Below are 57,346 nucleotides of genomic sequence, written 5' to 3' on the forward strand. Positions count from 1 at the left end.
TCTTCGATTTACATCTGCTACCATCTGTTGGTTCCTAGATCCTGGGTTACATCAGTCTTATTTTTATGTTAAACATTACCAGCAATAAAAACAGAAGGAAAGGGGGAAATAAAAGCTCGTAAAGGGAAGTTCTGATTCCACCCAGGCTTAACAGTCTTATTTTCTTCTCAGAAATCCTAGAAAACAGAAAACAACAAGAAGATGTCTTATTGAGAAAGACCTCCTTCACTTGACCATGAGTCAGACAAGGAAGAAAAGTTCCTCAGATGGAGAAACTAAACCCCAGACTTCATTTGTCAACAAATTCCTCAGGGGCTCAAAACTCAGGTCCTCCAAAGCTGGAAGCAGAAAAGAGAGCAATGACCTTAAAACAACTGATTCCCAGCCCAGCGATGAGACACAGACGACTGCCCCAGTAGACACTGGTAAACTCCTGACTGCTCTCCGTTCTTTATTTTTTAGAATAATGTCTTCCCCTAAAGAGATCATTGGATTAAACTAAGCCTAATATGAGTCTCTGTCTAAACACTTATTATATTACTTAAATACTTTAGATACTTGGCTAATTTTACTTTTAAATTGTCAAAAATACTATAATACTACAGAAAGGTATAGAGAAAATACCCGATTTCCTTTCATGTTAACACAAATGATAATTTCTTCATGATTCTTCTTAGTATTTTGTCATGTGCATGCATTTATGGTCAGTCAGCAGGTCAAAACCATTAACTGAGTTCCTACTATGTGCCTGCAACTCTATTTTGTAAGTGTTCAAAATACAGCGATGAAAAACAAGACCTTATGTAAATGAAGAACCAAATGTAGATACGATTTCAGTGCTGATAAGTGACATAAAAAGTAGAGTAGGTTAAGCAGAGAATGTTGGGGTGGAGAGGCTATTTTAGACAGGGTTGGAGGGAAGGAGCCTCTCACTTGGTGGCCTTGGAGCAGAGATCTGAATAAAGTCAGCTACGTAGAATGAATGAGTAAAGCCAGCCACATAGATATTTGTGGGAATAGCTTTCCAGGCAAAGAGAACTGTAAATGCGAAGGCCCAAGGTGAGACTGAGCCTGGAGTGTTTGAGAGGGAGTCAGGAAGTCCACGATGCTGAGGCAGGGTGAGAGGTAGGGAGAGGGAGAGTAGTAGAGACAAGTCAGTGAGGTAGCTGGGGGCCAGAACAGGCATCTTTTGCCGTTATAAAGGCTTACAAATCCCTCTTGAGTTAAATGAAGCAGTGATCCTACTTCTGGAACATATTATACTGCTCAATTTCTACATTGCTTCATATTGTTCCTATACATAATTTTAACAGTTGCATAATACTCCATTACATGCATATGCCATAGTTACTTAATAAATTTTTTTTATTGCCCTTCAGTGATTATCTTTGGCTTTCCCTCTCTCTTATTCTCTGTTTCATGAAATTTCATGATTTTTTAAAGGGCAAATTCCCAGAACAGAGATTACAAATTTGAGGGTTATGAAAATAAATATTGCCAAATCTCTCTCCAAAGTTGGAATCATATTATTTGGCAATATGATGGCATATACAATGCCATAAATTTATTATCAATTAGGTTAAGTGTATTTTAAAAACATTTTAAGCTTTTTATACAAACATGTGCAAAAGGAAAGAGAACAGTATGAGTCCCCATGATCACCTCTCTCTAACAATGATCAGCCCATGGCCAATCTTGTTTTATTTATTCCTACTGTCACTTCCATCAGATTATTTGTATTAAATACCAAAAATAATATCATGTTACTTGTAAGTAGGTTAGATGTATTTCAAACATATTTTTGTAAAGAGAAAGTTGAAGTCTACTGCTAAAGGAAGACAATCTCTACCAGAAAATTGTTAAAGTATGGTTTGGAGCTCCAGGAACATGGTTAATGAATGCCTGAAACCATGATGAAGTCAGCAGTGCAAGACCAGGCAGCTGGTTATCCCTGCTGGTAAACATTGGCTGCTGAAGCCATTCGTGGCTGCTCTATTTCCATTTCTCTCAAAATGCAGTGACTCCTGGAGTCATGTTAATTCTTGGCCCTTGGACCTGGATCCTCCTCTCCATTGCTATTCTGGTTCTTGTCTCTTTCCTGGACCACTGCGACAGCTTCCTATCTGGTTTCTCTGTCTCTGGTCTTGCTCTCTTTCCTCTACACTGCCATCAGATGCTCTTTCTAAGCCACAGATATGATGATATCTCTCACCTGCTTAAAAATTCTTCACTGAGACCTTGTTGCCTGGAAGAAAAAGTCTATGCTCACAAGAATGGTCTTCAAGGTGGTGGTGTTGATCAGTTGGCTATCTGTTCATGACCTCTGCCTTCCCTCAGTCTTATGGTCATGCTCTACTCCTGACATTCTGATTTAGTTGCAGCTTCTTAAACTGGCCATGTTTCCCCAAGTTGGATGTCTAGAAGAAAGACCTTCCCTTGTGTCACCATCCTCCCTCTGCACCCCTCCTCTGTTTTACCCCTTCCTCACATCCACCCACATGGCTGACTCCCATTGGTCCTTTAAGATGCAAATCATGCACTACTTTCTCTTGAAAGCTTGCCAAGACCCACCCACCAGACCAGAGGTACTTCCTGTCACACTCTGCACACCTCCACCATTGCACTTCTCCTCTGTATTGTGACTGTGGCTTTCTTGTCTGTCTACTCCATTAGACAGGTAACTCCTTGAAAATAGAAACTTGTTATCTTGTTACAAACCTAATAATATTTTATGAAAACACTGGGATTCTTGGTAGTAAACAATAGAAACCAACTCTTGCAGATTTAAGTTGGAAAAGGGCTTAATGAGAAATACTGTTTAGCTCACAGAATCACCTGGATGGAGATGCAAGAGCTCTGTTCTGCAGTAAAGCAGCCTGGAAAAGGTCCTGATCCCTCCACAGACTGCTCATGTGTGATCACTTTGTACCCTCCAGTTCCCCACCTCAGCTGACCTGTAACAACTCTGACTCATCAGTTTTATTATTGAGCTGTGATATAAAATATTCTTCAAAGAAAGGATTTCATAGTTAAAAAGAAATACATGGTCTGTGAAGAGATGTCCAGGGGTCTTATAAGTTGGTACTCATATTCATATGCAGGTGTTTTGAGAAAGATTTATCATGTTGATTTATTTTTGTAACTAGAAACTAAGAAACTAATAGTCATTCATTCATTCACTCACTCATTTATTCATTCAATTATTTGTTCATTCAACAAATATTTACCAAGTACTTCTCATGTAAAAGACTCTACAGAGTCCCATCTCCCTGGGAGGCCCCAGTAAATTAAGTCACTATTCTCCTGAGAAAGGAACTGGGCAGGAAGTATAGTCTTCATTTTACAGATGCATAAACTAAGGCTCAGAGAAGTTAAGTGATTTGATCACCCCGTGGACCCACAATTTCAACCAGATCTTCCAACTGTGCTGTCTTGGACTTGCCAATCATGTTAAACATTACAGAGCACCCACATTAGATGTGGTCTGAGAAAAGGTTTCTGAATCTGTCAGTTGGTAGGTCATTGTTGGTAACTTTTGAGAAACAATTTACTTGGATAGGTGAGATGTAGCAAGTTAATTGGTAAATGTGATGAAGAAGTGGGAGGAGCAAGTACAAATCACTCTTTCCAAACATTTGACAGTGAAGAAAATGATTAACAAGACAGTAGCTTGAGAAGAAAACAAAGAAAAAGAATTGGTGGGGCTGGAACTTGAACATCATTTTAGGTTGAGCCTATGGAGATAAAAAAAAAAAAGAATAGGATACCATCTATAGAAATTTTTTTAACACAAAAAATTTAAAATACACACATAATGGACTTTGGAGCAGACTATTCTGGGTTCATATTCTGACTCTGCTACTTAGTAATTAACAGAACTCAATTTCCAAATCTAAGAAATAGTATAACTGTGGCTCCTTGCATTATGTTTAAACAAAATGTTCTCTACTCACTGGCATGTAAGAGGCAGTCTCTCCCCATCTCTCATCCATAGCTCTCCTCTCTTATACCCAAAATTAAGGTTGCCAGGTAAAATAAATGCAATATTTGGGACATACTTTTACTAAATGATTCCTTGTTTTCCTGAAGTTTAAATGTAATTGTACATGCTGATTTTGTTTTTCCTAAATCTGGCAACCCTACCCAAAATAAAATACCTTGTATCCACATGCCATGATGAAGATTGAAGACCTGAATAAAGAGGTAAAATGCTGTGAGGTGCTGTCCCCTACTGGTGGAATGTGGCAACACCAACTATACCAGCAAAGATGCATACCCTATAGTGGCTTTCATAAAAATAGAAAATAAATGACACCCTGTGGGTAGAAAAACCCCACTCAATCAGAGATCCAAAAAGAAAAAAACAATTAAAAAACAGGACAGTCTAAGGGAACTGTGGGACAACATGAAACATAATATTTGCATCACAGGTGTGCCAGGGGAGATTGAAAGTAAGCAAGGATTAGAGAACCTGTTTGAAGAAATAATGGCAAAAAACTTCCCTAACCTGGTCAAGGAAAAAGCACACAAGTTCAGGGGGCACAGAGAGCCCCAAGCAAGAAGAATCCAAAAAGGCCCACACCCAGACACATCATAATTAAAATGCCAAAAATTCAAGACAAAGAGAGAATATTAAAGGCAGCAAGAGAAAAGCAATCTGTTACCCATAAAGGAGTTTCCATAAAGTTGCCAACTGACTTCTCATCAGAAACTCTACAGGCCAGGAGGGAATAAATGAGGTATTCAAGGTAATACAAAACAAGAATCTGAAACCAAGACTACTCTATCCAGCAAGGCTATTATTCAAAATAGATGGTGAAATAAAGAGCTTCCCAGAAAAAAAGGCCTAAGGAGTTTATCACCACCAAACCAGCATTGTAGGAATTGTAAAAGGGACTGCTGTAATTAGAAGTAGAAACAGAAACATTGCAAGAAATGTTAAAGGGACTGTTGTAATAATAATAAGAAATAGAGAGAGAAACATAGGCATAAAGAATTAAAATGGCAATAAATAAGGACCTATCAATAATAACCTTAAGGACTTTAAGAGAGAGATCAACAGCAATACAGTCATAGTCATGGACTTTAACACCCCACTGACTTCACTGGATACATCTTCCAGACAAAAAGTCAATACAGAAACAATGACCCTAAATGACACACTAGATCAGATGGATTTAATTGATATTTACAGAACACTTCACCTCAAAGCTGCAGAATAGACATTCTCCTCAAGTCCACATGGGTCATGCTCAAAGATAGGCCACATGTTAGAACACAAAACAAGTCTCTGCAAGTTCAAGAAGAGTGAAATCATATCAAGCATCTCAGATCACAATGGCATGAAATTAGCAATCAATTACAGTAAAAACACTCAAAAACATTCAAACACATAGCACTACAGGCCTACCTCAAAAGCAAGAAACAATTTTAGTAAATTAACCCTACAACTTAAAGAATTAGAAAGTTCCCCTGTGAAGCTGTCCAGACCAGGGCTTCTGTTTTCTGGGAGTTTTTTTTATTATTGCTTCGATTTCATCAGTTGTTATTAGCCTATTCAGGTTTTCTGATTCTTCCTGATTCAGTTTTACATGATCTCACTCATACGTGGAATCTAATAAACAAAACAGACTGAGGAACAAAATAGATCCAGAGACATAGAAGCATGGAACAGGCTGATGAATCTCAGCGGGCAGATGGGGGTGGGCAGAGATTAATCAAAGAATTTATATGCATATTTGCATAATCCAGGGACACAGATAATAGTGTGGAGAAGGCCTGGGGGATGGGGCAGATGTGGGGTGGAGGGGATCAATGGGGGCAAAAAGGGGGATACCTGTAATACTTTCAACAATAAGGATAAATTTTAAAAACCACACATCCTGTGGAGGAGAGATGGAGTCTTCATTATCCTTGCTAATATTTTAGTCTAAATTTATTGCTACTGTAACCCTACTACCTTTTAATATTCACTGTTACCAATATATATGTATATATTTTTAGTTATGTCCTTTTATAGTTTTTTGTCAGGGTTAGTAGAACATTACTGATATTCATAACATGTCTTCTAATTGGATTCCAGCATATTCTTTGTATATGTTTTAAATTGTACACTGTCACTTACAAAACCTCTTTAAAGTCACTGTCAGTACATGCATATTTATTTCTCCTTATGAAAGTATAATGTGTCTTACATGTGACTTAAATGCTGGCACATGCTATAGGTGAAGCACTGATACATAACAGGTACTCAATAAAATTAGAGCTTCTTTATTACTTTAGTGATATCACGTTAGTATAGTGTTATAACAGAGGAACCCGGTGAGGTGCCTCATAAGTAGTTTCTAGTAAAAAGGAAAAAAGAGGCTTTCTGAATGTATTCTCCACAGGAGCTCAGAAAATACAAAAGCTTCCCCAGGTGCTGTGCTATCAGGATTCGTCTTCCGAATGGTGGAGGGAACGAGCAGCAAGTGTTTCTCTCACGCGCTCTGTAGCCGTCCGAAGCTCGCCTCTGGGTTAGGAGGCAAACACCTGCTTGGCCCAGCAGCTGCATTCGCCAAAGCTACGTGTGCGTCTTCCCAGCGGCACCCGCCTTAAACGCTGCGCTATCGAGTTTACAGTACTTCTTCCTCAGGAACGCCACTCTGTCTGTATGCTGAGAAGCGCAGGTCAGGCCATGACAGAAAAGCCACTGAGGTTCCTCAGGCTCCTTTGTAAGGAAAGGGTCACGGGAGTGGTGCTGAGCTCCCGGAGGCAGGAACAGAGGTTTTGTCCCTGGGAAATGTTTCACCAGGGACCAGGTCAGGGTTGCTTCCGTCTTTTCACTTGTTTTAGTGTGATCATTATGCATCTTTAATTCTATGTCATAATCAGCAAATTTTTCTTTATTCTGATAATGTAGCTGAGCCTCTCGCTTCAGAAATGGAAGTGGGATGCCGGATGGAGAAAAACGAGCAGTTCCTGCAGAAGCTGGGAGAGAAGGCTGTCGACAAGTGTCTGGATCTGAACAACTGCGGATTAACCACAGCGGATGTGAGGGAGCTGGGTCTGTATGCAGTTGACTTTGCACAGAGAGGACCCTGGGGCCTGTAGGTTGAAATGGGCAGGCAAAACGCACTCATTGCTCACTTGGTAACCCAAGGTCTGCAGGGTGGCCCCAGGCTACTCAGAAACAGCAGCTGCACCACTAATTTTTTTAAACACAAGTTGATTTATCCTTCCTTGAGCTTCAAAGATTTGAGCTGAGGAAGTTCATTTGTTTGTTTTTCCTGAGCATTTTTGCCTCCCTACTGACTGCCTCAGGCTCCCTGAAAAACATCTGTTCTTGCCTATGATACGAACCTATGAAACTCAGCGGTAAAACTGAGCTTTCTTGGGAATTTAAAGGGGTACTGAGCAATAGTTGCTTACACTTTTTGTACACAAATGTATCACTACCCTTTGTTACACCGAAGCAGGAGTCTAACTGTGAAGAGCCCTGTGTCTGCGCCACCATCGCCACCATCCCCACCCTTTTTCTCAGATACTTTAAATCAAGCCTTTAATCAAATTAGATGTGTCTACCGATAGAGACGTATCAAAAGAAATGTGTTTTGAATGAGGAGTCCTTGGCTGTTTTAATTAAAATCCATGCCATTATCACTGGGACAGTTCTCTAAGAGCGAACTCTAACCATGCCTGTGGTTCTCAAATGCCCGTGTGTCGGAATCACTTGTAGAGCCTGTAGAAGAAATGCAGGCACTTGAGTCCAACCCAAATCCACTGAACAGTAATCCCTGAGAGTGGATCCCAGGAGCTCTGGTTTTCTTTTTCCCCCCCTTCTTAATATGTTCAATAGACTTATGCTTTTATAAAGTTAGGATCATTGTGAACAAGATGAAATTGCTAATGTGCTTTGAATGCTGGTGAAAAGAAAACAATTTTCCACTCGTAAACATAACCTCAGAATTTCAGAAGGCTGGAGCTGCTGTGCCTGTAAGTGTAGAAGCTCAGCATGCCATTTCGACTATTGCCACCACTTTAACATTCAAGACAGATATTTAAAGGCAAAGATGCTTTACCGCCTCTGTGTTGGCATTTCCACTCAAAAGTCTTGTTGCTTCAGGAGATAAAGATGGCCTTGGAGGATCTTTTTCACAGAGGGCAACTTCAATTTTAATAAGCAATAGCAGAGACTCAGAGAAGGTTCCAGTTGGGCTTTGTGCCAGTCTAAGTGTCCATATGTTACCCATTTAAGCATTACAGCAGCTTTTTAAGGTGGTGATGCCCAAGTCATCAAGACTTTAAAAAAAAAAAAAAGGCAATAGGCACCTGCAACCTCAGCAATCCTGGCCCAGAGAGCAGCCCCCAGGCCACCAGCCTGAGAATCTAATAGAATGACTGGGTGATGGGTGTCAGAGGGTTTTGCGAATTACGAGGACTAGTATACACATCACAGAGACAGTGGTGGTAATGGGATTACCATTTCCTCTGCAGTAAAGAAGATCTTATGAAATCTTATGGAGACACCACTGCATTTTCAGAGTGAAATTATTTGGAAAAAATAGAAAACATCCCAAGAAATAGGAAATGTAAATGCACAATCTCTCTGATTGTACGGTCGAGAGATCCCTGAGAGAGCCACATGCCCTCGTCCCCGCTATTCTCCTACAGTGCAAAACTATATTCTGTTTACTACATATCGCAAATTGCATATGCAAATCTGTGTTTTCTTTTGTTCACGTCTAGTTGCTTTGCTGCCTTTTCTCCCGGACTTGGAAACACTGGACATTTCTTGGAATGATCTTGTAGGTGGAACCCTCCATTCAATCACTGAGCAAATGCATCTTGTCAGCAAGTTAAAAAGCCTGAGGCTGGGTAGTTGCAGACTTACCGTGGATGATGTTCGAGCACTGGGTATGATGAAAGCTTCCCTTAAAAGACTTCACTTAAAGTATCTTTGCAGCCTGACTCTCGAGGGCAAACTATCTGGGTCACCCCACCCTCGATGCTCCTGGATGAGTGTACTGTGCATGAGGCAATGCACATGATGTAATGTGGTGTTGAGCACTAGTGTAAATTCTACAGAGCTGTGTAACCTGTACCTTGCATTGTGCTAATTTCCAGGATAGAGAAGGGAACAAGGCCAACCAGGTACCTGCCCTCATGGAGTTTAAATGGAGATCATTGTGCCTGGCTAGGTGTGGCTCAGTGGTTGAGCATCGACCTAGGATCCAGGCAATCGGGGTTCGATTCCCGGTCAGGGCACATGCCCAGGTTGTGGGCTTGATCCCCAGTCGAGGGCATGCCGATCAATGACTCTCTCATCATTGATGTTTCTATCTCTCTCTCTCTCTCGTTTCCTCTCTCTGAAATCAATAAAGATATATTTTTAAAATAAAAAATAAATTTAAAAAAATAAATGGAGATCATTGTAAAACTGGCTCACTCTGGGTCTGTTACCTAATCTGTAAGATAGAGTTGAAGTAGGTAATAATTAAATTCTTCACCAATTCCAAAATAATCTCTTCTATTTTTCCACTTCCATTTTAAAAAATTTATCAAAACAAGATTTTTCAACTAAAAGAAATGGTTTAAACAGAAGCAGAACCTCAATTAAGTTAGCTTATGGCTTCAGGACGTTGGAAGGAGTAGTATATATACTGTGCCTGTAAATATAGAAGCTCTCCCTGCTGGGAGTGGCAGGAACTGGGCCCTTTTCTTCCTCTCTGCACCTAACTAGTACCTGGCGGTGCTTCGATACTCCATAAATAATGGTTGGACTCATTTTGAAATGGATTCTCTATTTTGCGGACCAGTGATCAATCTTTGGGCCACTTTGTCACAGGAGAAGCACTTAAAGTGATACCTAACCTTGAAGAGCTGAATTTGTCCTGGAACAGTAATGTAGGAGGAAACTTGCCTCTGATCTGCCAGAAGTTCCAAGCAGGGAGCAATATACAGAGGCTGGAGCTTGTGGACTGCGCCCTCACATCAGAAGATGGGGTGTTTGTGGGTAAGTGGAGTTTGGAAGAGTCCTTTCCAAAAAAACAAGAATGTGAAGACACCCACGACTGGAGTCAAAGTTGGCCGTTTTCTCTTCACCCTGAACTGAAAGAGTGGCTCACTCCATCGCTGGGCCCCGCGAGGCTGCACTCTGCTCCTGCCTCCCCAGCTCCCACACCTGCGTTTCTCCTGAGTTACTCTTTTTGTTCGGATTTCCTTCCTTCCAGGTCAGCTGCTACCTCTGCTGCAAAACCTTGAAGTACTTGATCTTTCCATTAACAGAAACATCGGTGGCAGTCTAAACAGTATTGCTCAGGGATTAAAAAGTGCCTCAAATCTGAAAGTACTAAAGCTACAGTCATGTGGATTATCACAGAAGAGTGTCAAATCATTGGGTAAGCTAGCAATGGCTAAACTTTATATACACATATATTATGTTTTTATGTATATATATATATTTAATTTTTTTTAACTATTAGGAAAAACATATAAACTGTGCTTATGCTGAGGAATAAGATACGGGTAACTTAAATCTTCTTTATGTCTGATGTATTTTCTTTTACTCACTGGCATATACTTTCATGATCATAAAAATAACCTTTTAAAATGGATGAATATGAAAAAACCAGGATATTTTAGGTTTGATAGATACTGGGCAAAATACAAGTTTCTGTGCTATTAAAGCACTCCATTGTCTCTTACTTTTGAAAATGTCAGCATTATTTTATGCTCAGCAGTAAGGAATTGGTACTGATAGAAAGAATGGCTTCAGTGGTATCCATAGTTAAAATGTATTTCCTATATAGAGCATCCACATTAAAGGGGAATGTGAAAGGAAATGAAGTTTTCCCTTCTATGTACGGAGCCCGTGATATCCTTCTCACTGGCAGTTTGAGTAAAGGACTCTATGAAAATGCCAAAACTCAAGTGCAGTAGGAGAACCATTAGTGGCAGAACCATTGTGTGTTTGAGGTCATTGTCAAATCCAAAGAGGGATAGATGGGAAGGAGTCTACAGTCTACAGTTATTCCTCTGTCTTGGCATTTTTCTGAGCGTATTTTCTCAGTCTCCCTTCTGTGCATCTGTGCCCTTCCCTGCTCCATGCCCTCCTTCCACCTTGTGATATGTCAGAATGGGATTTTACTTTCTTTGTAGATGCTGCTTTTAGATTCTTGCATAATCTGAGGAAACTTGACCTTTCCTGCAATAAGGAACTGGGTGGAGGTTTTGAAGACTCATCAGCTCAGGTGGCCACACTGGAGCACCTGCAAGTCCTGGACCTTCACCAGTGCTCACTAACAGCAGGCGACGTGGTGTCCCTGAGTAAGTGTGTGCTGCAGAGCCAAGGAAGGACACTGGGGCCTTGACATATGTTTAGAAACTTGGCAAATTTGAGGTATACCCTTAAACTTACTATTTATGAAGTCACAGGGAGGCTCAAATCATAAAAGTTCGGTGAATGCTCCAATATAGTATTTGGCATGTATTAAGTGCCCATTAAATGTTAGTGAATCAGTTGGTTGGAAGGTCATCCCATATACCAAAAAGTTGCGGGTTCAATCCCCCTGGGCAATACCAGGTTGTGGGTTCAATCCTTGGTGAAGGTGAGTATGGGAGGCAACCAATCAATGTTTCTCTCACATTGATGTTTCTCTTTCTCTCTCCCTCCCCCCCTTCCTCTCTCTATAAAATCAATAAAAACAAAACAAAACATATCCTCAGGTGAGGATTAAAAAAATAAAGTAAAATAAATTTCTCCTATACATGTCTATAAATGATAGACATGGCACTTGAAGGAGAACATTTTGGATTTATGTTGTTTAGAAACGAAATCTGTTGGTGTCACCAAGTTTATCACAGGGAAGGATGCAGACAGAAAGTCAAAGTGAAGGGTGCTGAGGCTTTCAGACTAACAAGTAAGTTAAGTCACTTAGATACAAACGAAGTTATGGAAAAGTCAGCGAGGTGGTACATAACAGGTGTCCATTATAACTTCAGGTATTACACTTCTACCCCTGACATAGTCCTGTTATTACTATAACATGTAATGTATCAGTGCAGTTTCCCATAACACACAGCAAGCATAGCCTTGAGATTAAGGGTTTTATTCCAACTGTAACCACAATAAACCTTCAAAATACATCCAGAATCTGATCGCAGCTCACCTTCTAGACCTCTACTACCCTGGTTTACTACACAGTCATCTTATGCCTAGATTATCACAAGAGACTAAATGGTCGCCCTCTTCCTCTTTCACTCTGGCTTCATTCTCTGCCCCCTCCTCTCACTGACAATACTCCAGCCACACCTTCTGTGCTGATCTTCAGGCACACCAGCTACGCTCTGTCCCTGGGGCCTTTGCCCTTGAGCTCTCTCCAGATCATGGGTTCCTCCCAGGTAGGGGTGTGTCTCCTTCACCATCTTCCCTTTGCTCAAACACAGGGGCTGGCACATAGTGGGCACCCAGTAAATGTTTGTTGAATATGTGATTGAATGAATTAATGACCCAATGAACAACAATAAAAGGAAATTTTTAGTTGTGTTTAGTACAATTTGGGGAGGAAAACAGCAAAATAGGTTTTGAGGTTTAACGTCTTTTAGACCTGTTTAGGTATTTCTTAGGCTCTTATCCCGAGCTCCAGGAGAGCTTTATGAAGTCATACCTGGGAGAAACACTCCTGAGTTACCAGTCCATCAGATTCCAAATAATAAATCTCCCTTGGTATGACTGAACAACATGAATACCACATCTCATCTTGTTGCTCAGAGGAAGATTCAGCTGCTAGAGGACCTCAACTGTTACCTCTAATATAACAGAGAGATTAGCCTCTCTTATCTAGATTCATGGCCAGCAACATGGGTGAATGGCCCTGGGAAACTAATGATTATTTAGAAGCTGTAGCAAATTGCATTGTTCTTCTGCTTAATTTTGAAAAGATGGAAATTAAAATACATCCTGTTGATGTATTATGTACTAAAAACATAATACCTTATGATGTTAAATAATTGTGTTTTTTTCTAAATTAAGTGTTCTTTTATCTAATCATTCTAGACAGCTCCAAAGAAATGGAATTATAGATCATTTAGCCAACAACTATTGATTAATCATCTGATTGTACTAGGTACAGTGTTGTGGGCTTAGGAAAATTCACAGTCAAGGGGCTTCAGTCTGGTAGGGATAGTAATAAACCAATAAATATCCAAATTACATGGTGAACTACAAAGTGCTGTGGGGGTTCAAAGAGGGAGTAACTGTTACATCTGTTGGGATCACAAGTGCTTGGCTTCCCTTCACCTTTCTTTCTCCTGTCCTCCTGCCCTTACATAATTCAGAATTCTGTGTTTATTTGTTGGTTTGTGTCTCCGACGTTCCTGGTTCTGATGCACTCTCTGGGAACTGAGCAGTTCCTACACACAGAATCCACCCTCAGTGAGGGTGGACAGAGGACAAACACACAAACAAAAACCACATAATGGGGGTGATGTGAGGAAAATAAAATAGGGCAATGTGATAGTGACCAAGGGGTTACTGTGACCAGAGCTTAGATGGCCTGAGGTGAGCCAGCCCCACCGAGATCCCAAGATAGAACATTTTCACACTGCAGGGGCCCTCAGGAGCCAATCCAGTGCTGTTACCAACAGACATCTGTTCTGATTGCTTGATTTCGCTGCCTTCCACTTTTAGACTGAGAAAAGAACAATAATATCGAACAGTAATTGCGCAGTTGATGTGTGCTGGGCATTGCACTGAGCACCATAGTTAGATATAGATATAGATATAGATATAGATATAGATATAGATATAGATATAGATATAGATATAGATATAGATATAGATATATAGATGATATATAGATATAGATATAGATATATAGATATAGATATATAGATATCAATGACCCTATGAAGTAAAATTGCTATTATTGTTATTGAGGAAACTGAAGTTCAGAGACGTTAAGTAACTTGTCCAAAATCACACAGTTCTTCAGTAGCAGAGTCAGGATTAGAGCGCAGTTCTCTGTCTCCAAAGGTCTTTGGAGAGAGGCTTGGAAGTGGGAAAACTCAGGCTGCGTACTGGGATGAGTGGCTGGTTTGTGTGGTGTGTAAGTGTGTTAAGGAAGGGCAGGACTTGCCAATCAAGAAGATTGCGAGAACCAAACACCCAGAAGTCTCTTTGTGAGCCGGAGCCTAAACCACTTCACTGTTGCTGTTTTAACAGCCCAGGTTATCCCCTTACTCTTAAGTCTTCAAGAATTGGATTTATCTGCCAACAAAAAGATGGGAACCTCTTCTGAAAACCTACTCAGCAGGCTCCGATTTTTACCAGCACTGAAGTCATTACTAATCAACAACTGTGCTTTGGAAAGGGAGACTTTTACTGCCCTTGGTAAGAAAATCCCCCAGGAGTCATGGTAGAGTAACACCTGGGGGAGTGGGGGGGTCTCTCTTTTCCTACACGTGAACTTCGTTATTCCAAGATTCCAAGACGCAGCCATAGGCAAAGGTGTTAAGTACTAATTTGTCTTCTTTTCAGGAAATATGCTTTCTGAAGGGCACATGAATAACTCTGGCATTTGCACATTTAACATTTAAAATTTAAAGTGAATATAACCAACTCCAGAGGTCCATGTCCATAGTAACGTAATTTCAATGAGGCACCAGTATAAATTGGGATTGCTGTCTGATGGGGAAAGAGAGGGAATTACTAGCCTGTGAGCTTAGCTGACTGTCTAGCACCCACTTCCCAACAGGATTTGTTGTTCTCTCTCAGGACTTTGGGCATGCCTGAAGGTCATGGAGACAGCCCAGCCTATATCAAGGGTCTACTAAATCTGACATTTCTGCCTTTTTGAGGGCAAGAGCATTGCCAACCAGCAAGTAGAGGGAGACATTTTGAGGCAAAGAGATTTTGGAATATCTTCAACATACGTCCCAGGCAGCCAGCACTAAGGGCACGAGGCCTGGTGGGGGTCCCCCATACTACGTTCAGTGATTTCTCTAGAACTCACGGGTCTCAGCATATGGTCATACTCATGTTGAGATTTATTACAATGGAGGGATATAAGGCCAAATCAGCAAAGGGAAAGGCGTACGGGGCGAAGTCCGGGGGAAACCAAGCACAAGTGTCCAAAAGTCCTCTGGTTGTAGAATCACACAGGACACACTCCATTCCGCCAGCGTGTCATAATGACACGTGTGAAATGTCTCCTGAACCTTCAAGTCCAGGCTTTTTATTGGGGTTTGGCCACTCAGGTGCCCTCTACCTGACACAGATCAAAATTCCAGACTCACAGAAGGAAGCTGGTGTCCCGCATCTATCATATTATTTGTACCCAAACACTGTAGGCACAGTGAAGCACCCTTATCAGTCAGCGAATGGTGGGAACACTTCCAAATTAAGTTGCCAGATGTCAGCCAAGGGCCAAGCTTGCAGGCAGGCCTTTCTAGGGAGAGCAGTCTCGGGCCTGGTAGGTTAACTCTTTTTGCACACGTGCACAAGACTAGAGACTGGATTCGGGTGCTTCCTGTAATACAAGAAAAAAGAGTCCTCCTCGCTTACCTCCCAAGTGTTATGTCAGTTGACACTTCCTTAAAAATGAATTGTACTATGGACCAGTTAAGGGCTATTATTAACTAATTAAATGTATTCTATTAATAAAATAAGTAGCTATTTATTAATACCTGTTACTAGAAATAAATGCATATCATTTACCCCAAATTCTATATTTAGGGTACTCTTGACCCCATTTTCAGCTCAAGTATTTTGTTCAGCTCACACAGACGTGGTCCTTGCCATGTACTGCTCCCAGCATTGCTCATGTCATTGGAAATCTTGACCAGCTGCCCAAACTCTTTGCTGTTTTCTCCTTCGTAAATGTGAAGGAAGGAAATGAATTCCACTTAATCAAGCTTTATTTTCCTAAAGTGTCCAACATTTCTCCCAAATAAAAATAGACAAAATAAATTGAGGCCATGAATTTCAGGCAGGAGAGAACAATCTCTACAGCTTTCTGAAACTCAGCTATGTTCCCATGTTGCCCTAGCCTGGGTTCCTCAAATCCAAGGCTTATGACCTCTAAGGAAGCCTAAATTATTACTATTTTTATTGCTCTCCTTTTAGCTGAAGCCTCCATTCACCTCCCTGCTCTGGAAGTATTCAGCCTTTCTTGGAATAAGTGTGTTGGTGGCAACCTGAAACTGCTTCTGGAAACACTAAGGCTTTCAACGTCCCTTCGAGTGCTGGGGCTGAGCAGCTGTTCCCTGGTGACAGAGGACATGGCTCTCCTGGGTTTGTATCTATGGGTTCCAAAGCAGTCCTGGCATGCAGAGCCCAGTATGCCTGCCCAGCAAGCCCAGGGGGAAAGAGGCAGAGAAGGCGGAGAAGGCAGTGAGGCCTGGGGCCCTCTTTGCAGCCTGCCTTCTCATGACACCTGCTCAGGAGGGATCTAGTTAAAACAAATAAGGGCAATTCTAAAACCAAAAGGACAGTGGAGGGAAATTTATTATTTGGAATCTGATGGACTGGTAACTCAGGAGGGTGTTTCATAAAGGAAAATAGACACAGATGTGGTGGTGGGAGGTTCCTGCCAAGTGACTAGCTCCATACCTCCCCACACGAGAGCCTTGAGTGTTCTTAACTCAGTGCTAACCGAACTTCAGTCATCTACATACTGCCTTTACAGATTTTGCCCTATCCACATGGTACCTGCACTATTACTTAATTTTTTAATATATTGACTCTTTAACATAAATGCCTTTATTTAAACAGGAAGCTGATCATCATCACTGAAATACAGGTATCCTTTCTCATAGATAGACATCATTAGACTGTTGCCAGCTGAAGGAGGGGACTAGATAAGCCAAGATGGGTGTAATGAAGATAACTGTTGAGGCTGAATTATGGAGACATGAGGGTTCACTCTCCTGTCAACTTTTTATATGTTTCCAAAATTTCCATAATAGAAAATTTTCTGAAAAGTCATGCACATTGTCTTGAACACTTACTTGGGTCTTGAGGATATGCTGAGCAATGTTGCAAGGCTGAAAGACAGAAAGGGAGAAACACATCGACAAGGACATCTAGGGACTGAGTTCAGCTGTTGAATGTATATACTGCTAACCTCTCAAGTGCACTGTGGAGTCAAACTTGTTAGAAATGAAAGTAATGGGAATGGAGCATCCCACTTGGTCTGGAAGCCATGACATACAAGAACTGATTGAAAAATCAAGGCACATTCAGTCCTAAAAGGGGAAAATTTGAGGGGACCTGACTGTTGTCCAATACTGCATGGCTAGCACGAGGAAGGAGCTGAGGTTTCAGGCAGCTGAGGTGGGCAATGGGGGAAAGTCACCAGAAGGCAGATGGGGGCCCAAAGGAAGGGCATCCTCCTGCTGAGAGCTGCTTCACTCTATGGGGCAACCTGAAAGGGTGCTTCAGGCAGAATCGGGCTGGTCATCATAGAAAAGCTGTAAAAGGGATTCTTCTCTGATCATTGATCTAGAGGTTGAATGAGGAGACCTTTAAAGGCCCTTGCACCTCTGAGATTTTACACTACTCATATCATCTCTATGATCCATTTTGACTAAAAAAGAAATCATGTACTATTTGCCTTGGGTGTCTCCTCTAACCCCTCTTATAGAAGTCATTATCCTCTCACAGCTTCATGATTAATTATTATTTATTAAGTGCCATTAACTAGGTAGTACTGTGATATGTGTTATTCAAAGAGAAAATTGTTCTGTGTATTAGAGTTCTCTCAGTTGGATTAGAAATTATCCAGGTATATTTTACACATTGTAAGTGCTCAGTTAAATAATCATTGATTAAAGAATAACAGAATGAGTGAGCAATGAACAATTAAACAGTATTAAACAGCAAGAAAACTATTTACTAATGGTCCTCAGTTAAACCCAATGAGCCATCGTTCCTCACATTTAATTAGAGAAAGTTTGCAGGAAGAGCTGGGACCCCAGTGAAGTAAAGAGCAGGAACTTCACAAAAAGATATTATTTGGGTAGGGCTTTGGAAAGAGAAAAAAAATCCATTTTCAAGTTGTCATGGGATGCACAGAGAGGAAATCTGTTAGTAAAGTAATTTCAGATGCCCTAAATAAAACAGCTAGCCAATAACAAATCATTACTAATTACCAATCTTGTCATTACAATCCTGGAGCTTCTGTGTTGTTATTGGAAGTGGGAAAGAGCCATGACAGAAAGTATTCTTGTATTTTAACAATTAGAGTGATTTTGTTTTTCAGCATCAGTAATACACACAGGCCATCTGGCCAGGCTACAGAATCTCGACCTGAGCTATAACGACAGCGTCTGTGATGCAGGATGGGCCATCTTCTGCCAAAATGTGTGGCTGCTCAAAGAGCTGACTGAGCTGGATATTAGCCTTTGGCCATCAACTTTTCGGGATTGTGGACAATGGTTTAGACACTTGTTATGTGCTGTGACCAGACTTCCGGAGATCACTGAAATAGGAATGAAAAGATGGACTCTCCCACCTTCACTGGAGGAAGAGCTCAGATGCTTTGACCAAGATCACGGACGCGGCATTCATTTTGACCACGGTGGATTTCAGTAGGCTGGTTTCCCAAGGTTGCACACATGATTCCATTTATAGAACATTCTTGAAGTAACAAAATTATAGCCATGGAGAACAGCTTAGGGGTTGAGAGAGGAGTAGGTGGTAGATGTAACTAAAAGGAATAACACAGTGAGGACCTGTGGTGATGGAACAATTCTGTATCTTGATTATGGTGGTGGCTACATGAAGCTACATGTGACAAAACTGCATTGACCTACACACACACACACACACACACACGCACACGCACATGCACATACACACAAATGAGCGTATGTATAATGATGGAATCTAAATAAGTTCTCTTGATGGTACCAATGTAGATTTTCTGGTTTTGTTATTGAATTATAGTTATATAAGATGTCAACACTAAGGGAGGGTAAAGGGTACATGGACCTCTCTTTGGAATTTCCTATGAATATATAATTATTTCAAAATTAAAATTTTTTAAAAGTAGAATACTGTAACGAACATCCATGTACCTATTAGATGCTTCTGCAATGATCAGCTTATGGTTAGTCTTGTTTCATTTGGATCCCTCACTCTTACCTCTCCCTGATATTATTCTGAAGCAATTCCCAGGCTTCATATCATTTTATCACAAATATTTCAGTAAAAGTAAGAATCTTTATTTGTACACATAACCATAATTCTGTGAATAATGTTAGTGTGGTGGCCATCTAATTCCTATATATGTTGCCTTCTTAATCCACCAGGGTTCATTACCTCAAGTCATTAATCTACAAAATTATTTCTTCTTTTCCTTTACAGGTTTTTCTTTTACATCTTTCTTTCCTTTCTTAGGTTTTGGAGAATTCTTCCCTTTCTTTCGCAGTTTTAACAGTTCACCAAATCTCCCAAATCCTTTCCGTACCATCATTCCGCGCCACCACGCCTGAAGCTGAAAACGAGAGAAACCCAAACAGCGTCAGCTGGTATCGTGGGGATGGTTACGTCTCTTTGTTCTGACATGTGGTTTTAAAGATGTGGAGGATGGAACGTGATTGGAACTCTACACCTTATTATTTCTCTTTCTCAACTGGCCAGTCTTCCAGGAATTTTTTTTTTTTTAAGTATTGGGTATTTTTATGCGCCAAGCACTGTCCTAAACCTTTGGGAAACAGCAGTTAAATACTGTTGTCACTGCCTTTGGGGAGCTCACGTTCCAATGAGGGGACGAGACAATAAACAGTAAACACATGCATGGATCATGAGACATGTGTTCCGTGCCCTGGAGACGACAGCGCGCAGTAAGGGGACCCGGGAGTGCCTCTGCCCGGCCTGCCTTCTGGCTGCTAGACTTCCCATGCCCCTGCCTGCCCACAGCCCGCCCTCCCTGCCTCTTCCCTCCCGCCTACTCAGGAACATCCCTCCTCTAGTAGTAAGTAGGCTCTTGGAAACTTTATCATCCAGAACTGTGAGGAAATACATTTCTGTTGTTGAAGCCTAATCTATGGCTTGTTGTTACGGTAGCCTGAGCTAACTGAGGCAGTCATTTTTCCAGTGAGGCCTACCCTATCATTTAAATTGAAATCCCGCAACACACACACACACACACAACTTCTAGTAATCTCAGGTCCCCTTGGCTTGAACTTTTTCTCCAATACCACTTATCACTTTCTAACACAGTATATAATTTTGTTTTATATTTCATGTTTTTATTCCCATCACACTAGACTTTAAGCAATATGAGGATAGCTATATTTGTGTTTTGTTCATTGATGTACTTCCGGTGCCTAGAACAATGCCTGGCACATAGTAGAAGCTCAACAAATATTTGTTTAATGAATGAATGAATAAGTTAGGTGGGGTATGCTGTTTTATATAAGGTGGATTAAGGGCAGTTACGAGGATATTTGAGCAGAAACTCAGCAGAGGGCAGAGTCTTGTCCATATCTGGGGGAATCATCTCTGGGCAGGAGGAGCCAGAGTTAAGACCCTGAGGCACAAGCATGCTTGGACGTTGGAAACATACTAAGGATCCTGTCTGTGACTCAAGTAAAGCAAAAATGGGAAAGATGAGATGGGGAGTAAAAGCAGATCAGTTAGGGTGGTGATTTTTCAGGGGACAGTACTGCCCTCTAGAGGCATTCTGAAAATTACAGGGCTTTGTGTTGTCTTCAGGTCTTCAATTGTGTGACATAGCCCCTGGTCCACAAAGGCTTGCCGAGGGTGTGCACGCTTGGGTAGTTTGGAGGCAATCTGTTTCCAAAATTTCAACTTCCGTATATACCCCTTCCTAAAATGTATCTGCCTAGGAACACAGCTGCCCCTCGGCACACCTCTCATCCACCTGTATCTGACTAGGGTGTGTTGCCCTGGACTTCAGAAACCTCTGGGACACCAAAACTAGGACAATTCAAAATAGTTATTATTGATGTGGGCTCTAAGGACATGGTTATCAATCCTTTTGCCTTCCAACTCTTTGCCTTCAAGAAAAGTGGAAGTGGACCAGTTGATTTGTCTGCTAAGAGCCTGGTATCATCTGATTTTGGGGGGTATAAATCTGGGAAACGTTCAAGAGATATGAAAGATACTGCCATTTAAAACAAAATGTAGGCAAAGAAAAACGCTTCTTCCATGCTCATCACCTTATTTATGGGGACTAGGTTTCTCAGCACTTCATCTGTAAAATGAAACACTAGCATAGAGCTGATGCCAAGCCCCATCTCACTCTAGCCATAAGTAATATTTATGCAAGGATACATAAACTATGTGAAAAAGTTTCTATCATTTGTATGTGTATTTCACAGAAATCCTATAGGTCAAATAATTAAACATCAAAATTAATAATAGATGTTATGTTGTTTTGGTCAATTTTATATTACCAATAATTATAATATGACTAATAAAATATAATAATCCAGAACATTAAAAACCCTGTAGTCACAAAAAATTTTTTATTTTAAAATTTAATTTACATAAAAATTTTGGTTGCCTATAAGTATGAAAGGTGATCCATGTGACTTAAAATTACATATATAACTAATACTATATACACACACACACATATATAATCACATAAAACATTAAGATCAATTCTAAAGGGAAAATGGAATAAAAATACATGTTCAAGAAGAAAAGGACATGGCAAAATTTCTGCCTGTAAAATAAGAACTTGTTCAGGTATTTTGTAAATTGATGTTGACTGATGTATCAAATCAAAATAATATTTAGATTCCATTGGGTACATTTAAAATATTGGTTTAAGAGCTATTTGAAAATGTCAATATTTAAAATTCACCAGAAAGTAGATCCCTTGCAATGGTTTAAGCTTAGTGGCAAAAAAATTTAAATACCAATTTTGAAAATGTTCAAGAGGGTGTATGGTTGCCCCGCTGGGTGTGGCTCAGCTGTTGAGCATCAACATAGGATCCAGAAGACTGAGGTTCAATTCCGGGTCAGGGCGCATACTCGGGTTGCGGGCTCCATCCCCAGTAGGGGGCGTGCAGGAGGCAGCCAGTTGACAACTCTCTCATCACTGATGTTTCTGTGTCTCTCTCTCCTCCCTTCCTCTCTCTGAAATCAATAAAGATATATTAAAAAAAAAAAAATAGGGTGTATGGTTTTTCAAAATGCTTTTAGGAAGTTTCCAAAAAGTATTATTATTTTTCTTCCAGTTTAGTCATTCTTGAGTATAAGCATATTAAAATAAATATTGTAATATAAATTACTTTTCTTTTTCCTTTATGTTATAGCTCAGGCATTACTTTGATTTATTAAAATTATGTGGTTTTGGTAGGTTATATTATCTATGAGTTTAATTTCAGGGAAAATGGAAAACGGTTGATTTCAGCAGAGGGGGGCTGATTGACCTGTTTTGACAGCATCAGCCTGACTGCTGAGTGGAAGGTATATTTTAGGGGGAGCAGGTATGGAAGTAGGGTGTGAGAAGATGGGAGCTAGGACCAGTTGAATAAAGAATGCTGAATACTGACTGAAGTGGACACATTCCTGGTCTGCCGGGGGCATCCTTATGTCTCCATGAGCTTGGTGGCCAAGAAGGGGAGTGCCAGGGCTCTTAGCCCTTTGATTAGTTAGCGGCAGAGCAGAACTCTGGTCTCTAGACCTCTGCTCCATAAATGCTTTCATTTCTAATTTTTCAGCCTTCATCTTACTGACTTTAACATCAGCTTTTCACTCCAGTGAATAGTCTAAGAATTTTAGATTGTTTTAGGATTTGAAATTTGGGGTTCTTTTGCCTGGTTGTCGGCTTCTTATCTGACAAGGAGATAAGGAACATAAAAGACAAAAATGCTTGGGTGGTGTTCAAAAGTCTCTCACTTAGCCCTGGGTAAGTAAATAAGAGTCTCTACTCTTAAGGACAAGGTATAGATGTGTAAAGAGCAGCCCCACTGGATAATCTGTAATGTGTTTAACACTAACCCCTCTCCAAAGCAACTATGAATATATTATCCAGAAAGTTTGATGATTTTACCTTTGTCGCTGTTATTTTCATATTTCTTTTCTCCTTAAGGTATGTGAATATAGCCTCTTTGCCTTTGGTGTACACTTCTTTTGGGGGGTCCTCCATGGGATTGTCCATCAGTGTCAGGACATTTAGATTCATTAGACCGTCTAAATCCTCTGGAAGTTCAGTGAGCAAGTTGTCCTCAAGCAGTAATTCTCTCAAAGCTGAAACAATATTTTTAAATGATGAATCTACCTTAAAGACAGGCAAGATTAAAATGTGAATTCTTTAGTCCAGTCACTTTGAAATATTTTTTGTTTCCTACTGGGCCATGTCACAAGAAACATCAGATTCGATAATGCAAACCCAAGTTCTCTTCTTCACGACAACTCAAAGTTGTTGGAACTAGTGTAAATAAGTATTAGAGAAAGGAAAATAGTAAGCACTAAAAAATTTTGAGATTGTTTCATTCCTCCAGGGACCAAGGACAGGATAAAAATGTATAGTCAGGAAGAGCACTAAGGAGCACTGCATGCCCACCCTCAGCCTCTAATCTTGAATGTCTTGCGGGCAGGTAGCAGCTCCCATTCCCACTTCTCATCCTCCTTGCACTAAGAAGTAGTCATAGTTGGAGACATATCTATAAACCTGAAGATTCAGTACATTAAGGAAAAAGTTTTAATCTGGTCCCAGTAGGAACTCAGCAAGAGCTTGTTAACTGAATGGATGGATGAATGGATGTACGAATAATGGAAAATGTTTGAGTGTTTAAATATGAATCATATATGACTTTTCACGTCAATCATGTAGCTCCAAAAGCCCCCTACCTCTATCCCCCACCCCTAGCTGATTTCACCACTTTTATTTTATTTTAAATATATCTTTATTGATTTCAGAGAGAGGAAGGGAGAGAGAGAGACAGAAACATCAATGATGAGAGAGTCATTGATCGGCTGCCTCCTGTATGCCCCCGACTGGGAATCGAGCCCACAACCTGGGCATGTGCCCTAACTGGGAATTGACCTTCGATCTCCTGGATCCTAGGTGGGTGCTCGACCACTGAGCCACACCCAGCAAGGCTGATTTCACCACTCTCCAGTCAGTATTTTTCTTTTCTTCAAGTCACTTAGAGACCTAATTGAATTTACTGCAGGACCCCCCAACTCCCAGTTCCAGCATGTAGTAGGTATTCAGTAAATTATTGTTGATGGTATAATGTGGATGAATTCTAATTTTCTTAGTAGTTGCTATTTACTTTTCTTTTTCAATTCCCAATAACTAATCTGCCTCTGTGAGGTTCTTAGCTGTACTAGTCAGGCACCCGACCTTCCCCACATCACTAGTGAGCCCTAAGAGGTGGTAATGGGGTAGGGCCAAGCTCTCTAAATACTGAAATTGTCTTTAGTAAAACAAAAAAGGCTTCATCAAGGGAAATGCTAGCTTCAAACTCTACTAGGCTGTGGACCTACTAAGATTCCCCACCTTGTCCTTGGCAGATGGCATCTGGAAGTTGCTTAAGCAGATTGTGGCGGCAATCAAGGATTTCCAGGTTAGGCATTGATCCCAAGGTTACTGGCAAGCTCTCTAGATGGTTGTTCTCTATATACAGCTCTTTAAGATTCTGAAATAATATGATAGTATACCATAATGATCCTCACATTGAAAAATGAATTATAATAACTAGAATCACCTGTGAGTTCCCATGTTCTTTCAAGGAGGGTTATTATGCATTGCAATAAAGGGGAAAAAACATTTAAAGGACCATCATCAAAAAGTTATTTTTGAGTTAAACCATTAGAAATGGTTCCCATTTATGTAGGGAAAATAGAACATGGAAATCTAGTGTTTATTTGTTTCATGAGAACTTTATAGAAAAATAATTTGGATCATTTAACTCCACACATCCAATATTGCCCAAGTGGAAGTAGCCAAGTGTACAAATAATAACTACTTTTGGACCTGGAGAATATTATACTAAGTGAAATAAGCCAGGCAGCGAAAGACAAATATCACATAATCTCGCTTATACGTGGAATCTAAAGAACTTAATAAACTGATGAACAGAACAGATTCAATGACATGGAAGCATGGATGAGACTGATGAATGTCAGAGGGATGAAGGAGGGTGGGTGGGTGGAGGGGGAGAGAGTAACCAAAGAATTTATGTGCATATATATACAACCCAAGGACATGGACAATGGTGGGGAGAGGGACTGGGGAGGGGGAAGGAACAGGGTGGAATGGGTCATTGGGGAGAAAAAGGGACATCTGTAATATTTTAAACAATAATAAAATTAAAACAAAACAAAAAAAACCCCAAAACAACAAATAATAACTACTTTCAAATTCACTGGGCAAAAATTTGTTTGTATTTCACCTTAAGATTTTGGAGAGTGTGACAGTACATGTACAATGAGCAGGATGATGAACGGAGTTCTTTGAACACAGGGCAAAGGATGGAGAATTAGGAAGAGGAACTCTGTGTTGTAGGTGAGAAGTATTTGTGCTATACAGACAATTGCTCAGTTCCATGACCGGGATAATGTAGTGTTATCCTACTTTATCAGTGTTAAGAGTGCAGTACCAAGAGCATAAAAAAATAACAATTCTTTAACATATGCATAAAGGTAAAGACACACTAGTATGGCTTCTTTGAATGAAGTTATCTTGTTGTTTTTTCTAGGATTTAGCATAGTGCTGTGGACCCATCTTCAGCGAACCAGGAGCAACAGTGAAATAGACCATGATTTGCCATCTACCATGTAGGGTGGGAAGCCTATTGCCCCATCCAAAATGTAGTTCCCAGCCATGTCACCTGTATGATATTTTAACTTCTAAATAGTACAACTTTCAGGGGCAAGTTATAAAAAGAGGAAACTAAATGAAAAACAATATGGCTCAATTTCTGCAAATAAAACATTCCAAACAACACAGTGGAAAGGAGTATGACATGACATACCCAACAGTAATCACAAAATAATATTCTTCAGGTTTAAATCTGGGGGTTGCTCAGGAAGACAGTAGAAGGCTCAAAGTATAATAATGACTGCTTGTTTGGAGCTGGAAATCTAGTGTGTTTGGTTCCACGCACAGCCTGTAGGGACAGGGCCATGTTTTCTCAATATCGCCCAACTTAAGGAATCAGTAGGCGTGTACTTCTTTGCCTGTTCATTTGGGAAGGCTTACCTGTAGTTTCCCAATGTCCTCTGGCACATAGGAGAGCTTGGCTCCCTGATCTTGCCCAATGTATAATTTCTCCAAAGACTCTAAAGAAAAGATTTCTTCCGGGAAGAAAAAGAACTGATTCCCGCTTAGTCCAAGAATCTTCAATTTTGAAAGTGAGCTGATGTCTGAAGGTAACTAAAAGTATGCCAAAAAGATAAGTTTCAGGTTAAGATTTTTTTCTTTTAAATCCTCACCTGAGGATATGTTTATTGATTTTAGAGAGAGAGGAAGGGGGAAGAGAGAGAGAGGCATTGATGTGAGAGAGAAACATCGATCATTGATTGGCTGCCTCCTGCACATGCTCCGCCTGGGATTGAACCCACAACCTAGGTATGTGACCTGACTGGAAATCAAACCCACAACCTTTTTTTTTTTTTTTTTGGCTGTATGGGACGACACTCCAACCAGCTGAGCCACTTGGCCAGGGCAGGTCAAGATTATTTTTAACAGTAATAAAATAAATTGGGCTTTTAGTTTTGAGGCAGATTGTTAAACAAAAAAATAAAGCAATTTAGCAACTCCTACTCATGACAAATTTGCACATATGTTTGCATATATTCTATTTATACTTGCAGACCTAAAGTAGAGAGTTCCACTTTTTCCCTGAGCCTCTCTGCTCTTCACTCTTAGACATTGCTTTAAATTGGAGCAATTTTAACCTTTATTGCAAATTTTTGACCTGTAGTGTAGCAAATGCTTGACACTGCTGAAAGAAAAAGAACTGAAGTTATTAGTGTAATATTGCAATTATAATATTCAAAATTAATTCAGTTATTAGAAGTGATAAATTTAGTGACATGGCCTCTCACCCTAAAAGGCTTTATTTAATTCAGCAATTTTTTCTACAAGTCCAATTATCTTTGTATCAGGAAATAGAGTTTCTGGACAGGGCTTCCATATATAGGTTGTGCACTACACAAGTCCAAGTGTGCAAAATGGCATGGTGACACTCAGCCCTGTAGCTGCAACTGCACTTATATATATTTTTTACATTCAATATTATTCTGTATTAGTTTCAGATGTACTGCATACTGGTTAGACAGTCACATACTTTGCAGAGGGTCCCTCCAATATTTCAAGTACCCACCTGACACTGTGCATAGGTATTACAATATTATTGATTATATTCCCTATGCTGTAATTTACATCTCTGTGACTATTCTTTAACTACCAATTTGTAGTTCTTAATCCCTTCACCTTTTTCACCCAGCCCCCCAACCCTCTTCCCCTCTGGCAACCACGAGCCTGATCTCTGTAATCTGTTAGGTTTGGACAAAAGCTTAATGTTCCTGAGGGCTCCCTCTCCCCCCATACGAGAATGTAAACTTTAGGTAAACTCATTTCCCGAGCCACATTCTGTTCGTTATGCTTGACAACGTTCACTCCCTGCATGAGAAGGTTATCTCAAGCAACAATCTGTTCCTTACATTCAACAGCTCTCTACTCCTGCTCAGAAAAAGCTGTGCTCGTGCCAAAAACTTCCCTCCCTACACACTATAAAAAGACTTGCTCCCCAGCCACTCGCACTGATGCCACTTGGCGCTCAGCCCATCCGTATTCAGATGCTTTAACCATCTGTATTCAGATGTCCTAATAAAATTGCCTTTACCTTCTCATCTGGCCTCATGTGTTCCTTCTCAACAAGCCTAAATACTATGAGTCTGTTTCATTTTTGTTTGTTCATTTATTTTGCTCTTTAGATTCCCCATATAAATGAAATCATATGGTATTTGTCTTTCTCTGACTTATTTCACTTAGCACAATACCTTCTATGCTGTCAAAAAGAGTAAAATTTCATTCTCTTTTAGAGTTGTAACTCAGCAACTTTGAAAATTCAGTTGAGATCTCAGTTGGATGCAAACAATGAAGGCTATTATATATTGTCCTATTTCTTCCCTCCAGTGAACACCAAGACCTGTGTGCCCTATGCAGGTTTTAGGTAGGCATTTCACAGACTCCCAGACATTCAGGGTTGGAAGGCCCTCTATTCTTACCCTCTAAGACTGTGGCTAACCATCCCACCCACAGTTAGTTAAACACCATCTCCAGAAATGAGAAGCTCATTACTATGGATGCAGACCTCTAATCAACAGATTTTCTTCTTTTGTCAAGCCAAAATCTGTGTCACTATTGTATCCACCTATTGGTCTTTCTGGCCCTCTGGAACCACATGGAAAAATCTCATTCTTAAAATGTGTGACACACTCACCTATTGATTATATTACAATTATTTTCCTACAATTTTCTTGTAGGAAAAAAAAATTAAAAGCCCAGCTATATATCTCAACAGCTTCTTAGCTCACTTTAAACCCCTGCCCCTTTATCTAGCTTTATTCCTAACTGGGAAATCCTTCCGAACAGTTTCCTGCTTTAGCCCTTGGGCTTTCCTCCCACTGTCTCCCTAATCTGCTACTCTGCTTTCCTAGTTCAGCTTAGCCCAGACCTCTCTAACCATGGGCAAAATAGATAGATAACTGGGAAATAGGTCAAAAGAAAGCCCCTTGTAGAGATAACCTGTCAGTAAAAGTCTCACACACCTGGAATCTTCTGTAAGACATTTTTCTTTTTACTGTGTAGAGTGAGGGCTAATTTTCCTAAACATGCTGTAAAATGTTTACAGTTTTATTTAACTAATTAAAAAAAAAATCAGGACCAGTCAATCAATCTCCAGAGTAACTGATGTTTACACTTTCCTTCCCATCTATTTAAAAATTCTTCATCAGGCAGTTAAAATAATGAGAAAAGATTTTTCAATCTAACCACTTCATCATAACCTAGCAATTTCACTCTTACTGCTATTTACTTAGCTCACAGGTTTAGCTTTTCTTTTTCAAAGCACATTGAACGTTTAAAGGTTTTTTTCCCCCTAGGGATATTCAAGATCCATAATTAACCCCATCACAGTCATATTAAAGTATAGTGGAAGTAAATCTGGATGTGCAGAAACCTACAGAGCGTCAGGGGAGGACAATGACTGCTCACTCAACAACCGAGCTATAGCCACGTTGAGAATGGGTTTTCTCCTTTAATAGAAATGTATCACACAAATAAAATCCATCTACACACATGGTATAAGTCAGCTATTTTTGCCTCTATCTACCTAGGCAAGAAAAAGCTACTGGGCAGACTTCAAAAGCCAGAAACCCATCAGGTAAATCTTTGGGATGAGAGAGATAAGGAGCCGGCTTAAAGGCCATGTGTCATAGGGGACAGAAAAGCACAGGGGGTTACAGGAGATAGTAGCATAAGAGGAAACTGAGAAGGGAAGACAAAAAGCAAAAGCCACTGTCATAAGAATGGGACACAGATTTTCATGTTCGATATAATATTTAACATGTCCACATTTCAGCGCAGTTGACTTGTGGTAAAACTTGGTTTTGGATGAGGTTTATCTTTGTTAAGGAGCCATCTGTGTGTGATTCCCTCCTCCACCCTGATCTCTTAAAATCTCTCACAGGAAAGGATTAGGTATCACCCATGACTCGTAGGAATTAAGTCAAGGTGTTACTCTTCCCATGGGCTCTTTATTTCTTGAAACTTTCACTCCAACTGCTTTGGAAGGAGGGAGTTTATCCACTGTAAAGGAATTTTTTTCATCAGTGGTGAAATAGTTAAAGGGATGGGCAGCCGGCCTCTCCTGGAACGTCTAAAATCCTCCAAGGCGGGTTGCTACTTATGTACAGATTAAATCCTAGATTCACTTCCTAAACCTTAAAGTTACTATCAAAATATCTACTTGCTGAAAGGCAGTTTTAAAACTCTATGGCAGCCCGGCTGGGTGTGGCTCGGCTGTTGAGCATTGACCTAGGATCCAGGAGATCGAGATTTGATTCTCGGTCAGGGCACATGCCTGGGTTGCGGGTTCGATCCCCAGTCGGGGGCGAGTAAGAGGCAGCCGATCAATGACTCATCATTTATGTTTCTATCTCTCTCTCTCCTTCTCCCTTCCTCCCTCTGAAATCAATAAAAACATATTTTAAAAAACCAAAACTTTGTGAGCATTAAATGAGATAACCCATGTCACACACTGTGCCCAGTGACTGACAAACCTATTGTAAATCCACATTAGCTACTATTTATGATTAACAGTATTGGGGGAGGGGAGTAATATAAATGACCATCTTGTTGGGTATATTTATTAACCCTGGATTTTCGCCCACAAAACCAGTTCGAACGGCCTGATGTTTAGGCCCAGCACCGCCCCAACTTAGGGCAGGAAGGGCGCTTGAGGAGAGCAAGGGGGCAGCCGGGAAGGGCCAGTACCTGCCAGATCTTATTGTCATCCAGCGCCAGGATCTCCAGGTTCCTCAGAGAGCACACCTGCGGCGGGAAGCTCTCCAGGTGGTTCTGGCTGAGGTCCAGGAAGCGCAGGTTGCCCAGGCGGCGGAAGGAGCGGCGCAGCGCGCGCAGGCCGGTGGCGCGCACGTAGAGCAGGTGCAGCGCCGTCCAGCGGCAGACGAGGCGCGGCACCTTCTCCAGCGGGTTCCCGTTCAGCCCCAGCTCCGTCATGTCCAGGAGCCCCTCCAGGGTGTGCGGGATGAAGTGCAGGCGGTTGTAGGACAGATCCAGCACCGACAGTTTGCTGCACTGGCACAGGGCCTCGGGCAGCGCGTGCAGGCTGTTGTGAGCCACGTAGAGCTTCTGCAGCCTGGTCAGGTTCCCGATCTCCTCGGGGATGGCCGTGAGCTTGTTCTCGTCGAGGTCGATGATCTCCAGGTGGTAGAGCACGCAGAGCTCGGGCGGGAAAACTTCAAAATGGTTTTGCTTCAGGTAGATCTCCCTCAGTTTGGTCTGGTTCACGATTTCCATGGGCAGGGCGCTCAGGTGGTTTCCCGACAGCCCGAGCAGCTCCAGGTGGTGAAGGAGTTTGCAGATTTCGATGGCCACCTCGGCCAGCTCGGTGCGGTAGAGGCGCAGCTGGCGCAGCGAGCGGATGCTGCTGACCACCTGCAGCGAGGCGGGCTGCAGCGGGTTGTCGCTCAAGTCCAGCCCCTCCAGGCGGCTCAGCTTCCCCAGCTCGGGGCACAGCTCGCTCAGCCTGTTCTGGTTCAGGTAGAGGACCTTGACATTCTTCAAGTGCTGGATAGCCTTGGGGATTTCTTCAATCTGGTTGTTTTCCAGGTGCACTTCTTCTAATTCTTTTAATTCTAAGATCTCCTGTGGAATAGTGTCCAAGTTCTGATTAGAAGCATCAATAAAAAATGTTCTATCAGATTTGCTGTGGATCATATTTCTGAGGTCTTTTCAGATGAATCTTCCACTGATTTTATGATGTCGTTTGATGTTATTTTCATGGAAAATTCAAATATTCAAAATATGAACTATTGTGAAAAGAAAGAAAAAAAAAATCAGAGTTTACCTGCCACCAGACTTGTATCCTTAAGAGAGATAAAATTTAAATTTGGTTGATTAAATGTAGTGCCTCGACGTTATGACACAATATAAAATATAGGTTTTTGTGCTTCGTGTTGGGAGGAGAAGCAGAGTGTGTACTCCGCCTTCTCCTAACAGATTGACTAATCTAAAAAAAAAAAAATCGTCTAATTTCAGTTTTTAAAAATGTCTACCTTGATTCTATTTCCAGGTAGGATGTAGAAAGTTGCAAAAGATCATTGGTCTTACCGTAAACACTGAGAAAACACTAGAAAAAAAATATTTTAAAATATTGTATTTTTCCTTAAAACCACTAGCGAGTCGTGGATACAAAGGTCAAGAGGATTAAATCTGAGAGATGAACTAATCCCTCCTCAATAAGTAGAGACCAGTGGGCACTTTTATGCCTGGTGGCATTTTTCAAGTTTGGTGACTGGCAGGTACAGAAACAAGCCTCCCATAGCTATAAGCAAAGGACCTTCTGGGACAAGGGACACCAGCCAAACTTTTAACAGCCATGTGCGAGCTGGCCTGGTGGACTAGAACCTGGAGGAGCCCCAAATGCAGAGTCAGTTCTCCCCCATCAGACTGGGGCACCTCAGTGGCTTTAGAGAAGGTTGCAGGCTGGACTAAGAAGCAGAGAGAGATCCTGTCCCCTCATGGTCTTAGATCCCTAGGCCTGGCTGGGGGGAGGGGCTTATATCCCTAAGCAGTACATTTGAAATTGTGGTGGATCGAAATGAACTAAAGCTGCAACCCAGAAAGAAACTATATGGAGAGATAAATCATGTCCGTGGATTAGAACACTCAATAATGCTGGAGAGATGCCAATACGCTCCAGATTGCTCTATTGTTTCATTGTAATCCCAATCAAAATCTCAGCAAGCTTTTTTCTTTCTTTTCTGGTAGAAGCTAACAAGCTTATTCTAAAATTTATATTAAAATGCCAAAGACCTGGAATTGCAAAAGACAATCTTGAATAATAAGAACAAAATTGGCAGACTTACACTACTAGATTTATAAATCCTATAAATCTAAGATGTTAATATTGTATTACAGAAGACTAAGTCCTTGATCATGAACACACACACACTCAGAGCCCAAGGGAGAAGGCACAGAAGACACATGATGGTGGCCAGATGGTGGCCAGGTTAACTGTAGTGTCTCTGACTTGCCTTGCCAGGGCAGGGGTGGGCGGGGTACTGAGCCTCAGTCCCTAGATGGAGGGGGGATGTGTCCAGCCCCACACTAAATATTACTGCTGCATGCAATTTCATGGTATGTGGTTCAGATCCTTATTACTATATACCTACCCTCAAAAAGAGCTCTGGGATGGTGTTTCTGTTATTTAAAGAAAGAAAAAGATATGTCATTGATTAAATTATATCTAAAACTAGCTGTCTCCAGCATTTTTTGTTATTTGATCACCAGACAGATTAATACTGTTCAATCCTATAGGATAAAATCTCCAGTTACCTCAATTCAAACTACTGAAATGCTAAAGGCTCCTAGATAATCCACAGTATTCAGACTGAGGCAATAACATAAATAAAAATAAAGAACACCCAGTGTAACACATAGAAATTCAATTTCTTTGACATGACCTCTTTTTCTCCTTTCTGTCTGTCCACTCCCTTTCTTAATCATTAAGCCCTTAGGACATCAGAGTTTGGTCAGCATCAAACTGTCTTAAGAACTAAGCCTCAGGTCTGTTGACCACAGAATCAGAGTTTCTGGTCAAGCTAAAGATAACATCTTGACAACTGTGCTTCATCCCCAGGCCCATGAAAGCAGAGCAACCCTAGGGACCACAACCTCATGAAATCAGATATAACAATCCCATGGCTGACATCAGGGCCTGATATAATGATCATATACTCCCTACCCTGTCCCGAAACAATCAGCAGAGCCCAGGCTCTGGCTCCTTTAACTACCATGATTAATGAATTATTTTCCCCCTATATAACCCATCCCCCGAAAGCCATCTGGGAGCTAGGTCTTTGAGCACTAGTTTACCTGTGGCTCCAGGCTTGGCACCATTTCCTAAACTAATAAACCCTTACATTCTTAGCCGCAAACTCCTATTTGCATTTTACTGGGTCTTGACGTGCACTGGCAAATGGGCCCCTTTAGTCCAGTAACACCAGGACACTTACGTGCTGTAGGCTTTACTTAAATTAACCTATTTAATCCTCACCAGAACCCTAGGAAGGAGGCACTATTATGATTCCTGTTTTACAGATAAACTAAATAACTAAAAGGGCTCTCCTCAGGACATAGTAGGACATGGGAGCAGAAGCAGGGAATTTGACTCAACCTCACACAGGTTTTTAGCATCACTTGTTCACAAGAAGCCTGTTTTTTATTAGAATAATTCACATTGGGTGTGAGGTTTCAGGCTTGATTTTTTCTTTCTCAGCCTTCCAACAGTCATCTGGGGAAAATTTTTGTGGACTAGTCATCCTGATTAGGGTTAACACAGTGTGTCTGGGCTTCCAGACACATAAAAGAACTTATTTCTCCTAACATTCATCTTGCTCCATGATGAAACCTGACTAGAATGTCTGAATGTGTGTGTATATATATATATATTATCTCATCTTAATCAGATATCCCATATGTGTCTGGAACCAATTTGATGGCCTGAAAGCTATATATATCATATATCATTAGTGGACTTAATAAAAGGAGTTTGTGGGGAACTTTGTAAAATATTGTCTAACCACTATGCTATACACCTAAAACTATACAAAATAATATTGAAAATAAATAAATAAATGTTGTAAAGCCAGGATTTGCAATAGCTTTGCCAGTAATTCAGCCACAGTAAATAAGAATGGGGAAGATTGATTCCTTATTGGCTATTTTTCCCCCCTAGAAATTGGTACGTGAAAATGGTCACATTAACTTATTACAATCCAATATTACTGTGGTGTTTCTAAGTGGAATAACTTGTTGCATCATTATTTTAAAGAGCTAGGGTTGGACAGTTTAATAATTAGCCCTTCTTTATGTAACTTCAATGCCCAAGAAAACCATTTAGGGAAATTATCAACCCTCTCAAATGTACATCCTGTTGATGCTTATGTTTCCACATCTAATTACACACATACTGGATAGATAAGATTAGGGTCCTGAGGTTAATATGGTGCGACTCTCTCTGATTACATTTCTAGTTAAAATTATTTCAAGATTTTGCTTAAAACTTCACCTGGGAGCTCTTCCCTCTAATACAGACAAGCTAAAAGTAGCCTTAATTGACCTAGGACTAGAAAATCATGTAATGGTAACACTACCCTTCGCTTTGATAAAAATTTCTTGGAAGCTATAAAATCCCTTGAAAAAATTTTGTCTCCTTTCAACTAATACTAAACTGAAGTTCCATATAAACTTCAGACATCAGTGAAAAACTTTTTATAAGCACACAACTTGAAGGTGTGCTTCCATCCCCACTGTCGCCAAATTTATTGACCTGAAATAGCTTCTCAGGACTTGTTTCCTTTAAATAGACTCAAAAGTTGCATCTTATCCATTTTTTTAAAAAATGTTTCACTCTCAGTCCCTCACACCTATCATCAAACTATAGATCTAGTGACTCATTGACAAGGCCTTTTTCCCCCTTCTGTTTTGAAAACTTGTTTTTTCGAAATGTTACTTGTATAATGAGCAGGGAAGTTTTGGACACTACTTCACTATTAAATAATCACTGACATTTTCTCATCTCATCAGATAATAAGAATGTAAACTTCTTATGCAATGCACTCTTTTATCCATGAGCCAAAATCATTTAAAAATAACAAAACACTCATTTTTCCATGTGCATATTCAGTACCTAAACATTCATACATGAACACCAGAAGTCAGCATTTGAGATACTTGTCAGAAAATCCAACCAGGAGTTTATTCTGTTCCAATGTTTGCTAGCACCTCAGTTAAGCCATCTGACAGCTGTGAAAAATAGCCAATGGATATGTTAAATATTCCCCCAGATCATTTGAGTTCTGTCTCCATATTATCAGGAAACAACTTACCTAGACCCTATTATCATAATTAAACACCATGCTGTTGGCTTTCTAAATAGAGTTACAATAAAACCAATTGTTTCAAACCAATTGTTTGAAAAATATTTCTGGATCTTCTACAAAACTATAGTCAAAGACATGTCTATTAACTTACTTACATAAAGCTATACCTACTAAACTTTCCTACTATAGCATGCCAGAAAAAATGTAAATGCTGCCTTTTATTGATGCAAGGGGATTACATACCCTCATATATTCTCTTTGGTTCTGACTTCTAGAAAGCTCAGATTCAAGTTAGACCTTTACTCTGGGTTTTTTACACACAAGCACCCAGTGAATCCATTCAAGTTTCCTTCAAGCCAGCTCAGCAACATCTCTCTCCCCCACTTCCCCTACCCTCAGTGATTCTCAAAGGGAGGGTTTGTTGCTGTCCCCTCTCCCCCCACTACATCCCTCCTCCATCTGGAAATCATTGGGGGTAATGAGAAATGTACTGATAGAAATGAGTTGTACATATGGTCAGCATCTTTTTGACCATCTGTTTAATATGCTTTAAACATTGCAGGCTGTATTTTTGTGTAAATACCGTTTTTGTTTTGCTAAGGCAGCTAGGGAGAATAGTGCGGTAGGTGCTGTTGGTCTGGTTAAAGCAGTTCTTTTCTGCTTATTCTGTTCTCATCCTGTTTCTTAGTCACTCTCTAAAACAAAAGTCTGATTCTGCACTTCTTGTTCCCTTGCAAGACTATGTCTCTGTCCCCCTGGAGTAGCAAGTAATTAATACTCAACCTCTCTTTCCTTTATCTTCTTAATTCAAAACACTGTAAGGGAGGCGTAGGGAAGGGCAGATGCTGGACTGTACCTGCACTCACACCTTAGTTCTTCAAGCCACCTCTCCACTTCGTTGGGAGCACGTAAGGTAAATGAACACATAGTTGTCTGTTCTCTGTCATCACCATGTTTCATCTGAAATGATATTTCAAGTGATGTTTAAAACCTGTGGGCCACATAGGGTTTTAGGAGACTCCTGCCTTGCCCAGCACAACAATTTCTTGGCAGTGGAGCACCGGTCTGGACTTGCCTAGTGGGGCAGCATGAGGCAGAGAGGATTCAGGCATTTTGTTTTTCACCTTTGAACTGTGTTCATAAACAGCATCCTTGTACTCAGAGGGTCTCTTTCTGGTTCCAGAGTCCTCTACAGGGCCCTGGACTTCCTTCTCTTGGGGCCATAGCACCTCCAAACAGAAGGCCTCCCCTTCCGTCCTCCCTCTTCTCCCTCCCATGCCCAAGTGCTAAATCCCGATCATGCTACCCTGTAACTATCTCTGGGTTTTCCCCCTCATTCCCCCAAGTCCAGTCTTAGCTGAGGCCTTACGATCTCTCCTGGGCTGCTGCAGCTGCTTCAGACCTCACCTCCCCGACGCTGTGTCAGATCCACTCCCCGCCAGCTGTGCAGCTCCGAGGGCTCCCAGCGCCACGCTCCATCCCAGTGCTGCTCAGGGGGTGCGCGGGGCGCCACGGGGATCCGGTTCTGCCTGTCCCCTCACTCTCTGTATTCATCTGCGCCACCCCAAGTACCTGCACATCTCCAGCACACACCAAGCAGTTCCCTCCTCTGGCAGGTGCACTCCGCCAGTCAGGATGTCACCTCCTCCAGGAAGCCCTTCCTGATGCTCCCCCAGCTCTCACAGGCTGACCTGCAGCGCCCCTGGCGCTCCCGCAGCCCCGCGCCCTAGCCGGGTTAGTGCTACAGTCCCCTGCACTTGGCCTCCACAGGTGTGTGCACACTCCGGGGAGGGGGCTGTGTCATAATCATCTTTGTAGTCCCCGCCCATCCCAACGGCAGTGCCCCTTACACCTGGAAAACATCTCCCTGCGGAGTGGCCTGGAGCCCACCCACGGCGTGTGTAACCCCGGGGGGGAGAGGGGCGTGATCGGGACCCAGACACGGCGACCAGGGAGCCTCGGCAGCGTGGGCGGTCACAGCGCGCCCCGCCAGGCCCCACGGCCCGCGTGCGTAACCGCAGGGGGTCCCACCCAGCCCGCTGCGGCGCTCCGAGGGTCTGGCGGTCTCTCTGAGAACGCCCCGCCCCCGTCCCCCCGGTAGCACGCCGGGGCAGGACGCATGCGCGCGGTCGTCATGACAACGACGCCGCTGCAGCCCGCGGGGTCTGAGGAGCATGTGGCCCAGCTCCCGGAAGGCCTCCGGCGCGGAGACCGGCTCCCCCGCTCCGGCCGCCACTCCGAGCCCTAGTCCTACTCCGGCCTGGGCTCAGGCCGTCGGCAGCGGTAAGAAACAGGGTGTCCTTCGTCGCCCGAAACGCTCAAGGGGCGCGGGAGCCCGAGCTGCGGGGTCGCACCAGCCGGTAGCGCGGAGCAGGCTGCGGCCTGAGGCGGCGCCTGGGAGCTGGTCCCGAGAGCCCGGCTGTGCCCCCCTCCCCGCCCCCCAGACGCGCGCGGGAGGGGAGCCCCCTGCCCCCGCCGCGGGCCTGCCCTTCGCGCGTTAGGTTGCCTTGAAGGGAGGTGCGTCTGTGGGTCTGTCGCTGTGCTTTTGCGGTCTCCGGGAAGGACGCCTGGGTGCGCTTCTCGGGCTCCTCTGTGGAAGCCCCGGAGAGCGGGGCCCAGGCGGGCGACGGGGTCCTGGGACCGTCCCCACGGCGCACTGTGAGCACCTGCGTTTTGAATGTTTATACGCCTGTATTTCTAGACAAGCCATCTTTCCCTTCCGAGATGACATTTTGGATGTTTGCCTCAAAGCGCGCGCCTGTGCCTTCGGGCTGTGCGCGAAGCCGTCGGTGCGATGGGCGCCGCTGTGCTCTGACTGGAGCGCCAACAGGAGGTTAAGCTCGGGGGTGAGACGACCGTGCGCACACTGCGCAGCGCGCTCCGCAGGCGCCCGCGGCAGGCGCCCCTGACCTTGGGCTTCCCAGGCCGCGGCTGCCGGGTGCAGGCGGGCACGAACCGCTCCACAGGGAGCTCTTTCTCCAGCTGGGAGTTTAAAACGTGCTGCTAAGTGAAAATGACTTGAAATTCAAGGGTGAAAAGTGACATTTGGGTTTGAGTCTTGACATTTTCCCGCATAGCTGGTGAGTCCTAGTTTTTGCTTCGCAATTCGAAGACGGATTTATTATTTTTCTTCTACAGTATAGGAAGTAAATTATTGATACCATAAAATGTTGACACACGCCACATAGGTGAATTTTAAAGAGAAGAGAGTAGCAGAAATATATAACAGAGACGTTTAAATACTTTCAGTTCATGGCCAGGTAATTAAATAAGTATGCTTGTAATTTAAGATTTCTTCCTTCACCAGCAACGTAAGTTGTAAATCGGACACATTTCTTCCTGTCCCGGGTGTGGTGCAGCCAGCTAAAGGCAGGCACTTTGAACCTCAGGTCCTCAGGGTAGCCCTCTCTAAATTTTAATACCAAGGAAGATAGGAGCCAGAAGGGAGCAAAGAAGCCCAGTGGAAGCCCAGCTCCAACAAGTACATGCTTGTTTGTTGTTTTTTTAAAATCCTCAACTGAGAATATTTTTTCCATTGCTTTTCAGAGAGTGGGAGGGGAAGAGAGGGAGGAAAACAAACATGGACGTGTCTTGAGAGAGGCACATCCATGGGTTGCCTCCCACAGGGGCCCCCAGAACCCCCCAGGACCCTTCAGTCTGCAGGCTGATGCTCTAACCACTGGGCATCAGGCCCAACAGGTAAATCTGTTTGGGATTTACTTGCTTGGTTTCCTGTCCAGGATGTGAAGTGACATTTTCTAGGTTGCATGTGAACCATGGTGACATACACGGCGGGGCAAAAGTAGGTTTACAGTTGTTTGTATGGAAAAAGAATACAATAATTAATAAATAATAATATAAGAATAAACGTACTTTTGGCTTGCCCTGTATGTCTGGAAAGTGGAACATTTTTATCTTTCCCTCTGGGCTCAAGAATTCGAAGAGTCTTTGTGCATCTGAGTGTTTTAAATGTCCTGAGAAGTTTTGTAGGTTAGGGTCTGTTTAGCTTGTCTTAATTCTGCACTTCTCAAACTTATTTCACCATAAAACCCATTGTAATTAGAACATCTTTAATCATCTTGTAGAAGATTAGTATTCTGCAGAACACAGTTTGGGAAATATTGTGCTAAAATATTATTTAAATACATGAAAATTTCCTATAAAATAAGTAAAGGATTTCTTATCTGCATCCATCCACAAGACAGAAATTATACTGACATTAAACATTTTCAAAGAATATCTAATGCCAAGGGAAAACTGCTCACAGTATGTTAACTGAAAACAAAAGGATATAGAACTATACTGAAATGCTCCAATTTTTTTTAAAGAGATTTGACACAAAAGGTAGGACAGAAAACAAAGATAGTGGTAGGTAGCTCCACCCAAGAAGGCCTGGGCCTTGAAAAAAGATGCTTTTAAAGTAATACGTGAAACAATAAGACCATAAAGGAAAGCTGCATGTGTGACAGAGGAAGGAGGCCTCAACTGCTTTGTTTCTGTCTTCTTTATTAAGGACTGAACAGGGGGAAAAAAATCACGTTTAGAAAGAGGAGCTGGAAGGCAGGGTAGGTGAAGAGCTTCTTTCTATGAGCCCGGCCTCAGCTTAGTGTTAGGAAGAACCGACACAGCTGTGTTCAAAGATGCCATCAACTTACATGGGGTAGAAGGTATCCAGGAAGCCTAAGTGACTTGGTGATATTTCAGATCCCTTTCGAATTTAGATTCTTTGTTAAAACTGTCTTTATTTGAAGCCTTTATAAGAAACCTAGAGTTACCTTAACCCAGTGTGGCAGGGTGGAAAGAAACTTTGGAGTCAGTTTGATTCTGTACACTGCCCTTATTAACTGCATGAGTTTGGACAAAATATTTAATTTCTCTGACATCATTTCCTCAGCTACCAGGCCTGCTACATACAGAGGTCAGTTCTCCTTTTGTGCCACTTCCAAGTTAGTGTCTGCCCACCCTAGGTGGGTGCTTCTCTGGCCCTAGTTCTCTCAAACAGCAATTTTATTCTCTCCGCTTCCTTACTTCTGTTCCTCTCCTTTTTCTCTGTTCTTAATTCTGTCTCCTTTTCTTCCCTGCCTAACTCTATACACACATTCTATCTTTGATAGAAGTGTAATTTTTTTGGGGAGGGAGCATTCCTGGGATAATTTATATGTGATGAAGGGTAATAATAATGCATTTATTTCTCAAAAGCTCCAGAACCTATTGGCCGTCTTCAGGAACATTATAATAATCTATGTATACAAAATTCCCAGAGAATTAATTCTTTTATATTGCATAGACTCCAAGGAGTGGATGAAGAAATTGAAAAGGGGTAAGGAATACAAATACTTGATTATATCAGTAGTATTCCCTGATACTCATCTGTGTGAACATCCTGGAATACTGAGTGATTTCAAAGCCATTTGCAAATGCTTGGGAAAATGGACATATCTTTTGATTCGGAGAAGCAGTCGATTGACATTGTTAGTAGGTCTTGGAGTAGTGGAGTATACTGGGAAGAGCACTAGATCAGCAGTCTCCAAGTCTGGGCTCCAGATTTCCTTGTCTTCTGGGAGCTGGGTTTATTTATACAAATTATTGACATCTTCAGTGTCATTATCTTTCAGGTGGGGATACTTTTGTGTGTGAGAGAGAGAAATTAGATTATATAGTATATATTAAAGTGCTTAGCAAAATTTGTGGAATATTACTAGTTTTTAAGTTTCTTGGTGTAAATCTGTATTGCAGTACATATTTGGTTTGCATAAATACTGTCCATGATGTTACTATTTACACATGAAGAAAAAAATCCTTTTATTTCTTTACCCAGTTTCTTATTTGTATTGTAACAGATTGAAAGGAATCACATTAAACATTCCTGGTAACAACTGCTCAGTGCCAGTGGAAAGAGTAACAAGTGAAGATTTTTGGATTCTTTCCAAGATTTTACAGAAGAATACATATATTAATGGTATGTCTCTTTAAGAATCATTACTCCTGCTTCTATTTTCCTGATTTTAAGTATTCATTATAAGGAATATCAGCTTCTATTTATCTGTGTCCTTCAGGTTTGGATGTTAGATATAACCTCATAAGTGATTTCGGTGCACAATATGCTGCAAAACTGCTTCAGGTATTATTTTACTTCAAAAGGATTTGTCTTTTTTTTCTTCCAGAGGCCAGTTAAGAATCAGCCCTTTCTTTGGAATGTGCTGGGTTTGAGCATGCTATCCCTGCTAAGTTAACCCTTTATTGCAGATTCACTGTGGAGACACCCAAACTGCAATCCTGCATTAAGGTTGCATTTTATTTAAGAATTTAAGAAAGACAGTGTGGTCCACTAATTAGAGACAGAGTACTTAAAACAAAAAGGCCTTGTTTCAACCTTAGAAAAGAGATCAGCAAATGTATGTTTGTATTTTCAGTTAAAATAAAATAAGCGGCGTATATCATTTTTTTGATCCCTCCCTAACATTGGCTTTTTCATTTTGTAATTACTTGTCCCAACCTCATCTTTTAAAAATGCTTTTAATGAGTTTGAAATTATCATAAAATTCTCATATCCATTAAATGGGGCACAATGTAAGTGTGGAGGTGAAGATTAAAAAATGAAGAAACCATGTGATTCTCAGGAATCACAAATAAAAATGCTGCAAAATCTTCAAAATTAGCTCTGTTTACAGTGAAACCACTAAGCCTAATGGCACACACACAAGCACTAGTTTTGCAAAATGTCAAGTGCTGACTATGATATATTTACATTTGAAATATATTGAAAGCCTGTTTGTGCATTTTGGTCTCAGTAGAGCTGGTAACTAGAGCTGCTGAGTCATGTTTTACAAACTTCTTGTACACTATGGTTAAATACATAAAGCACATCCATACTTTGAATCATTGGTCAAAACTGAAGATAGTCCTTTTCTTTCATTTATATTGCAACTACATTTGTGTTTAAATGAGAATTGTGATTTTTTCCCCTTAATTGTAGTTTCTTTTGCTAGACTTTCACATTTTCTGGTTTATAAAGATTTTATTTGGAGGTAAATACTTTTACTTAAATAAAGTATCTCATATAGTATTGATTGATTTCTAATAATACATGTGTAATAGCTTCTTTTCTCTCCTTATAGAAACAACACAATCTCATTTACTTAAACCTCATGTTTAATGATATTGGGCCCAAAGGTGGAGAACTGATTGCTAAAGCACTACATGTAAGTATTTATATACCTCAAACCTGCATTGTATTTGGGAATTTTAACTTCTGATATCTTGGAATGAACAGAATCAAATGTTAATGTGAATTTATATTATTTTAACATTGTGGGAAAGTATATTTTTATTACACTTCAGTTTATTTAAATGTGAACATTATATGAGTACTTTTGAACTCATTTTTAAAAATAAATAAGCTTAAAATATAATATTTTTTCTGTTGCTTTTTCTGAGAGAGTAGAAGGGAAAGAGACAGAGACAAGAGACAGAGACATCGATGTGAGAGAGACGCATCGATTGGTTGCCTCCCGCATGTGCCCCTACTGGGGCCGGGGATCCAGCCTGCAACCCAGGTATGTGCCCTTGGCTGGAATCGAACCTGGGACCCTTCAGTCCACAGGCTGATGCTCTAACCACTGAGGAAACTGGCCAGGGCAGGTACTGTCTTTTTTATTTTAGCCATCCTAGTGAGTATGAAGAGGTTTTGTGTTTGTTTTGATTTGCACTTCTCTAATAAGTAGGGATGTTGAGCATCTTTACATGTGCTTTTTAGCCATTTGCTTATCTTCTTTGGATAAATGTCTGTTCAAATCCTTTGTCCATTTTAAAATTGGATTACTTGTCCTTTTGAGTCATAAGAGTTCTTTAAATATTCTGGATACAAGTCCTTTACCAAATACATATTTTGCAAATATTTTCTCACTCTGTAAGTTGCCTTTTCACATCCTTAATGGTGTCCTTTGAAGCACAAAATTTTTAAATTTTGATAAAGTTCAGTTTATTTTTTTCTCTTGTTGTTTGTGCTTTTGGTGTTATATCTAAGAAGGCTTTGCCTAACCCCGTCATGAAGTTTCACACTTATTCAAACAGCTTTATGTTCTAGCTTTTTCATGTAATTCTTTGTTCCATTTTGAGTTAATTTTTGTGCATGATTGATTGATTGATTGATTGATTAAATATATCTTTATTGATTTCAGAGAGAGGAAAAGAGAGGGAGAGAGAGAGAAACATCAATAATGAGAGAGTCATTGATTGAGCCCGGAACCCGGGCATGTGCCCTGACTGGGAATCGAACCCCGATGGCTGAGATCCTAGGTCGACGCTCAGCTGCTGAGCCACGTCCAGCTGGGCTTGTGTATGATTTAAGCTAGAAGTCTAACTTCATTCTTTGCCTGCAAATATGTCCAGTTGTCCCAATGCCATTTGTTAAGACTATTCTTCCCCCATTGAATTTTCTTGACACCCTTGTTGAAAATCAGTGAGGTTTATTTCTATATTCTCCATTCTGTTCTTTTAATATATACTCCTATCCTTTTGTCAGTCCTGCACTATCATGACTGCTGCAGTAATGTAGCAAGTTTTGAAGTCAGGAGTTCTTTTTTCAAGATCATGCTGGCTCTTCTAGGTCCTTTGCATTTCTATATGAATTTTAAGATCAGTTTATCAATTTCTGCAAGAAAAGCAGCTGGGATTTTGAGAGAAATTGCTTTAAATCTTTAGATCAGTTTGGGGAGCGTTGCCATCGTAATGATAGTAAGTCTCCTGATTCATGAATATGGGATGTTTCCATTTATTTAGGTCTTTAATTTCTTTCAGTGATGCTTTGTAGTTTCCAGTGTGCAAGTCTTGCCCTTCTTTTGTTGAATTTATTCCTAATGTTTTATTCTTTTTGATGCTATTGTAAATAGGATTTTCTTAATTTCATTTTTGGATTGTTCATTGCTCATGTATAGAAATACAATTGATTTTTATATATTAATCTTTATTAATTTTGTGTCTTGCAGTCTTGCTGAACTTGTTTATTCTAACAGATTTTTTCTTTTTTTTGTGCATTTCTTAGGATTTTCTACATATACGATCATGTCATATGCAAATAGAGATAGTTTTACTTCTTTTCCAATTTGGATGCCTTTTTTTTTTTTTTTTTGCCTAATGGCCCTGTCTAGAACTTTGAGTACAGTGTTGAGCCTGAAACCCGCACATGTGCACTGACCAGGAATTGAACTGTGACCTCCTGGTTCATTGGTTGACACTCAACCTCTAAGCCATGCCAATTGGGTTGAATTGTACACTTTTAAATGGTTAATTAAGTAGTACAATTTTCTTAGAAGATAAATTTATAGATTTTTCAATGAAATGAAAGTTTATTAAAAGTCTGTTTCATTTAGGGGTCATTGTCAGGGATCTGTTTCCTGGGCATTCTTTCTACTGACCTATTAAAAACTAGATTTTTATCTATTATGGGAAATTGAATGTTACCTTTAAGGACTAGATCCTATTCTATCTCCATGAAAAATTAATGAGTCTACAAATAGTATTATAGTTGCCTAACTCATATAATCTGAAGAGAATTCTGTGGATTAAAAACTTAACCAAGGTTTGACTGTTTTCCTTTTCAGAAGAATACAACTCTGAAATACCTAAGAATGACTGGAAACAAGGTTGAAAATAAAGGTGGAATGCTTTTTGCTGCATTGCTACAAATTAATTCATCCTTAGAGAAGTTAGATCTGGGTGACTGTGATCTGGTGAGTAAATTGGTTATGAGAAAATCACCCAAGTAATGGATCATTTTCCCTGGAAATCAGCATAGAGACCAGCTAAGTGACAGTATATGAATGATTAGCCTTGCCCCTAATGTCTAATATCAGAGAAAAAGGCTTTTTTCTTTTACCTAGACATAATAGTGCTTACTTAATAAATAATATTATAGCAGAATTCCCAGTATAATAAAAATCTTCCATCTTCCTAAACTTCCATCCATAACCCTTCTTAACCTGTATGGGATGTTAAAAGAAAAAGATTGTGTTTATTTTAATTAAACAAATATTATTTTTATTAGTTTAATATAAATTTTTTACTTTTGAAAACATTTTGAAGTGAGTATATTGTAGCCTAAGACTTAAAATGATGCTAAAAGCTGCTCTGTGCCTTCAACTAGCCTGATAATGAGAACTGTGGGGTTTTTTGCATATCTTCAAATTTCAGGCTTCATTTTTTCTTTTTCTTTTTTTAAAATATATATATTTATTTATTTTTAAATATATCTTTATTGATTTCAGAGAGAGGGAAGGAGAGGGAGAGAGATAGAAACATCAGTGATGAGAGAGTTGTCATTGGCTGGCTGCCTCCTGCACGCCCCTGACTGGGTATGGAGCCCACAACCCAGGCACATGCACTGACCAGGAATCAAACCTCGATCTCCTGGGTCCTAGGTCGATGCTCAGTCGCTGAGCCATGCCCAGCCGGGCTCCAGGCTTCATTTTCTCAACATGCTTTCAGACCTTGAGGCCTAATGTTGGGAACCTGTTGTAGAGATTAATGAAAATCATGGGACACAAAAACATTAAGAGGCTCTTTGGGATAATAAGTTCTGGAGCTTTAAAAGGTAGTAGATGCAGCCTGTATGGCTCTGGGAAAGCATTAATTCAACATACATCGTCTACACGTACCAGTCACAATCCTAAAGTCTAAGTATACAAGAGTGCATCAGATATGGTCTCTGCCCTCATAAAGCCTATGTTTAGTTGGGAAAATATCAATAAACAAATAAAGTGCTATGAAGATGGCCAACTATTCTTGATAGTGGGGAGGAGGTAATTTACATGATAGGATGGCTGCCTAAGACCTGAGGAAGTAATATTTAGGAGTCATGAAGGATGAGAGAAAACTGCCTTGGAGAGGGCCCATGGCAGAACATTCCAGGCAGGGGGTCCAGTGCACAGGCTCTGATAGTGCTTCTTCACATGTGGTGGAGGTAGTATTACTGATACAAATTGAGGTAATATTAATTCTCATGCACATAGTTTGCAGATGCTTTCTATTTATTTCAAGGGATTATGGTTTTATATTTATGGTAGTGATACAGTTTTAAATAAAGTGAAAAAGTGAGTTAATTTAATGGAAAAGTATTAGGTAAATAGTAAAACTGATGTTCAGATATTGCAAAATTGTGAGGGAGGTACATGAATAATGAAATACCAAGTCTGGCAGGTTTTAAGAACTGAAAAGCCAGAGGCTGGATAGAAGAGTTAAAAGAGTGCCTCACAGTGATGGTGGAGAGGTTCATAGAGGCCAGTTTCAACCAAGGTTGTGTGGGTTGTAGGTGTGGGTCATGGGAAGAGGGGATTTTATTATACATGTAAATCATGGAAAGGCCTTAAGTTGAGGGGTGACATGGTCTGATTGGTGCTTTCAAAAGGTCATTCTGGTTTCTCTGTGGGGAATTAGAGGGTGGCGAGAGAAAACCCACTCACTTAGTAAGTTACTGCAGTAGTGCATATGAGTGATGAGGACTGGGGGTAGTAGAGTGGTATCCACAGAGATGGATTAATTTGAGACATCTTTTAGAGGCAGAATCTGTAAGAATTGCTGATTAACTAGATGGAGGGTGAGGACTGGCGGAGTGAGAGGAGGCACAGGTTTTATGTCATAACAGCTGGGGGTGTATGGTGGTATCCATCACTGAAGTGGGGGGGATTAGGCCTATCCAGTAAGGTAGAGAGGGAGGCCTGTGGAAGCGGTGAAAATATGGTCAGTAATCCTTTCCTGCCGCACACACGTAAAGTATAAGTATGAATATAAAAGGATGCTAGCACAGGATATGTGTTCTTAGTAGTACAGAGCCGTAGCTGGGACTCACGTGTGTGTTTGTGTGTGGGTGTATCTGAGGTCTGCATCACATAGAACCTTGGGGGCTTAGGAGCAAACCTAGAGGCAAGCACCCTATGAGATGGATATTGAAACTCCCCATGCATATTGTCAATAGATATTAGGGCAGAGAGAAAAGAGCATAACAATTTATTTCTGAATTTGGTCAATCTACAATTCAAGGAGCAGGAAGTGCTTAAACTTTTTAAAACCACAATTTTGATTTGTCAGATTCCAGATTACCAATCTTAAAATATTTATAGGGAGGTTAATGTATGTACTTTGTCAGTTTCCTTAATGAATTTATCTGCTTTTAGGGAATGCAAAGCGTGATAGCATTTGCTACAGTCCTAACTCAAAACCAAACAATTAAAGGAATAAACCTAAACCGACCTATACTCTATGGTGAACAGGTACGTATTGAAAGCAGCCGTAGCTAATATTACCACATGTGAATAAAAAGAAGGCACTGCTTACTGAATGTTATGTCAGGGTTCTGAATGCATTGTAAACTACTGTTTACAAAAAAACTTTTAAAGGAAAATTATTAATTCTTGATAAGAGTTTTAAAACTAAATATGGACCAACCGGCATGGCTCAGTGGTTGAGCATCTACCTGTGATCCAAGAGATCATGGTACGATTCCCGGTCAGGGCACATGCCTGGGTTTCAGGCTCGATCCCCAGCAGGGGGGTGCAAGAGGCAGCTGATCAATGACTCTCTCATCATTGATGTTTCTATATCTCTCTCTCCCTCTCCCTTCCTTTCTCTGAAATCAATAAAGATATATTTAAAAAACAAAAACAAAAAACTAAATTATGTTTTAGGTGTTGCACATTTAGGCAGCAAACGTCATTTTCTTCTCATAAACTCAAATTCTCTGTGAGTAAACCTGTGAGGGGCAAAGTAGTTAGAATGAAAGAATAAAGTATTAAAATTTTAAAGGCTGGATTATAAGCCTGGTGTGAACTGTTTGTCTGTTTTTGTTATATTCTGGTGACTGAACCATTACATCTTTGAAACCATGAGTAAACATGGCAAAATGTTTGTGAATAGCAGTCTGGACTTGATCCATTAGGTAAGCTGCATGCTGGGGCCAGGAAGATGAATTAAAATGTGGTTCCTACTTACAAGACTTCTTGCTTCTTAACATTCTTTTAGGTGGTTTTCCTCTCATCAGTTGGAAAAAGCTAGTGAAAAAGAACTCATTTTATTACTGATCTAAACAAAAACAGACTACTAAAAAAAGTTCAAAGTACTTTATATAGTCTTTAAATGACCTACCTCACTGTTTCCCGTTAGTAAGAATCATTGAGAATTAACCCTATTCTCTTTAAAGTGTTTTTCATATTCATAAGTGTTTTGCATTTTTTGCTTACATAGATCTCTCCCTTTGAATCATTTCTGCACTTTTCTGTATCAGAATTTTTGATACAGAATTTTACATGTTAATTGCTTCATGTACATAAATCTGATCTGTTCAGCAAGACATCCAGAATCCTCAAATACAAGCATCCTTCTCTAAAGACGAGCAAAACACCTGGCTCAGAGGAAGCACTCAGCAAATTGCTTTACTCGGGATTCACTCAATAAACATTTGAAAGCAACCCTAAACTAGACACAATGCTGGGTGCTAGAGATAAGGTCAAACATCTACATAGCCCTTGTCTTCAAGGAGCTTTCCGTCTACATGGAGTGAGATCAACAAATTTGGAGGGTGATATGCTCAGGATGTCTTGGGAGCATAAGGCAGGACACGGGGACAGGTGGCTGGGAAGGTTCTCAGATTGAGGACATGACAGATCTGAAGGCTAGACATTTTCTGGATTAAAGGCTCAAAGGAAATAAATGTTAAACTATATGAAATCACATTATGTTGAGTAGCCTCATTATTCCCAAGTCCACCCCAGAATAGTTACTAAACTCCCACAGCTCTTTCTCAGGCGCAGGCCCTTGCTCTCAGTCTGGAGCTTCTGGGCAGTCAGCTAAACTCTGCTTTTTCTTCCTCTCGATCACTGAGTGCTACTCTCCTGTTAAATGACTTGTGGTTCCTCATACTTTGCAGTTCCGAAATGTAAACCTGCAAACTTACTCCATTTAACGGTTTACTGTTCATTATCTGGGAGCTTGGAAAAATATCAATGCCAGGTGCCCCGCTAGGCAAATTAAGTCACAAACTCAGTAAATGGAGCTAAAAAAAAACATTTTTCTGACACTAGTTCTCTCTTTCAAATTTTTTGACCTAAAAATGCAATCAAGGTGTACAACACAAATATGTTTTGAGTATGTACTCCATTTCAGGCAGCACACAGACCCAATACTGGACTCCCTAGGTCAGGGGTGGGGAACATCCGGCCTGCTGGCTGTATACAGCCTGTGAAATCATTTGGTCTGGCCCTGCCAAGGCAACCGCAGGCGGTACTCAAAATTTAATACATCTAGGAGCTTTTTTCATAGCTAATTTTTAAGTTGATAATTTTGTTTGGCCCATGAATGATGTTACAAATATCCAAATGACCCTTGTCAGAAAAGAGGTTCCCCCCTCCTGCCCTAGGTGATCAGTTCGCATTTGTTAAGATCACATATTACAGCCTCATCTTGGGTATATATTTTCATTGTCAAAGCAAAAATCGAAACAAACCAGATACAGGATTATAGAACATTGAACAGTAGTAAATGCTTTGCAATTTTCTGTAGAACTTGTTTTGTGCAGGTACTTTAATTCTGTGTGGAAGTATAATTTCACCTGTTTAACAGAAAAGGAAACAGATTCAGATGAAATAATTTGCCCAGTCATATAGCTAGTAAAAGGTAAAGCTAGCCTTTGGACAGTTTTATTATAAAGCTCATGTACTATTGCTATGTGGTTTCATTTAACTTTTAAAGTTTTTCTTAAAGTACTTTTACATAAAACATATATAGTTATTGTGTTTGTGATCAGCATTTCCAGTGACTATAAAATGTACTACAGATAGAATTATGCAAGACGACCAGAAAATACTTTGGCCCATTCATTTTAAGACACATTTTGATTCTGTTAAAAATTTGAAGTGCTTGGTATTCAAATCCTCATTGAGGTTATATACGTTTTTCTGGAAGCAGCTATTTTGGAATTTAAAAAAAAGTCATTCAGTGACAAGAAAACGAGTAAAACATATTTAGACATTTGGGATGATTATAAAAGGAAGGAATTGGATATATCAATCGGTTAAAATGAGTGTATTTTTAAAATAGAATTGAGACTGGGAGATGTCTTTGTATTTTGTCTACTATTAAGAGGAGATCAAGAACAAAGTTTAGGAACATGGAGGGTCAGGAACAGTTTAGAGACTCTTGAGAGGACAGCAGTAAGGGAGCTGATATGCTCAGTATATCATGGGACAAGTTGTTTTGATTTTTTCCTTCTGGAATGATTATTTTTCTTAATGATTATGCTTTTTAAACTACCCTTTTTTACATCATTTAGTCACTGCATTTTACAAGTGCCTGCTGTCTATTTTTGTGACAGTAAAGATATCATTTGTGACAAAGACGGTAAAGACTATCATTTATGGCAAAAATAGATTATCATTTTTAGCATATGTTCGGAATAAATGTGTACTGTTTCAAAATTATACTTTAGAAAAATAATTTTATCTATTTTTTAGGAAGAATCCACAGTTCATCTAGGCCACATGTTAAAGGAAAATTGCTGCCTTGTTGAATTACACATGAGTAAGCATGGTGTGAAAAATTGTGGCCTAAAACAGTTATGTGATGCACTGTATCTGAACAAAAGCCTGCGCTACCTTGATGTCAGCTGGTAGGTGATAACTTACATAGTTAAGTAATTCAGAAATTAAGTCATGGGAATCATCGATGTAAATATTAGGATATTTTGTTAGGCATTAATCCCAAAGATTAGAAAACATAACCACTGTTTTCAACTTTTTATCCTAAGCCTTAGAATTTCTTTAGTTTATACTGATATTAATCACCTAATAACCTGAGTGAGCAATTTAATTATGTAAACCAGAATGGAAGCACTATTTTATGGCAAATTTTCATTAACTTTTTTGGAAATTGAATGATTAAAATAAATATATAATGAAATAGAAAGTACTGTTTATTACTGTATAACAGTTTTTAAACATGTTACTCTGAATAAAATACTACTTCATATTTTCAAATATAATTACATATTTTTCCTTTCCCAGCAATAAAATAACTCATGATGGAATGGCGTTTTTGGCTGGTGTACTGAAAAGCAATACTACCCTGGAAGTAATAGATCTTTCTTTTAACAGAATAGAAAATGCAGGAGCAAAGAATCTCAGTGAAACTCTTACTTCACACAACAGGAGTCTTAAAGCGTTAGTATCGTTTTATATTTAATGAAAACAACAGAAAAAAAATGTTATCTCAAACCACTTAACTCTTAAGATGCATAATGAAATATGTAAACTCATTTTTTAAACCGTCATAATATTAGGTTTATAGTAAACATTTAAATTTCTTCTGTTTTTCAGAAGTACTCTTAAAAATTAGTTTGATTCTAGTTAGGATTGCTTAAAATTAATAAGAAAATTCTTACTGCTTACATTATTTATCCTGAATTCTAACAGGAAAATCATAATCATTCACTGTGATCAACTAAAAATGATGAATCAAAGACAATATTACTGCCCTGGCTAGTATGGTTCAGTGGTCAGTGCCAGCCCAAACACCAAAGGGCTCAGGTTCAGTTCCTGATCAAGGGCACGTACCTGGCTGCAGGCTCCATCCCCGGCCCCCGTCGGGGCGTGTACAGGAGGCAGCCAATCAATGTGATTCTCTTACATCGATGTTTCTCTCTCTTCCCCCACCTCCCTTTGTACTCTTTCTTAAAAAAAGAAATCAGTGGAAAAAATCTTCCGGTGAGGATTAACAGAAAAAAAAGAAAATATTACTTGGATGACTTTATCTTGAAAAGTATATCTGTACTCTACCCCCAAACATTTACTGAATAATATAAAACTATTTCCAAAATGTAGGTAAGTCTACTAGGTACATGAAGCATGCAATTAGAAAACTGAGTTTCCTGGATATTAGGAATGACATGGTCAGTATTCTGACTACCACATTAAATGTAGTTAAGAATAATGCTAAGACTTTACACAATAACCTGTTTGTAATAAATGCTGCTAACTTATGCATTCTCTTTTTGTGGAAATATTGGTTTCCAAGGTTATTACTTTTTGTTTTTCCATAGGTTGTCAGTAGTCAGCAACAGCATACAGGGAGAAGGACTTGTTGCACTTTCACAATCAATGAAAACAAATCCCACACTCTGTAATATCTACATTTGGGGAAACAAATTTGATGAGGCTACATGTGTGGTAAGTTTTTTTCTTTACTAAAGGTATTTCCTGGGGTCTTCTCTATGACATCAGACATTATTTATTTATAATTATTTACATTGTTTACCAGTGTATTAGGAATGATTTACAAAGTAGAGTAAGAAACTACAGTTTTGATAAATTTTAACAGTAAGTCCTAAAAATTAGCTACTGGAAAGTTTTTTGATTGAAATAGCAAAATACTATATATGAATATAAAGATCACATACTAGAAGCTAAGTTGAGTTTAGAACTAATAATGACAAGCTAAACCAGAAAGCAACTAGACTTAAATTTTTTATACTCTAAATTTTTGCCTCTCTATAATTGCAACCTTACTGACAAACCAGTTTAACATGTTTGTATGCCACCCTTACACAGATAAGACCCATAAGAGATACGCAAAGTAATTCCTACAACGAAGAAATAATTAGGCAGCCAGCCAGGCCAGCATCTAATACTATGGGGACTTTCTTAGTCCAAATCTGTAGATTAGCTTCAGCGGGTTCATGAAGTCCACATAGTTATATGATAAAATCTGTGCTTGTTTACTTTTTTGAGAAATGGGTCCCTGGCTATCATCAGATCTTCAAGGGCATATACAATAGCACTCTTCCTTCATTTAAGAACCTCTGTGGGATTTGAAAATTTTGACCATGGGACCTTTCAGTTCACAAAACTGGTATACAGAGAATTGTGAACTCTGGGAGTCATTAAAAAAAAAAAAAAAGTGTCTAATATATTAAAAATAAGTTTTACAAAACTTTAATTTCATTGTGTGAAATTAAATGAATAAAGACCTAACCATGTACCTGGAAAATATTAAAATTCAGCAATGTTATTCAGAATATTTTAGCCCGGCCGGGCGTGGCTCAGCGGTTGAGCGTCGACCTAGGATCCAGGAGATCAGGGTTTGATTCCTGGTCAGGGCACATGCCTGGGTTGCAGGCTCGATCAATGACTCTCTCATCATTGATGTTTCTATCTCTGTCTCTCCCTCTCCTTTCCTCTCTCTGAAATCAATAAAGATATATTTAAAAACAAAAACCAGAATATTTTATTATAAACTGCAAATTAGCACAGTTAATTTGTTTAAGCATTGCAAAATGAAAAAACTATTTTATTAATGATACATTTTTTTTTTTTCTTAAAAATCTTAGGCTTATACAGACTTAATTCAAATGGGCCGTCTAAAACCAGACAATACAGATGTGGAGCCATTTGTGGTAGACGGACATGTGTATCTTGCAGAAGTCTCCAATGGCCTTAAAAAGCACTATTACTGGACACCAACTTGTGGAGAAGCTTGCAACAACACATCTAATGCAGGTTATAGTCTTGTACCAGTAGGTGAACAGCTATGAAAAACAGCTCTAAAATAATTTTCACACATTTGTCTTTCTACGTTCAGAGATTAATATTTTATTGCCTATTTCTTTCATAAATTAGAACAAAGTATTTTTGTCAAATATGTAAAAGATGACTACGTTAAACTTCGTATACCTATCTATTATGAAAACTGAGAAGAGTAATTTTAAAAAGAAATTTTACAAAATAGAGACTAAAATTTTTACACCCTGGAAAATCAAGGAACTATTTTTATAAAGAAAACATAACCAAGTAGTAAAGTAGCATTTAAGGAAAGGTCATTATAGGCATGCTAACTGAAAGTTGTCATGAAGTGGTAAAAAGGTTTCAGGTGGCAGATTCTCAGGGCATTCCAAGGGGTTTAGGGGTTGAAAAAGTATTTTATATGTCTTGTTTAGGTATTACAGATGGGTACTGATACAGTCACACAAATACAGGCAAACATATATAAACATATATAAATACATATAAAAGTGTACTTTCCAAACAAGCCAGTGCTGCCAGTGAGCTTTTTAAGATAGCTCTCTCTTTTGGAGGATGCCAGTAACATTTTAATGATTTGATGGTGAATAATGACCGTTGCCTGTAGCCAATCTTGTTTTCAAATTAAGATTCCTAGAAAGAAACAGTTGACACTGATCCTTTGATTAGAGACCTATACTCACAAATCATACATAGCAAGAAGAGGCTGTTTAATCTGAATGGTTTCTTACTGCTCAAGCCAGGCAAAGTGTGAAAAAAGTATGTGAACAGTTTTTAAAAGGTACTTTAAATTAAGCTGAGGTTCTGCAGTCTAAAAGAAAATAACAACCTACTTCTAAATCTTGAGAAAGGAGGTGGAATATAAAGGTGGTGGTCAACTTTACAGTTGTCAAAGTATTGAGGTTCACTTAAAGCACTGGGGATTCCTCAAATCATAGCTGTATTCTAAACATTTAACATTAAAACATATCTGCCATTGTCCATTCCTTTAGTAGATTAAACCATGAAGATAAATACCCCTACTCACTATTTCACTATTTTTAAAGTTTAACAGGTCTTTCCTTATATTCAGCACCTAATACCACCTTTCCATACCCCCTGGGAAGGAGGGGCAGCAGAGGGGGCAAAGATGGTGGTGGTGGTTATAAAATGGGAAGAACATTTGAACTGTATCAGGCATTATTTTCATTTAGTGTTATAGAGTCACTGAGTCAGAAAGACCTAAATGCCTTAACAAATTCATTCTGATGCTTTCAGAGAGATGAATTTGAATCATCCAGGACAGATGGTTGCTATCAGGTTGAGTCTATGCTGAAAAAAAATCTTAAAACATCTGGAATTAGTTGAGAAATACACAGTAGTTCATGTTAGTAACAAAATGTGTGAAGTGGATTTCAAGGTATTTTTTTAAAGATAGTGTTTGTATGTTATATTAAAGAAAACTACCGTATCTGGTCATGGAATTTTAGATATAATATGACCTTCCATTGATGCAAAAACATTTGTTGAAAATTTGCTGTCAACAAATGTTTACAATGGCATAAATAAAACTGTACAGACCACAGAATATATCTTAACACTTATACTGATTTTACTAATTACTGATTTTACTCAGTTATTAAGTTTTATAAAACCTTACGTGGCAATGTTCTTCTCTACATGTTTCAAATCTTTCCATTTTAAGATCTCTCCTCTGTAGTTATAAAGACTAGTTGGTTTTTTGCAAAATTCTTATTCCTTTCTTACATGCTGAATATATCTAGAACTAAATATTTGTATCTAAAAAGCTGTATGTCCCAGGAAAGTCAGTGTCTCTGTAATAATTAAAAATGCAATAGGAAATGAATAAAATTTGTTTTTTAATCAAATTTGAAAAAACTGCAGAATTCAATGGATGCAATACAACCATGTTATAGGAAAAAATATAAACATTTTCAACTCTCATTACATTTGGAAAACATTAACGTGGTGAGGAATTACTACTACTAGTAATTAAAGATCCAGTAAACTCAAGCTTAAATGACAATTAATATGACAAGCTTTTTACACTTGAATGTCTGCCCAGAGAGTTAGCATAGTGTGTCAAACTGCAGATATGAAATCAGCATTTCTTTAAAGTGTGGGGCATCAGAATCACCTGGGGCAAATGTTTAAAATACAGACTCTTAGGGTCAGACCTGCTGAATCAAAGTTTCTAGGCAGTCTGTGGAATCTGCATTTTTACAATCCAGGTCACCTTTCACCTCATTAAAGTTTATTGATTGATTTAATTTTTTTAAAATTTTAAATATATCTTTATTGATTTCAGAGAGAGGAAGGGAGAGGGGGAGAGAGAGAGAGAGAGAAACATCAATGATGAGAGAATCATTGATCGGCTGCCTCCTGCATGCCTCCGACTGGGGATCGAGCCCGCAACCTGGGCATGTGCCCTGACCAGGAACTGAACCACGATCTCCTGGATCCTAGGTCGTTGCTCAACCGCTGAGCCATGCCTGGCAGGGCCATCTCATTAAAGTTTAAAAACCAATGCTCTGGTTTTCTCATTCCTCAAAATTAAAAAAAAAATATATATATATATACACACACATACACACTTTTAAATGGACGTATAGCAATCATATAGAAAAGTACAAAAATCTTAAGTGAACAGCTAGATGAATCATCAAAGTAACATGAATTATCAATGTTAACTATGACACAGATAAAGATGGGAAATGCCACAAGCTTCCGATATGCCTTCAACCCTCTTCCAATAGACAACCACTATCCTGACTTCTAACAGAGTAGTTTTGCCTGTTGTCAAATTCATATAAATGGAATCAAATAGTATGTATGTTTTGTATCTGATTTACGTTATATTAGTGTGATTCACTTATGCTGTTCAATGTAGCAGTAGTCCATCTTTTGTTGCTTTGAAATATAATATGCTGGGTAGCAGAGGAGTCTACAGCATTCTGGAAAGACAGCCTCTCAGGCTAGGGCACAGTCATCAAAGTAGACCTTAGTGCTAATGCAGTTTGCTTTTCCAGGCCTCTTTCTGTTCCTGTGTGCTATGAAGGAGTCCCCCAAGTTTCCACATTCTCCCAAGAGGAGACTCAGAAGATAGCTGATTGGGAAACAAGTAGGTTTACCTTGAGCCTGCAATGAGGGTATGTGCTAGATCTGCAACCGGACC

General features: G+C 40.0%; 3 protein-coding genes across 4 annotated transcripts; 2 read left to right on the forward strand and 1 right to left on the reverse strand.

Annotated features, from left to right (window-relative positions):
- Positions 1 to 235: 235 nt before the first annotated feature.
- On the forward strand, positions 236 to 18,615 carry LRRC31 (leucine rich repeat containing 31). Of its 2 annotated transcripts, XM_016202987.2 has the most exons (9): positions 236 to 425; positions 6,902 to 7,045; positions 8,728 to 8,895; positions 9,827 to 9,994; positions 10,212 to 10,379; positions 11,140 to 11,307; positions 14,204 to 14,371; positions 16,106 to 16,273; positions 18,243 to 18,615. In XM_016202987.2, exons 1-9 carry the CDS (start codon positions 236 to 238, stop codon positions 18,572 to 18,574), a joined length of 1,674 nt encoding a protein of 557 aa, XP_016058473.2. In that variant the 3' UTR covers positions 18,575 to 18,615. The 2 variants fall into 2 exon arrangements, with proteins under 2 accessions (XP_016058473.2, XP_016058474.2); XM_016202988.2 differs by lacking the exon at positions 8,728 to 8,895.
- A 710-nt stretch (positions 18,616 to 19,325) lies between these two features.
- On the reverse strand, positions 19,326 to 36,530 carry LRRIQ4 (leucine rich repeats and IQ motif containing 4). Its single transcript, XM_016202991.2, is given in 8 exon segments — positions 19,326 to 19,478; positions 23,016 to 23,212; positions 24,471 to 24,609; positions 26,175 to 26,348; positions 30,477 to 31,425; positions 31,427 to 31,464; positions 31,466 to 31,534; positions 36,468 to 36,530. Coding segments are annotated over 7 exon segments (1,692 nt in total). The 5' UTR covers positions 31,508 to 31,534; positions 36,468 to 36,530.
- A 1,255-nt stretch (positions 36,531 to 37,785) lies between these two features.
- On the forward strand, positions 37,786 to 56,039 carry LRRC34 (leucine rich repeat containing 34). The gene is made up of 11 exons (XM_087817820.1): positions 37,786 to 37,894; positions 40,811 to 40,931; positions 41,452 to 41,570; positions 41,668 to 41,732; positions 42,730 to 42,813; positions 45,214 to 45,342; positions 47,782 to 47,877; positions 51,112 to 51,266; positions 51,661 to 51,816; positions 52,695 to 52,821; positions 53,982 to 56,039. The coding sequence occupies exons 1-11, from the start codon at positions 37,786 to 37,788 to the stop codon at positions 54,183 to 54,185; spliced, it is 1,365 nt and encodes a 454-aa protein (XP_087673946.1). The 3' UTR covers positions 54,186 to 56,039.
- The last annotated feature ends 1,307 nt before the right edge of the window (positions 56,040 to 57,346 follow it).

Source organism: Miniopterus natalensis, chromosome 6, assembly GCF_054644295.1.
Source record: "Miniopterus natalensis isolate mMinNat1 chromosome 6, mMinNat1.hap1, whole genome shotgun sequence".
NCBI lineage: Eukaryota > Metazoa > Chordata > Mammalia > Chiroptera > Miniopteridae > Miniopterus > Miniopterus natalensis.

What these genes read in the sequence shown, in the direction of transcription:
- LRRC31 (XM_016202987.2), top strand. Translation starts at nt 236, where the DNA reads ATGAGTCAGACAAGGAAGAAAAGTTCCTCAGATGGAGAAACTAAACCC. An exon ending in GGATGATGTTCGAGCACTGG is followed by an intron (nt 8,896 to 9,826) that starts GTATGATGAAAG and finishes ACTTTGTCACAG; the next exon opens with GAGAAGCACTTAAAGTGATA. An exon ending in AGAGGACATGGCTCTCCTGG is followed by an intron (nt 16,274 to 18,242) that starts GTTTGTATCTAT and finishes TTTGTTTTTCAG; the next exon opens with CATCAGTAATACACACAGGC.
- LRRC34 (XM_087817820.1), top strand. Translation starts at nt 37,786, where the DNA reads ATGTGGCCCAGCTCCCGGAAGGCCTCCGGCGCGGAGACCGGCTCCCCC. An exon ending in ATCTGGGTGACTGTGATCTG is followed by an intron (nt 45,343 to 47,781) that starts GTGAGTAAATTG and finishes ATCTGCTTTTAG; the next exon opens with GGAATGCAAAGCGTGATAGC. An exon ending in CACAACAGGAGTCTTAAAGC is followed by an intron (nt 51,817 to 52,694) that starts GTTAGTATCGTT and finishes GTTTTTCCATAG; the next exon opens with GTTGTCAGTAGTCAGCAACA.